This window comes from Papaver somniferum, chromosome 3 (genome assembly GCF_003573695.1).
Source record: "Papaver somniferum cultivar HN1 chromosome 3, ASM357369v1, whole genome shotgun sequence".
Classification (NCBI taxonomy): Eukaryota; Viridiplantae; Streptophyta; class Magnoliopsida; order Ranunculales; family Papaveraceae; genus Papaver; species Papaver somniferum.
The window spans coordinates 167,875,039-167,940,927 of NC_039360.1; the positions used below are offsets into that span (position 1 = coordinate 167,875,039).

General features: G+C 36.6%; 5 protein-coding genes across 5 annotated transcripts in view; all 5 read right to left on the bottom strand.

Annotated features, from left to right (window-relative positions):
- LOC113360313 overlaps positions 1–3,003 on the bottom strand; it is a 3,598-nt gene extending 595 nt beyond the window's left edge. The window contains exons 1-6 of the mRNA XM_026603834.1: positions 1,944–3,003; positions 1,791–1,847; positions 1,239–1,575; positions 535–1,130; positions 241–402; positions 1–178 (exon numbers count right to left, since the gene is read on the bottom strand). The exon at positions 1–178 is cut by the window's left edge and continues 595 nt beyond it. Of these exons, the coding sequence (XP_026459619.1) occupies positions 1–178; positions 241–402; positions 535–1,130; positions 1,239–1,575; positions 1,791–1,847; positions 1,944–3,003 (2,390 nt within the window). The remainder of the gene's footprint in view (positions 179–240; positions 403–534; positions 1,131–1,238; positions 1,576–1,790; positions 1,848–1,943) is intronic.
- Positions 3,004–11,422: 8,419 nt separating this feature from the next.
- On the bottom strand, positions 11,423–12,076 carry LOC113360314 (berberine bridge enzyme-like 24). Its single transcript, XM_026603835.1, has one exon. The coding sequence runs from the start codon at positions 12,074–12,076 to the stop codon at positions 11,423–11,425; it is 654 nt and encodes a 217-aa protein (XP_026459620.1).
- Positions 12,077–27,876: 15,800 nt separating this feature from the next.
- Positions 27,877–34,560, bottom strand: LOC113360315 (berberine bridge enzyme-like 26). Its single transcript, XM_026603836.1, has 3 exons — positions 34,503–34,560; positions 33,061–34,264; positions 27,877–28,222 (listed from the first exon to the last, which is right to left on the bottom strand). The coding sequence occupies exons 1-3, from the start codon at positions 34,558–34,560 to the stop codon at positions 27,877–27,879; spliced, it is 1,608 nt and encodes a 535-aa protein (XP_026459621.1).
- Positions 34,561–34,600: 40 nt separating this feature from the next.
- LOC113357961 lies at positions 34,601–39,397 on the bottom strand. Its single transcript, XM_026601449.1, has 3 exons — positions 38,818–39,397; positions 37,190–37,465; positions 34,601–37,107 (listed from the first exon to the last, which is right to left on the bottom strand). The coding sequence occupies exon 3, from the start codon at positions 36,811–36,813 to the stop codon at positions 34,843–34,845; it is 1,971 nt and encodes a 656-aa protein (XP_026457234.1). The 5' UTR covers positions 36,814–37,107; positions 37,190–37,465; positions 38,818–39,397; the 3' UTR covers positions 34,601–34,842.
- Positions 39,398–39,659: 262 nt separating this feature from the next.
- On the bottom strand, positions 39,660–41,313 carry LOC113360317 (pentatricopeptide repeat-containing protein At5g50990-like). The gene has a single exon (XM_026603837.1). The coding sequence runs from the start codon at positions 41,311–41,313 to the stop codon at positions 39,727–39,729; it is 1,587 nt and encodes a 528-aa protein (XP_026459622.1). The 3' UTR covers positions 39,660–39,726.
- Between the last annotated feature and the right edge of the window lie 24,576 nt (positions 41,314–65,889).

Below are 65,889 nucleotides of genomic sequence, written 5' to 3' on the forward strand. Positions count from 1 at the left end.
ATTTCAAGCTCATTTACCAACTCAGATGCCAATACAATCTTTTCCTGTATATTTCTACCTTTGATAAAAGAACCTTGTTGAGTGGAAACTAATCTCCCAATAAAAGCACCTTGTTGCACCAATTGAAAATTTCCAATCCAATTGGTTTGAATTGTGATGCTTTCTTGGCTCCTTGAATCTTAGGCAATAAGAATAGAAAATTTGAGTTAAAACCCTTTGGTATAAATCTATTGGACCAACAGTACTGAACTGCTTCCACTAACTCAGTTTCAATAACATCCCAATCAAATATATAAAAGCAACCAGGGAAGCCATCAGGCCCTGGTGCACTATTTGCATCCATTCCAAAAACAACACTCTTGATTTCTTCTTTAGAAGGAACAACATCCGTAAACAAGTTATCTTCCTCATTTAGAATTTTGGGTATAACATCAAAAATTTATTCCACAAATGTTACATTCTTCTCTTCAAACTTCATTTTGTAGTGATTTGTAAGCACACAAACAATTTGATCTTGATTTGTTATAAGATTACCTTCATCATTTTCTAATTCTGATATATGATTAAAAGTTCTTATCATCCTCATTGTAGTATGAAAGAAATTTGTATTAGCACCACCTTCTTTGACCCATTTGACTTTAGACTTAGCTCTCATCAGTTCATTGTATTGTTGTGAAGCAATTTCATATTTACCTCTTGCTGTAACTAGCTTGTCAAGTAAATCTATTTTCTCAGGGTCAGCATCAGATTCTAAAAAAGCATTAAGAACTTCCTTTTCAGTGTTCTTTACTTTAAGTTCCAAGTCCCCAAAAACCTCCCAATTCCATTGTTTAGGAATGTTTTTCAATCTTTTTAATTTGTGCATAAAACAGAAAGCAGGATTTCCTTCACAAACTTGCCACCATGAGTCTTGAATTAACTTAAGAAAACTAGGATGAGAAGTCCACACTGATTGGTACTTAAAAGGAATGTTGGTTGGTCTGGAAACATTAACAACTCCACCTAGAAGAGGACCATGATCTGATGTACCCCTAACTCCCACTTTATAGCACCAACCTTCAAATTTCTCCAGCCATGTAAGATTATAAAATGCTTTATCGAAATCACATAAAATTCTCCTCTTGCCACACCTATTGTTGCACCAAGAAACTTTGATACCTTATCTAGGAGCTTGAACCAAATTACATGATTCAATACAGTCTCTAAATTCTTCATTGCAGTCCTAAGAGGAGTTATACCTCCTTTTTTTCTCTTCACAAGTAAGAACCACATTGAAATCACCAATCACTAGCCATGACAGCTTCATTTCATTGACAGTTAAAAGTTCAGACCATAAAATTCTTTTGTCTATAGTAAGACATTCAGCATGAACTCCATTAACTAAAACCTCACCAACTTGAACAGTAATACATTGTTTAGAAGAAGAAATCAAAGAAGGAGTAGTAACTGAAGAATGCCAAAATAACCATATATTTCCTTTTAAATTCCCATTTGAATTATGAAGTATCATCTTACTCATACCAAGTAAATGTAATTTCTTAATAATACTTCTAGAAGCTTTAACTTTTGGTTCAGCTACTCACAATAATGAAGGACTAAATTGTTGTACTAAACTTCTCAATTTATCTTTGGCTTGAATTCTTCTCAAGCCTCTGATATTCCAGTAAATAACTCGCATTGAGATTGAGGGTTATGAGAAGTATTAGAACTCCCCACTCCAGAACACAATTTAACTAAATTATTGGCTTGCCTCTTAGTAGTAACTGCAGGTATTCCTTTAGTCACCTTACCTTTAGTTGGTTTTGAAACAATTTTAGAAAAAGCTTGATCATGCTTTTCAACTACATCTATTAATGCATTAAATTTACTTGGAGTAGCAATAATTTTACCTTCATTCACACTATCTTCTTATATATTTAGCTTTCTAGATTTATGAGCTTTACCGGAGACTTCCTTCCATTCACCCACTTTTCCAACCTCAGAGTTAATATTAGATAAAAGTTGAGCAGTAACCTCTTCATCCGAAGCTTCCAAATTTGAAGATGGGATTACACCTACTACATTATTCAAGGAAGGAATACTACTTCCAACATCAATTATTTTATCAATTGAAATAGCTGGAAATTCCATTGGAGATTCCAGATTACCATTAAAACCTTCATTCTTCTCATTTTGATCTTCATTTGAACCAGTAATAGATAAGACTTGAGTTACAAGTTCCACTTCCCCAATATTATTATCTATTTGCTGAGAAGTATAAAAAATATCAAAACCACCAGTGTTCAGACTGGTATTCTTCTTGGGAGTATATCTCCATTGCTGCTTAGGTTTATGCACATTATGAACATACTCTTTTCTTTTATTTCTACACTCAGCAACATAATGACCAATGAATTTAAAATGGTTACAGTATTTAGTAAGCTTTGGTATTTTGATTTCTTGTTCAAATTTACCAAACTTTGATTCAATCCAAACTTTATTAGGAATAGCTTTTGCCAGATCAATTTCAACTAGAATACTAGCATAAAAGCCAAATTCCTTCTTCAAAGTAGCATCATCAATTCGAATTGGTCTACCAATTGCAGCACCCATTGCCATAAGTATGTCTTCTTTCCAATATTCAATACATAATCCTGGAAATATAACCCATACAAATGCAGTAGAGGTTTTCTGTAATTCTGGTTTAAATTCCCTTTCCCAAAATTTGAGTCTAAGGATTTGAGTTTCAACTTCCCAGAAACCTTCATAGATTAATTTCATATCTTCACCATTGTCTAACTTAATAATGAAAAAACCTTTGCCAATCGGAATGAACTGACAGTTACCCTTAAGTTTCCATTGACCTCTTAAAGATGCTTCATCCACAAATAATTTCAACTTGACTAAATCCAATCGACCTATTAAAATAAATCTCAATTTATTCAAACTATCATCAATCAATTTATCAGAAATAAAGACAGTTTTTGAAGAATTACTTGAAACAAAAGTATTTTCAGATCCCATATTTTTATCAGAATCCGAAGATTTCGAAATTTTTCGTCAGATTTAAATGCTAAAATCCACACATGATGTGTAAGGAAACACCTGAAGTAGAAACAATCAATCTAAAATTCAATCCGTACCTGAATTAATGAAGACGACGCTCTGAAAACAAGAAATCTGAAGAAATAAATTCCCCCGATTCGGTTGCCGAGTTGCAGAGCTCAACTCAGTCCGAGTCCCATGTTAGTAAGCTTTTGATAGCAAAAGGAAACAAATTCACTACTGATAAGTGATTTATTCACATGATTTGAGTGTCAATCCCATACTTGTTTTAGTTGGATTTCTTGCATATTATCCTTGTATTAATCTTGTTTTCTATTTTATTTGTTTGTTCATGTGAATCATCCAAGATCAATGGATTCATGGGTTGAAAGAGCTAAGAAGAGAAAATGGTCCATTCCGCACGAGAAAAAAGAGTTGGAGCTTAAAAGATACTTTTGGAATGAAGATCCAGAAGTACCTACGGTTGGAAAACCTAACCGTAGATGCACCAGGTTGAAACATTTTCTATCAGAGTTACGGTTGGGAAACCCAACCATAGATAAACCAGGTTCGCAAGAAATTGTCAGAGTTACGCGAGGAAAGCAAGCCGTGTGCAAATCCACAGTCACTTATGGATTCGAAAGTCGTAGGTACAAATGAGAAGATTTGAAGGATTTGAATACACCATCTTTTAGAGGACGACGATACAAAAATAACGCAAAAAGAATGAGGTCAATCGGACATCAGATGAAGAAATTATGGCCAATATGGTGAAGGAAGACAAAGGAAGAGATTCTGAAGTACCTACGATTGGGAAACCCAACCGTCGCCAAACTTAGGGAGACATTCGGTTGGGAAACCCAACCGTAGGTAAAGTCATAGGAACATTCGGTTGGTAACTCAGAAAAACCAAACCGTGGATAGTTCGAGTTGTGCGAATTTTGGACTTCTAAAACGTGTAAAACTTGGTCCCCGAAGGATTCTAAACCCTAGATATCGTGAGCACTATATAAGAAGACCCTCAATACATTGAGAGGATATACCACACATTGGGAGACACAATTCTACCTCCCATATTGCATCTTCTACATCTAAACCTAGGGTTTACCCCTTTAGGGGGAACCCATTCTTTTGTTATCATGTGTAGCTAAACCTTCATTGATTAAGGATGAATTCAATGTTCTAGCGTGAAGCTTTATCGGTTATATAAATCTATTCGTAGTTTCATCATCTTATCATTTGTTTTCATTATTTCTAGGGTCTATGATTGATTAATTAGATTGTTTGGAGTGCATTCTAGATTAATCTATTGATCATTCTATTGCTAGTAAAGGGTTAGGATATCCGTGTAAATGTTGAATAATCCTTGCACAAGTAGAGAACGTGAGACCTCGCAGAGGGATTCTGTGGAGAATCGTGTGTGAAGACAACACTAGTAAGTGGACCTTGCGCTAAGAGTCTAACTGCTAGGATCAACCTAAGTTCACATAACTTAAAGCTTCCGACTGGGTTACACCTTGAGTGCGCTACTACTTGGTAGTTCGGTTGGATAGAACTTGATATGCGAGCGCTTCGGTATCCGGTTACACAAGGGACTTTGGGTTTATAACTGCTCTAGCTTCTTTCCTACGGTTGGTGATGCATGGTCTTAACGAAGATAGATAAGTAAATTATTGAGTCAACGTTTGGTAACGGCGAAGGACTCCTTGATCATCCCTTTCTTTTATTTGTTTTTCTTTTTATTTATCTTACAATCAATCCCCCCCTTTTGGGTTTTACTTTGTTTTGCTAATATAAATAACTATCAATTACACAGCTCTATGTGGGAACGATCTCTTACTACCGCTATATTACCAGTTAATTAGTGAGAAATATCTTAATTAATTTGTTGCACCTATGACACGCATCAACTACAAAACTAAATTACAAAGATCAGTTTTAGTTTAAAGAATATCAAAATCGCCACAAAGATCATCAAAACTAGGTTTTTTCATGTTTGAATTTGAAATCAATTTTTAATCCTGAAAAAATTGATGCAAACAAAAGTTAAAGAACGATTTACTCATGATTTATTTGAAATTAAATTTAAAACATGTTTGATTTTGATTAATGTTCATCAATTTGAAACTTGTTACCGTTTAAAATTGATTTGAAATCTGTTCTCCATTTCTGAAAACTTGATGCATTTTTAATTTAATATTGTTTACTGTTGAATCATAGTTTGATTTTGTATCAAACTTGTTCGATTCACTGATTTTCATTTTTTTTTTGATACGTTATTAATTTTTGATCAATTTCATACTAATTTAGATGTTCTTTAATGTTGCACGTGATGGATACAAAAATTGACTATGTTGTTGGTGTAAATAATGGAGAAAAAAAATCAATTTTACAGGTAAAAAATCCATTATTGATGTTAATTAACAATACCAATTCAGGTAGTAGCAAAAAATCAACGTATGTTGTTAATTGTGATGTAGTAAATTATTATTCCTTGTTGCTTGTTTAATTTTTTAGATGAAATTATGATCATTATGAGGTTTTAGGAAACAATGTTTATATAACATTCACTGATATGATTCTTATTGTCGACGCCGATTACAACGAGAGTTTGATCATATATTTTTTGTCAGTAGATCATTCGTATGTATATAACATGTGAGGCATCATCTTCTCTGGTACACTAGAAACTTGTCAGTTTTCATCTGAAAGTTGTCTATTTTGAAATAAAATGATTGTATTCGGATGTAGTTGTCTTATTAGTTTATTTAAATTTTTTTTCTCTTTATAAAGCATGAGTTTTGCATGACTATACTAATCCAAGTAGATGATTACCAGTAAATAGTGTCAACAACAGTTGTTGATCCCATAAAAATAGTGTCAACAACAGTAGTTGATCCCATTAATTGTATCAACAACATGAGTTGATTCCTTCAAAATGAAATTTAGGGACCTTTTCCCCATAAAATGCTGTCGACAGCCAAAGTTGTGGTCAACAACCTAATTTGATACAAAAAATTACTTGCTAATATGTAAATATGAACGTTAACTATTATCTTGCTGAAAATCAGGTTGAGTAAAGATAAAAATGAGGAGATCACCAAGGATAAAAAAGAAGAATCAAGAAGAAGATATATCGCAAAATATTAAGAAAGTTAAAGAACCAAAACGAAAAACGAAGAACAAAAAATAATTGAAATAATCCAATTGCAAGATTTAGTTGAACCATCAGACTAGTGTCTATCTGTAATTGGAAACTAACGTAGTTTGTTCATGGTATGAAAAAGAAACATCTTAGTATAGTTTTTAAATCTTAGTAAGTAAATATAGGTCTTTTATGGTTTGAACAATTTAATTGGCTTACTTGTTACTTATATCATGAATGAATGTATTATTGGTTTCTTATGAAGTGAATAAATGTTAGTACCGAAGGTTGCAGGTATGTATAACTCGTGGAGTTAACTTTTGTATACAGATAAAACCATGCAATTTTTTTTTAGTGTCAACAATGGAAGTTGATCCCATCAAGTGGGATCAACGATGAAAGTTGACCCAGAAAGGTGGAACCCAGGAACAATGTCTCCAGATTATAGTGTCAACAACCAAAGTTGATCCCTTTAAGTAGGGTCAACAATTGAAGTTGATCCCATTAAGTGGGATCAACAGTTGGAGTTGAAAACCATTTACATAAGTCTGTTTCCTATAAAAACTAATAAACCTGGAACCTCCAAACTGACATATCCTTAAGAAACACAAAAATAAACATTCATAAACATAAATCAGAATGTATGTCGTTATAAACATAACAAGTCCAAACCAAAAATCATAACAAAAACATCCAACTAGTAAAAAACCTAAAAAAGATGCAAAAAAAAGCTGTAGTGAATCAACTTCAACACGTCAAGCCCTTTCGTGCTATAATAGTGGATCAAAAACCTTAAATCCCAAATCGTGACTAATGATATTAGACGCTCCATCTACAGTGTAACCAAACAGTATGAGATCTTCGAGAACATAAGGCCAATTTTGTTTGACCACACTTATCATCTCGGTGGCAGTAGTTGATTCTGAAATAGGATGCGAGACACTCATATTGCAAAATCTAAACTATGCAACAACCATCTTTCCCCTGCAACAACCAAATTTTTACACAACAAAATAATATTTACGAATGAGTGAACTTGGCGTGAGTCGAACATGCATCATCTGACATGGAGTCAGTCATGCTACCATTGCACCACAAATTCAACATTTGAAGATCTTTACGGCTATAAAATCCAACAACACCACCACTACCATGAGTCGAACAACAATACAAAAACACAAACCAGCAAAATCACCAAATTCCAACATTACCACCAATCCAACACCACCACTAATCCCAGCACCACACAACCATCAACTATCACTTTCAAAAACCACAAAATACAAAATCCATAAACACACTAATCTTTATAATGTTGATGTAAGAGATGCAATACGAAATATGAAGTTAACATTTTAGGTACTCGTACTAAAAAGTAGCAAGAAATTAAGATAATCTTTCTAACAAACATGATTTAAACTACAAGCATAACTATACTAATGATGTCAACAATATGAACAGTAGTTGATCCCATAAGTGGTGTCAACAATAGTAGTTAGATCCCATAAAAATGGTGTCAACAGTAGGATTTGATCTCATAAAAAATACGCTGCCACCTTCACTACTACAATGAAAGCCACCACCATCACTTGCAGTACAACAAACATCCACCACCCCCGCTGTAACAACACCTTCCATCATCACCACCACCACAACAACACCAATACCAAATGTTGATACCACCACCACCAACCTCACTAGTACAACAAAAGCTACCAACATCCACTCTATTGCATCAAACATCCACCATCACCACCATAACAACAACAGGCACCGACACCCGTGCCACAACATCGACCTCCAACTATACCTTCGCATAGAACCGCAACATGGAATAATTTGCTTGTTTCAGAAATGAATCACAATCAAGAGCTCAATTAAAATCGAAATAAATAAAGAAATCATGCTGAATCAACACCAAAAAATCAAATACAAGATCAAATCTATGCTACTAATTAGAATTACAGTAAGAGATCAAACATATCTTTTAATTTGTTTATGATGATTGAATCTTCAGATCCACTTATTGATGAAAATTTTCATTGTTTATTCCCAATTGATACAAACCATTAACATCGATTTCAAGTTCTTCAAGCCAAAATCAACTTAAATCGAAATGAATCTGATGTTTCTAATGAACAAGATTAGGATTTGAAAATTAGGTTCTCGCTGATTCGTCACCGTATTGAATTTATGTATCTGGAAAAGTGCAAATCGATGGTGATTATTGTGACGATGGAGATGGTGATGCTAATGGTGTTGGTTACGGTGGTGGCGTAAGAGATGATGGGAGTACATGTAACAACGATGGAGAAGTGAAGAGGTTGCGGCTTTGGTAATAGCGGAGGAGGTGGTAAACGGAGTGAAAAGAATTAGATCTGAAATTTATTGTGAGGGAGGGTGAATATGGAAACACAAAAAATATTAATGGACCCTTGATGGGATTATAGATGAAAAGGGATATATTTATTGTGTGATAAGGATATTTGTGAATTCCATCAAAACAATAGATATTTATTCAATTACCATTTTTTAAAATTACTTCTAAATGACCTTTGTTTTATTTACAATACTAGTCCCCTTATGAAACACCAGGCACCTAATAAAATGATGATTTTTATGTGCTCCTAATTTACATGAATAATAATTAAGACAAACTCCATGTTTAATGTAGATTTGAAGTGAATGGATATAGTAATCAGACCAACTAGTTCTGTAAAGACCCGTCCCTACACCGATATTGTCCCCACTTAACCACTACGGTTATCCGACAGTATGGGGTTTTCAACGGGTTTCGCTGCGGTAATCCAGCAGAAACTTCCCGGATGGTCACCCATACTGTGACTACTCCCGGCCGAGCACGCTTAACTGAGAAGTTTTTCTCACAACTCAGTCAAGTGAACCCATCAGGATTAGGTGTTAGGGAAGGACAAACCATTACTTATATTCCATTCGTCCAACCACTGCCGAATATCGGGTATTACAATCGGGGTATTACAATACCACCACCTTAAATTGGAGCCGTCCTCGGCTCCGTAATATATATACAATCCCAGATCTCCGACGTTCCATGACCCTCATGAGAAGCACCTGGACCAACCCCGTCCACCGTACCTTCCCACCCTTGGCAGGTGAACCGTCGTCGTCTCTGATACCATTTGTAATGACCCATCCCTCCACAAATATTGTCCCCACTTAGCAACTGCGGTTATCTGGCAGTGTGGGGTTTTTAACGGGCTTCGCTGCGGTAATCCAGCAGAAACTTCTAGGATGGTCACCCATCCCTGGATTGCTCCCTCCCGAGCACTCTTAACTGCAGAATTTTCTGCCAACTCTGGAACTAATTGTGCTGAAAAGGCCTCGGTATAATGTAGACGTTCCTTTCCTCTTGTGAGACCAGTATCTGACATAACAGCCCAGCATAATCTCCCACCCGAGCACAAGCGACCGTCCTCTAGTTGTATCCCAACTAACACCGATATTGTTCCCACTTACCCACTGCGGTTATCCAATAGTGTGGGATTTTTAACGGCACTACTGCGGTTATCTAACAACAGCTTCCCGAGAGGTCACCCAACCTGTGACTACTCCCAGCCGAGCACGCTTAACTGAGAAGTTTTTCCCACAACTCAGTCAAATGAACCCATCATGCCTCGGTGTTAGGGAAGGACAAACCATTACTTATATTCCATTCGGCCAACCACTGCCGAATATCGGGGTATTACAATCGGGGTATTACAAGTTCGGGGAATTCGGGATAGTAACCAACATATTTTCATGTATACCAGAGATAATAGAATGATTTTTTGGGGACCAAGAAACTTTTAAAGGAGGCCATCTTTTATTTTTGGTATGTGATTATGAAGTAAAGTTCAACACCCCTTATCCACATATTTTAGTCAACGGTCAAATTACCTTTTTATTATTTTGATTTTTAATTTTTTGAAATAATAAAATAATTATTACTGATTATAAAAATTCTTTTTTTTCAATATTAATTAATATATAAATACATAATTGTTCATTTTCTTTTGGTTGGTAACCTAGCAACAAGTTGAGCTCCAACACCTTTTTGAATAGTAACACCTAGTCTATGAAAAATAAAACTACCTATACCACTACTTGCATCATTATAAATTAAAAAAGAAATTAAGATTCGTACATAGATTTGGTTGGTAACCTAGCAACAACTTGGGCCTCAACACCTTTTTGAATAGTAACACCCAATCTATGAAAAATAAAACTGCCCAGACCACTACTATCATCATTAATTACTAACTAAACAATTCTTCATATGCTTAAAAAAACACAAAGTATCCTCACTAAGTTCCCTCAAAATAGAAAAGGCTAAAACACCAAACCATAACCATGTGAAAAATTTAGTTTTTCATTTATTTTTTTTATTATCATTTTTATTGGATTTGATTTGATTAGGCCAAAAACGTTTTTTCTTAACGAGTTTGGTTAAAAAAATTTAACCAAATTTAATGGAAGTAATTTTAAAAAAGTTCAGTTAGGAGAAAATGTTGCGACGTAACCGAATATATTGACCATTATAGGCTAAGAAAGAAAAATTGCGATTAGACCTCAGCTAGGAGAAAAAATTTGCGACTTAACCAAACTCAATATATAGGTTTTTCAGAAAAAATTTTGGTTAGGAGAAAAAAATTGCGGCATAACCGAACTCAATATATATGTTTTCAGAGAAAAGTTCGGTTAGCGAACAAAAATTGCGACATAATCGAACTCAATACATAAATTTTTTAAGAAAAGTTTGGTTAGGAGAAAAACTTGCGCCATATATAACTCAACGCTTAGGTTTTCAGAGAAAAGTTCGGTTAGGAAAAAAATTCAGACTTCACCGAACTCAACCTTTTTCTTTTTTACAAACTAAAGTTCGGTTAAAGGAAAAAAAATTGACTTAACCGAACACAACAATTTGTCATATACAAAAGTTTGCATATGAAGAACAAATTCGACTAGGAAAAAAGAAAAAGGAAAAAAAGACCAAGCTGAACCATATCTAATAAAACATATTGAAAAACAAAAAAGCAAAATAAATATTTAATTAAGTAAAGGGACAATTTAGTCATTTTCTCTTAGAAAAATAAAGACACCCTTACAATGGTTGGCCTAATAACTTAATGGTCCGTCGACAAAACCATTTTTCCCACAAAAAGAAATAAAAGTCAACCTAATAATAATAGACTAGTAGTACATGTTCTTGTTTGACAATCGAGGTTCTGGATTTTGTTACAATATCAATTCTATCCTTGATATGCAATACTTGGAATATTTCTGTTCATGTCTGAAGAAATTATCTGGATCAACTTTGCTCTTCACACGCACTAATCTCTTATAATTGTTCTTGAAATATTTGTGTCCCCAAGTACTTGCTTGTGAGTAACTTGCTTTGCTATTCTTACTGTTTTGACCCAAGTCAAGATCCCGATAATTGATATATGCTTCCCTTGGTGATTTTGAAACATACGGAGTCATGTACTTATACAAATTTCTAACACCACTAATATACTTTTTGGATGCATGGTCCTGTTTCTCGTCCCAAGACACCAAATATATGATCTTAAATAAATTTCCTCTTCTATGCGGGAACGGAGATGCAGATTTTGAAATCTCACTCATTCTTCCACCATAAGGTATGAAGGTCAAAAACGTCAGCTCCTCAATTAACAGTCTCTCCCATAGCCCTTGTAATCCAATTTCAGAAATGGGTTCTTTGACATAATCAAATTTTATCTTAAAAAATGTCTTCGGTTGTGTCTGATTTAGTAACACTTTAAGTGTAACATTTAAAGGGTATCCAGACAAAAATAATACAGACTGAATCCAACTCATGTCAATGCAATCCTTAGTCTTCGATCCCAATTCAGGAAATCTTTCTTCCATCACAATCTGAAACTTCTCAACACCCCCGAGATATACGGAGTTGAATAAAGCTAGGAGTGTTTTTTATTCCCGGTAGCATTCACCACAATTAAATCCACGTCAAGGAAGACCTCTTGCGGAAGCTTACGCGCAACTTCTTGCCACTTATGAACAATTTTTTATGCACCATATTCTTGGGACTTCTTTATTGAACAAAGAGTGACAGTGGGTGGAACATCAACTAATCTGATCTTCCATGAAAGAACAATCCCGAAGCTCTCTCCACCACATCCTCGGATAGCCCAAAACAGATCTTTTCTCATGGATCTCTTATCCAAAATCTTCCCACGGGCATCAACTATTCGAGCATGGATGACATTGTCAGCCGCAAGTCTGTATTTCCTAAACATAGATCCGTAACCACCTCCACTTAACAATCTACCAACACCAACACCAACAACAGTGCAAAAGTTTAACAAAACATATTAACCATAAGATCTCATTTATCTAACAGTATTCGATGACATGGCATCTGTTTTTGCTTTAATGTGTGTTTGGCTGGTTGAGTCCTAGACTTTATGTTAGAGTACTTCTCGGTCGAACCTGCAAGCGTTGCCATCTCAAGCTTGTTGTCAAGTTTAGTTGCCAAAACTATAAGTCTTGATTTCTAGTATACTTATAGCTATGTCTCGGATTAGGATAAAATGTGTAGTTGAGCATTAGACTTCACAACGTTCATCGATTGAAGATGAAGAACTACTAAGGGGAGCTTGTGGAACTTCATCAACAAAAGGTATGGGGAGACTTGAACTCATCTATTACTCATAAGTCTATTTCTATTCTATCTCCTATTGAGACAAAAGTCGTATAGCTACATAGACTTTATAGTATACACATTAGATATTTCGAGCTGATTATAACTCGCTTACATATCTCTCGAAATATGTGTTGGTAATCTTTTGCTTTAACCAAGTTCATCTTTATTCTTGACGAAAGTCAAAAGATGATCATGTGAAAATCGCCTGGTAACATCTTACATGATTCGTGTGAGACAGTCATTCGATGTAGACTCGGAATGATTCGTATTGATCTATTGATCACTTGAAAATTGCTTTGAAGCTGATAGTTTGTGTGAGACAGCTATTCCCGTCTTCCAAGAATGTTTCAATGATTAAGATGGAGTTTATAATGATTAACCACTGATTGAATATAACATAATATGCGTACTTGTATGCTAACTGTTGTAAGTTATTCAAAGTCCGGGAACCATAGCATGCATACCCTTATGTGTATGTAGTTGCATGAAATCCCACAACACACCCCTCCTATGATTTCATTGTTGATCAACTCATTTTTAGGTTTATATTCTTAATTTTATTGATTAATTTTTGAATGTTCTTACTAGGGCTGCACAAGACCCGCCCACGATACCCATACCCATCCGTACCCGCTAAACCCGTGGGTTTTTAGTCCATACCCGTCCGTTGTGGGTGCGAGGTTGGTTATGAAAAAAAATACCCGTTGTCCATGGGTGCGAGGTTGGTTTTAGCTCATACCCGCCCATACCCGCCCGAAAAACCCGTAAAATATATACCTTTAGATAAAATTAATCCTAGCCGTCTGATCCATTATGAAACCCTAATCCTAATAAACTCTCATTCACTTTCAGACTCTGTTCAACCTGTATGGTGGGAATCCCATCCCCGAAACGGCGGCAATGTCAAGGTCTGATGCCTTAACTACAATTCCTTCATGTAGGAGACGACATGACTCATTCACGACTGGGAAAAATATCATCTCGATGATGTCCTTGTCTGATAACTTCATTAACTACATCAATGATAAGAGAATAAGTTGCAAATATGGTGTGTCCAGATCATGCTTCAAGTCTTTTAGCTTCAAATTTCAAAAAATTTACAGCAGAATTATGAAAAGATCAAACTGAGAAAGGGAGAGACCTTAGGATCAACTTTTGCATCGGACATGCTCCTTGCTTTCTCAATGTATTTTGCAATTTCAGGATCAGGCCTTGCCTTGCGCTTATTGTCATAGACATATAAACCCCTGCGAGTGGTTTCCGCGGGAACAACAGAGTCGCAGAAGATATGCAAGTAAACACGAGGAAATTAAGAACAATGCAGCAAAATGACACAAAGAAATTAAGCCGCCACATCATCTGCATTAGAAAATGTCAGATTAGAAAACTTGAATTAGTTAGAAACGAAGGAAAAATGAAAACTATAACTTCCTACAGTTCAATATACATACTAGTAATATATACAAACCTGGGCAAATCTTCCAAGACTAAAATCCTTTTGTCTGAAAACCCTAATCCATTATGATATAAAGCGGGTTAAACCCATTTAAACCCATACCCGCCCAACCCGCAGTGGGCGGGTATTAACACCCGCCCGCTGTTTGTGGGTGCGGGGTTGGTTATAAAAAAAAAAACCCGCAGCCTATGGGTGCGAGGTTGGTTTTAGCTTATACCCGCCCATACCCGCCCATGTGCAGCCCTAGTTCTTACAAAAAAGATAAAGAAGTCAAGAATGATCTCTGCTCTGAACTTTCCCTCTCCTATTTACTTTTTTTTTACCCAAAGAAGATCTCTCCCTTCTTTACAACTCGAATGACTATTTATAAGGAAATACATAGTGGATGACAGCTAATCTGTCCTTTATTTTCGGATATGGTTTGCGACATTCTCGCAACCTTATAGATGTTAATTTCGAAAACTCTCTAATCTTCGCAAGACTATCACATCTTTCTCGTGACCTTAGATGACGTCACTTATTCTATCATTTATGAAACTGTTCCGCGACGCTGGTATGATGTGTCATTGATAACTTCGCTGAAACATTGTCATTGCGAAATTCTGATCCTACATCTTTGCTCTTCTCATATCTTGTCTACAAAGCAGATAATGATGTGAGAAATGCCGCAGCTGCTTCCACATTTATCACACGTACTCTCTCTTCCATTTATTTCTTGACACGTCTTCTGTAACCGCTACTTTTCAACCGCTGACGTCTCTTCGTCGTAATGGTGTTTATTTCTTTCAGGAAAAAATCTTCTTTATATACTCTTCTTACCCCCTTTTTCCATTTTTCTTTTTACTTTCTCTTCTATTTTTATTCTCTCATCTCTGCAACTCTGTTATTCTTCTGCAAATTCTGCTGCTGTAATTTTTTCTTCCTTTAATCATTTTACTTTCCATACATTTACTCTATATTCAAACATGGCTCCAAGTGGTCATAGATATGAGAAGAATTTACAATATGTCCAAAAAGATCTTGATGATAAAGGTTTCACACTCTCCACCATTCCTGGTGAGAATGCCAAATCAATTCTTTCTGTCAAGCTTTTCTCTGATCAATATTGTGATGATCAATCAATCATAATTTCGCTAGGTCAGATTCTCGCAGGTCTCCCTATTCCTCTTTATAACCCAGATCTTCCTTTATTTTATGAAATTCTCGTTCATTCGGGATTTTCGCGAGCCATCTTCCAACTAAGTGGGGACTGCATCCGTCTGTTGCTAGAGTTCGCTAATCGTGGTGCTGGTAGAGGATATCTTTACTCCAAAGAACTTAGGGATCCAAAATTCGCAAACCTAGATATAGTTGCTGAGAAGTATACAGTGGCGAATTTCTTTGAGAACTACGAACTTATCTCCATGAAGAAAGAGAATACTCGCTGGGGTATTCGATTAAAATGGAAAGATAACATTGATGAAGCCAAAATTCTTATGCAAGATATTGAATGGCATTCTGGTAAAAACACAACTCCTCTCCAATCCAAAGATGATAAATGGTGTGTTTTTCCTTTAATGCTAAAGGGACCCTACATTGCTGGATCCAACGTTCTTCATGCGAATCTCGCTGCATATCAACCTTGGGTTTTCTCTTGGCTCGAGAAGGAAAAAGAGGTATGTTTCTCCCCTTTAACTCATTTTATATTTCTTTATTGATTTTTACTATTCTGTTTTCTAACTTGTGCGATATTCCGCAGATCCAAAAACTGAAGGATAGTTACAACAGGACTGGGAAATCTAGTACTCTGTTAGCTCTTCGCTCATACACAGATGAGGTAAGAAATTTTCTCTTATGATTTTAAATAGCACTGTTACGTCCATGCTTCCATTTCTTATTTCTATCTGTGTGTGAAGATTATTGCTGAAGTAGAAGAATCTGCTGATGTTGCGAAGATTGGTGATAAAGGTAAAGGTGCTCTTCGCAGGGAAAAATCAACTGGTCCTCCTCCAAAGAAAAGAAAGTTCGTTCTTCTTCCCTTCAAATTTCCTAACGAAAATTCTGAAAGTGATAAGGGTGATGAGGATAACGATGATCTTGCTGCAAGTGAAGATTCTCCACCTGAATCTTCTATGGCTAAGTTTCTGGCCTCTTTTCTGATTCTCTACAAGGAATGGGAGATAGCCAATTCGCAAATACCTGCAAAGCTCTCGCTACCCTTTGCGATATTCCTTTACTGGATGGTGATAGCTCTCTTCGTGGAGTTTCTAGATCAGTGACTCCCGACTTTTGCATTCTCTCAATAGTCTGGTATACTTTTATCCTTTTACTTCTTCATTGTTATAACTCAAAATTCTTTCTATATTAATATTTTTTATTTTTTCGCAGGCTGGAAAAGCTTCTTTTGCTGTTGCCTCAGATCTAGAGAGAAGACGTGAAAATCTTGAAAAGAAGAATCTTCAATTTCGCAAAAAGAATGAAGAATTGGAAGCTGAAGTTAAAGGTCTTCGCGAGAAAAATAGACAATTAGAAATTGATTCTTCCTCGTATAAGAAAAAATTTCTAGTCTTCACAAGCTAATAATCAGCTTTACGGTATGTTACTTTTCTTTTCTCTTTATTCATTCATCCTGTTGTTTTATCTTATTTAAATGATCCTTTTTGCAGACATTTATGGTCTTTCTGATGAAGCTACCCTTCTTCGTTCATTTCCTAATGCCTTGGATAATGATACCCTTCTTGAACGTCTTAACAATTCCTTAAATAGCTTCTCAAATGATAGAATTTCATCTCTTTCTCTAAATGAACTTAGATCTAAATTTCGCCTCTTAGAAATTGATCATAGATCCAGTTTAGGCTTAGCCAACGATTTAAGCGTCTCCTTATTGATTCCAAAGAGAAAACCAATGAGTTAAGAACCAAAATTAGCGGTCTCATAGATGATAAGGATCGTATCTCTGATCAAGGTGCCAAGGCTTTGGCGAAATTCCAAGAGGCTCTTGAAGTTCAACTTGAGCGAGATGAAGCTAACCGCAAGAATATTGAACTCTGCGAAAGGGAAAATCAAATTCGTTCTCGTCTTCTCATAAGTAGTGAGGATGAATTTGTCTGGGCTGCGAAAATTTTAGATGATGCTAGAAAAATTTAGGCGTAAATGTTAGTCTCCAAGTTGAACATACAGCCTTGATTAGAGATATGATTTCTGACAGAGAAGGTTGCTAATTGCTTCTTTACTAATCTTTTGCTTCTTATGAATTTTCATCAAGTTAATAATTGATTGTCTTTTGTTCGCAGATTCTGAAAATAAATATCGTGAAAAGATTGAAGAACTTGAAGCTGAAAAGGAGGAACTCGCAAAGAATCTTTCTTCTCGCAACGACAAGTATTCTAGATTAAAGAATCAAATCAAGATCACTGTTGCGAATTTTAAGATGACTATGCATTTTCGCAATCAAACATCCAAATGGTTTGTGATGATCATAATATCCCACATTCTGATTATCCTTGTCTTTTAGAAGAAATCCCACAGAATACTCCCAGTTTGATTATCTCTGATAGCGAAGCTGACGATGAAGAATCTGATAGTGATGGAAGTTCTGATGGTGATGAGATTCTGACGCATACGAAGAAGGAAAAGTCTGATGAAGATAATGAAGGATTAACCAAGAAGTCTTATTTCTTTCTTTGATTCTTTGTAATACTTGTACATTTATTTCTTCTTTCTGTATATTTGTCTTTCATTTTGACCTGCATTAATTAAAACAATTCTTCTTTGCAATACAGTTAATCAATATAATCATTAATTCTTGAATTTTGAGTAAATCTCTCATATGGAGACAAATAACATTTTCTAATTTCATACATTCCCATACTTGCCTCTGTTATTTGAATCCAAATGAGAGATTTCATAAAAAATTCTTATTGTATTTTCGCAACCTTTTGCGAAGTGAATTTTGTTTCTTTTCAAAATCTCATTCCTGTGTGGTCTTATTTTGCCTTCCTAATTAAAGGTCTTATTATGCCACCTCTTGTCATTGCGACAAAATCGCAGGACGTCCTTGCACTTTCATGCAAAAACCCATTGATCTTGCCTTAACTTTTTCTTTTGTATTATGGCCTCTTCAGGAATGTTGCGACAATATGACAGGCCTAAATATTCTTGCGAAAATAAAGCCCCATGACATTGCCGTCTTGCGACGAAATCGCAGGACGTCTTCGCACTTTCATGCGAAAACCCATTGATCTCGTCTTATCTTTTCTTTTGTATTATTGCCTCTTCAGGATTGTTGCACAAATATGACAAGCCTTAATATCCTTGCGAATAAAAAGCCTCATGACATTTGCGTCTTAAGACACTTATCAGCTCCCTAATGGAGGGTGCCGCCCTTATTCCCCCTGGTTGCCCCTTCAAGGAGGCGTACTTCTACCATACAAGGTTAGCTCCTCCCATCCAGTCTTAACAACAACCAGTTGTTTTCGCAGCCTCTTATCCCTTTTACCTATAGGGTTATGGTTACGAGACTGCACCCTAAGTGGGGTTTTCTTCAGGCCGAGTGCAGTATAAGCCAAGACTTGTCAAGAATGGCAAGGACGCTTCAAACCCCGGCACTCTTGACTCAACCGTGTACCTCGGCGCCTTGATCAGATCTGCACTCCTTGGGAGAGTCCTTATTACCTTAGTCGCCCAACCTAAGTCATATGCTTAAGCTGAGAATCCAAGGTGCCTCTCCCGGATGGGCTTCATTGACCCCTCTCCATGACTCAGGTTCCGGTGGCGGTGTAGCCTTTCCCTGAGCCATGCAATAGGTACCCCCTTATATGACGTACTTTAGGTCTACATTTGCCTCTTGCGAAATTGTATTCGCGAACTAGGGTGTACGCCATAAAGGTTCGCCTCTTTCTCTTTTGTCATTCTTCTCTGATTATTTTCTGTAAAATTCATTATCTCTGCGAGAGTCTCGCAAATCATTATATTGTATCTGAATTTCGCAATCTCAATTTTGTTGTTCAATCAAATGTATTTTTGAGAATTTTACTTATTGCGAGATTATCGCAACAACTTAATCATTCATACATTTCTTTTTTTATTACCTTTGCCATCCTCTGCTTCTTTATTATTTTCTGCTACTGCTTCCTTGGTAGTGGTATGTTCATCATTTTTATTCTGAGCTAGCATTAATTTCGCAACATCTCTTCTCCTTTCTTTTCGATTGTATCCACCATCAACCTCTCACTTCTTTGTATATCTTTGATTTTGTGTCGCCATTTTCCTTCTTGTTTGCTCTTCCTTCGCAAGATTCTATCTCAGTTTCGTAACATCTCTTTCCTTCAACCCAATCTCCCTTTATGATTCCTACACCATTGGGGTGAGGGAATTTGATGCATTGGTGGAAAGTTGAAGCTACACCTAGAATCCCATGTAGCCAAGGTCGACCAATTAACGCATTGTAGGGTGATTCTACATCAACGACACAGAATGAGATTTCAGAAGATATTCCCTTCAATGGAATTGCATAGTAACCTCCCCTTTAGGCTTGTTAGCAGTACCATTAAAACCATATATCTTATATGTTGATGGTATAAGATCATCATCTCTTCCACCCATGGTTTTATAAGTATGATAAAATAAGATGTTCACAGAGCTTCCAGTATCGACTAGAATTCTATTGATTGCCCATGAATCTTCAGCTTCATCATCCTCATCTTCTTTCGGTTTTGGATTAATTTCTAATTTTATTACCAATGGATTGTCATGCACCTCTTCTCCTTCGGGAATTTCTTCTGCGGTAAAAGAAATGATCTGTTTCTGCCATTCCTCTAGTGGCGAGATTTTCGCAATATTCATAATTTCTCTTCCATATTATCTCTTGCGAACACTCTACTCAAAACATTATCATGAAAATCTTCAATTGTCTTATATGAATGTACGATAGAGTGACAGAATAGATTTTTTGCTTTTGCACCAACTTCTATGAAGAATGTTTCTTTCTTTTTCATCGTATTCACTTTGTGATGTTCTGGTGGTGGTGGTAATGGTTGAGATTGGATGCCCTACCAGAAAGTCGTTTAGTTTTCCTTGATCTATCATTCTCAAAATAATTCTTTACATTTCTGCAATCATTTGTGGTATGTCCATGAAAATGATGATAAGAACAAAATTCATGACTTCTGTGGTTTGGAGGTGGTTCCGTTCCCATGTTCCATGGTGTTGGTATATTCTCCATCAAATTATAGCTTCCCATATCTTCTCCACACTTGCATTTAGAGGTGGCATCTTGATTTCTTCCCATATTACCTTGTGACTCCTTGTCCTCTAAAGTTTGTCTTTGACCTCCATAAGTTTCTTGCGGTTGATCGAGTCTTTGAATCTTGTTATTTCCTCCACGATTGTAGAAATTTCTTTCTCTTTCATACTCTTCTTGATCTCGGCTCCCCATAGCTACCAATTTCTGCTGATTGTTACTTGTCACCTTTCTTGTTGTACTTGCGAAGTATTCGCCACTGTGTTTATTAGCTTGGGTAATAAGCTTGCATTCGCTGTTTGTGAGCTGGTGTTCGCAACTGGATATGATTCCATTTCATTTTGCCTTTCCTCTAGAGCAATGTATTCTTCTTGAAGTTCTCGCAATTCAGTCATTGTAATCGTATTCTTGACTCTGAAAATTTGGACATACAATAGGTTTGTTGCAAACATAACATTGATAAATTATAATATGAGATGTCTCTCTTCTAAACGGCCAGCCATTTCGCTACACATAGTTCTCCATCTTTTAGTCAAGTGTTTCAAACTTTCGCCAATTCTTTGTTTTAATCCAAACACATCTTCTATACCAGGTTGTGAGGAATTATTACTTATATATGCCCCCAAGAATGTAGTCTGCAAATGATTGAAGGAGGTTATTGTATTATTTGGTAAACCTTCAAACCATTTTAACGCTTCTCCTGTTAATCTGGATGCGAAATATTTGCACAATACCGCATCATGATTTTCCCATTGTAACATGCACCTCACATGGGCTTTAATGTGCTGAATTGCACAAGTTGTTCCATCAAAAATGCTGGTTAATGCGGGCAAATTGCATTTCGGTGGTATTCCTCCTAATTGTACTTCCCTTGTAAATGGAGTTTTCGCAGCTTCTTCTATTGCTTCATACAATTGTCTTCTACCTACTTCTCCTCTGTTATTTAGCATTCCTCTCATTTCTTCTAATTCTTTCAAGATTTGTTTATTTACACCTGAATCTTTACCCATTGGTCTCTTTAATTTTGCTTCTCTTCTTCTGCGTTCATGTCTATCTTCTCTTGCGAAATTTTGTATCTCTTCTTCATTATCCTCATCTCGTCTTCTTCTGCGATTCTCTTCCGCATACCTATCTTGAATTCGCAAATGATGATGTCGTTCATTTTCCCCTCCATAATTTTGTTCATTTCTTATCAATTCAATTCGCTGTCTTTCAGCCATTCTCTTTACTCTATCATACTCCTCATTGAGATTATCGTTATTCCGGTTTTGTATACGCCTTCTTTCTCGATTGTCATGATTGTTCTGGCGAATTGTCTCCTGAAGCTCTTGTTCTTCCATTTCCGCTCTCAATCTTTCACGTTCGCAGATTAAACGTGCTTGTTCAGTATTATGTCTTTCAATTTCTTCTTCAATTTTCTGTTGATTTCTTTGAGTTTCTCTCACATGTAAAATTCTTCTTCCTTCCTCTTGATTTCCTTCGCCATCTTGGTTATTTTGTCTCTGATTTTGCATGTTCTCTTGATTTCCTCTAATTTTCCCATCATCAAAAGTTTCATTTTGTGGAATGTAACGATCATCAGTTCTTTCTCTATTTTCGCGATATTCTTCATTAGGATTTGATATTTCTTCTTGAATATTATTTCCAGCATTGATTGTGGGTGAATTTCGCCTCATTTCTCTTCTAGTCGATCTTGAATATGATTTTGTAATACTTCTAGATCTTCTATTCTGCAGTCTTATATTCTCCATCCTTAATTCATGATTTTTCCTTGTTAAATTCGCACGTTCTTCTTCCTCAGCTCTTCTTTCTTCATGTATTATTCGCCTCAATGTTTCTAACACTCCAATTTCCTCACCTCCATGAATTATTCCTTCATATGCTTCTTGATTTCTCTCTTCCTGTCTATAATTTCTATTTTGTTGCTCTTCTTCTATTTCTTCTGCTGAATTTGATTGCCAAGTGTGTACGCTCACTCTGTCATAATCTGTATTCCTCTCTTGAACTAGTGTTTGTTGAATCGGCGATTAAATTTGATTTTCTCTATTATTTCTCATTCTAGTAGATTCTCCCATTTCACTTCTTTCTCTTCCAGCAATTCTTTTGCTTCTTCTAATAGTAGTCGGTTGTTCGGATGTATTTCTTCTTCTAGCCATTTCTTCAATGTTAACAGTATTGCAAGAAATTATGAAAAATTCTTAATCAATCACTTTAAACTTTCACAAATCTCAATATCAATCTTTAGATTTTTCTAGAATAATCTTCAACTCCTCCCTGTTTCTAGCGCCATTATGTAGTTACAGGAAATCCCACAACACACCCCTCATATGATTTCATTGTTGATCAACTCATTTTTAGGTTTATATTCTTAATTTTATTGATTAATTTTTGAATGTTCTTACAAGAAAGATAAAGAAGTCAAAAATGATCTCTGCTCTGAACTTTCTCTCTCCTATTTACTTGTTTCTTACCCAAAGAAGATCTCTCCCTTCTTTACAACTCGAATGACTATTTATAAGGAAATACATAGTGGATGACATCTAATTTGTCCTTTATTTTCGGATATGGTTTGCGACATTCTCGCAACCTTACAGATGTTAATCTTCACAAGACTATCACATCTTTCTCATGACCTTAGATGACGTCATTTATTCTATCATTTCTGAAACTGTTCTGCGACGCTGTGTCATTGATAACTTCGCTGAAACATTGTCATTGCGAAATTCTGATCCTAGAGCGTACTAGTTGGTCAGTTGAAAGTCCGGGAACTTAGTATGCATACCCATATGCGTACCAGAGTAAAGTTCAAGTCCGGGAATTCAACTGAGTTTGGAGGTATGCGTAGTCGTTGGCATACTAGTGAACCCAAACTATGTCCGGTCACTTAGGTATACGTTCCTATCTGCATACTTGAGTGTGTTTGGTTCTTAAATCGGTTTGTCCATGAACTAATACATTTATATATTAAGGTATGCAATCTTTTGCAAACCGTGGCTATAATGTACATGAATTGATTTTTTTTTTTGATAGGCTAAAGCCGGCCCCAGACCCCTACCCAAATCCAACCAGTTGGACTAGCCCCACTGCTAGACCCAACCCCGCCAAACCCCTCTATACAAGTAATTTAAATACAAACCTCTACTACGATGGGGATCGAACTCCTGACTTCCTCCTTACTGGAGTTGATGGGATACCACTGAGCTATGCTCTTGGACCCGTTCATGAATTCATTCAAGTGAATCAAAATCGATTTTGCTTCAATTGTGTAATGTATACTTCTGTGAGAATATAAACAATTGAACAACTCCACAACTAGTTTCATTTGAGTTATTTGAACTAGTTGTGATTAAGATGAACAAGGTTGATATGAAAGTGTTCATATGGCTAACTTCGGTAAACTATTGTTGAGCCAACTATGTGCACACGTTTGGGTATGGTTACTCATACCTAAATGAAGTCACATTTCATTTGTGTATAACAAGCTAAGTTCGATCTAACGGTTGAAAGATATTATCTTGAGTCTAATCAGGTTTTCATCTAATGATGAATATTGAATTCTTTGTTACCAAGGTAACATTGATTGCAAACCCTGATTTGAAGACTATATAAGGGAGAACTCTAGCAACTGGGAAACCTAATCCCCACACCTATTGTGTGATACTAGTTGCGACTAGAGTTGATTCTCCTTTAACCTAGGTTTTTCCTAAAACCATTATAGGTCAACGACTTGAAGACTTCATTGGGATTCTGAAACCAGACCCAACTATTTTCTCTGTAGTTACTGTTCTGATCTTACTTTGTTTTATCGTGTTGAGTATTAGCTTCTCTAAGAATTGCTCGAGATTTAATCTCTGATAGGTAAGATAAAGTAGTCACAAACATCTTCGTCTCATCGTTTGTGATTCAACAATATCTTGTTTTGTTTCCATACAATTAAGATTATTGTGAGGTGATTGATATTACTAGGATGTTCGTCGGGAATATGAGTCCGGTATATCAATTGGTTCATGTTCACCTTGATTTATCAAAAGATGGAACAAAAAATCGTAGGTATTTCTGTGGGAGACCGATTTATTTATTCAATAGACTTTTCTGTGTGAGACATATTTGTTTATCAAGTCTTCGACTTTGGGTCGTAGCAACTCTCAGTTGTGGGTGACATCAGCTAAGGGAATCAAGTGGGCAGAATCTGGCGTGGTTCAAGAGGCGTAAGGAACGCTACTGTACCTTAATCAGTGTGAGACTGGTTAGGGCTCAGCCACATTCCAGTCCGAAGTTAATTAGTAGTAGGCTAGTGTCTGTAGCGGCTTAATACAATGTGGTGTTCAAATCTGGACTAGGTCCCGGTGTTTTTCTGCATTTGCAGTTTCCTCGTTAACAAAATTTATGGTGTCTGTGTTATTTCTTTTCCGCATCATATTTTTATATAATTGAAATATCACAGGTTGTGCGTAGTTCAATCAATTGGTGAATCCAACCTTTGGTTGTTAATTGAAATTGATTGACGCTTGGATATTGGTCTTTGGTACCATCCAAGTTATTTCTCATATTAATCCGGCTCACAGATTTCTATATGTTCGATTGCAGACTGATTTGAGAAATTGAGATATAACTCTTGGATGTATTTTCCTTGATTGAGTCTGATTGTCTAGTTGATTCTCTTGAAAATATATTGGAGTTTGTCCATACAGATTTCCTAAACGAAATATTGGGTGTGGTTGTTAGATCCCCGCTTTTTCACTTTAGATTCATTTTTTTATTTTCGCAGATACAAACACAAGATTGATTTGATTTCTGGATAGCGAGTGATCAATGGGTAACATACAAAAAAAGTTCATCATGTCAGTATTTACTTGAAACTTCTCTTCTTTTAACCGTATCGTTTAATGGTCATACGATTAAGCTTTGAGTGTATCATTGGTATTACCTTTTCATCAGATAAATCTTTTTTAGTTTAAACATTTTTAAGAATCACGTATTCTGCAAAACCACTTCTCTAAAATTGTTTTGCATATCTCCTTCACCAAAGTTGTTTTGGTTGTATTGCTTAGTTGCAGTTCGCATTTTCACTTTTCCTTTTACTTTTTAATTTTCAAATCTTTAATCCAATTTTTCTTCCAATTATCTCTGATCATGTCCATCTTGTTTCAATTGACTTTTCAAGGTATAATCAATCATAAATAAAACTAGTTGAGGTATGGGACATCTACTGATAAGGTGGATTATTCATCTAAGGCTTGATTATATGGGGAAAAAATGTTAATTGATTGGGGAGATCGCAGAGATGTAATATATAGGAGAAGGTACAGACATATATATCACCGACCAAACAAGAACCAACATAAAAATATTGCCATATCATAAAAGATGCTAGCCGTTAGATATAAAAAATCTTATGGCTGCTATCACTACAAGAAACTTAATATATTACAGCACCCAATGGTTATGGCATAAACCCCTACTAGTGTCGTGATAACCTATGTAGCAAGAAGTCTATTGTTGCACCCGATCTTTATTGCTGCAGCAAGAGATTATACTTTTTTGCCACATTCTTTTCATATTGTTGCCACAGTTGTATGGCAAAAGTTTCCTTTTGCAGCAGTAAATTATAGATTTTAGCTGCAGCTGAAAAGTACTGTGACTAGAAATTTTCTTTTGCAACAACTATATTGAAGGTGTGGCAATATATGGTGTAGCAATAGCTAGATTTTCTTGTAGTGTATATTTTGTCTAAACCCTTTGTTAGTCGATCCTAACCCTTAAATAAATTAACTCGAATTAAGAAGGGACAGTTTTGAAATTATAAAAAGTATTTGGTTAAGAACTTTTTAAAATTACTTCTAAATGATCTTTGTTTTATTTATTATACTAGTACCCTTCTGAAACATCGAGCTCCCAATTAAATGAGGATTTTTGTTTGCTTCTAATTTATATGAATAATAATTTATACAAACAACGTGTTTAATATAGATTTGAAGTGAATCGATATAGTAATTCAGGCCAACTAGATCGGGAAAGTCGGGATAGTAACCAACATATTTTCATGTATACCAGAGATAATAGTAAAATGATTTTCTGGGGACCATGAAAATTTTGAAGGAGGCCATTATTTTATTTTTGGTAGGTCATTATGAAGTAAAGTTCAACATCCCTTATCCACATATTTTAGTTAACAATGAAAATACCCTTTTATTATTTTGATTTTTAAATTTTTTAAAATATATGAATAATTATTACTGGTCATAAATTAAATAAGAAATTAGGGTTCGTACATAGCTTGGTTGGTAACCTAGGAACAAGTTGGGCCCCAACACCTTTTTGAATAACAACACCCAATTTATGAAAAAAACTGCCTAAACCACCACTAGCATCATTAATTACTAACTAATCAATTCTTCAAACGCTTAAAAAAACAGAAAGTACCCTCACTAAGCTCCCCCAAAGTAGAAAAGGCTAAAACGCCCAAACCCATGTAAGACATTTTTTTTTTTAATTAGGTTTGATTTTTCTTGGCCGAATTTGGTTTTCTTTTATTAACCGAATTTCATGGAAGTAATTTAAAAGTAATTTGGAAAAAGTTTCGTTAGTAGAAAATGTTGCGACGTAACCGAATATATTAACCACTATAGGCTAAGAAGGAAAAATTGCAACGTAGACCTCCGCTAGGAGAAAAAATTGCGACGTCGCCGAACTCAATATATAGGTTTTTCAGAAAAAAGTTCGGTTAGGAGAAAAAAAATCGCGGCATAATCGAACTCAATATATATGTTTTCAAAGAAAAGTTCGGTTAGGAAAAAAATTGCCACATAAACGAACTCAATATATAGTTTTTCAGAGAAAAGCTCAGTTATGAGAAAAAAATTGCGACATATATAACCGAACTCAATGCTTAGGTTTTCAGAGAAAAGTTCGGTTAGTAAAAAAAATTCGACTTCACCGAACTCAACCATTTTTTTTACAGACTAAAGTTCGGTTAAGAGAAAAAAATTCAACTTAACCGAACACAACAATTTGTTATATACAAAAGTTCGCATATGAAGAGCAAGTTGACGTTTTACTAGAAAAGAAAAAAAAAACCTAGCTGAACCGTACCTAATAAAACATATTAAAAAATAAAATAAAAAATAAAATAAAGATTTAATTAAGTAAATGAACAATTTAGTCATTTGCTCTTACAAGGACATCTCTTATCCCTAAACAATGATTGGCGTAATAACTTAATGGTCCCTCAAAAAAACCATTGTCTCCAGAAAGTCAACCTAACAATAATAGACTAGTACATTTTCTTTTATGATAATCGAGGTTCTATTACAATATCAATTCTATCGTTAATATGCAATACTTGGAATACTTTGTTCATGTATGAAGAAATTATCCGGATCAACTTTGCTCTTCACACGCACTAGTCTCTTATAGTTGTTCTTGAAATACCTGCGTCCCCAGGTACTTGCTTGTGAGTAACTTGCTTTGTCATTCTTACTGTTTTGACCCAGGTCAAGATCTCGATAATTGATATATGCTTCCCTTGGAGATTTTGAAACATACAGAGTCATATACTTGTACAAATTCCGAACACCACTGATATACTTTTCAGATGCATGGTTCTGTTTCTCATCCCAGGACACCAAATATATGATCTTAAATAAGTTTCCTCTTCTATGCGGGAACGGAGATGTAATGACACACATGTAGTGGTGCAGGATAAAAGCAGTAGCAGTGCAGGTTAAGTTGGTCTGGTGTAGGTTACTGAAATATTGTGGTGCAGGATAAGGACTTTTGAACTGTAATTCCTTCTCATGTGTGCCAACTGTCTCCTATGTATTTGTCGGTCAGGTGTACGTTAGCCTGTCTTTAAATACACACATTTAATGTGTTGTGTATGTAAGAAAACTTTATCTTCTCCATTGAAACAATGTGTGAGTTTCCTGTGATTGATACAATGTCTTTATGGTATCAGAAAGGGTAGGTTAGAGTTTTTCTCCTCACCATTTTCGATAATGTTACTTCAACTTCTTGCTTTGCTAATCAATTTAGCTTCAGATTTCTTTACTGTATCATTTTGAGAAGATTTACGAAGTTTCAATCTTGTTTTCCATTCAAGATTTCAAGATCTACTGATCTTTTCTTTACTTTCTTGATTTTCTTTTATCATAATCTCCCTACTTTCTTATTTGATTCTGTATTATGTCTTCATCATTAGCTGTAATGGAGAATCCAACTTCAAATTCGTTTTCTGCAATTCCTCTAAATCAATTAACAAACTTCGTTCATCTCAAATTGAAGGATGATAACTTCATCACCTGGCGCAACCTAATGAATCCTGTCATTATCAAATACAAACTCATGAAATTTCTTGATCGGTCTCATGAATGTCCACCTCAATTTACAAATCTTAGAAATCAGCAGAATGGAATTGAGAATCCGCTTTACACCGACTGGATGGATGAAGATTCAACAAAAATAATGTGGATTAATTCAACAATCTCAGACTTTTTAATTGCCTACTTCTCAAGATCTACTTCTTCTCATCAACTATGGACTAGTATTGGGTATCGATTTGCAAGAGCTTCATCAACTCATTCTATCCAGCTTCGAACCAAATTACTTTCCATAACTCAAGGTGATCGATCTATTCCATCTCTTATAAATGAAATCAAATCATTATCAGATCAATTAGCAGCAGCTGGTGAAATCATATCAGATAAGGAACTTGTTGTTATTACACTAAAAGCACTTAATTCAGATTACATTCCATTTGCAACATCTATGAGACACAGAAATCCTCCTATCTCAAGCATTGAATTACATAATAATATGTTAAGTGAAGAAGCAGTGGTTAGTGACAGACTCAAATCTCAAAAGGAAAATACTGAAGCCAAGGCATTTGTTGCTAATAGAGGATCCTTTAGAGGGGGTTATTATCACAACAATAGAGGCAATTACAGGAGAAGAGGCTATTCTAACTCAAATGGTGGTAGATATCCCAATCCAGCAATATTTAATAGAAATCCTTCAGGCAGAGGGTATCACACTGCTGATAAGCCACCACCATGTCAAATCTGTCTTTCCCCTGATCATCCGGCTCCTAACTGCAACCAAAGATTAAATTTCTCCTATCAAGGCAGAAGTCCACCAACAAATCTCAGTGCAATACTAGTAGCTGCTGATATATTTGATTCTCCAGAAGAGTGGATTGCAGATAGTGGTGCAAACAATCATGTTGCTTCCAACAAGGATGGATTTCAAGAAGTTACACCATATGATGGCTCAGAACTCATTCAAAATGATAGTGGTGAAGGTATGTGTATCACTCACAAAGCTAACTCTAGTAGAATTGTTAATGATCATTCATTCACACTCAATGATGTTCTTATTTTCCCTCAATCCTCATATAATCTTTTATCCATACATAAATTTACAACAGATAATAATTTCTCATTAACTTTTGATTCAAATGGATTTTGTGTGAAGGATCTCAACTCTGGGAAGCTTCTTTTCCAAGGTCCACATAAAAATGGACTTTATCCCATTTCATTCAGCTCCAAACATCATGCTCTCACCTCCACACTTCATGATCCAGCTTTACTTCACAGAATATTTGGACACCCTTCATTTCAGACTCTACAAAAATTGCGTATTAAACTGAAATTGTCCAATGTTTCTAATAAACCCTTCTTTTGTAATGAATCCAAATTATGCAGATGTCAGAAACTACCATTTCAAATGTCTAGTTCTGAAGCTACTAAACCTTTAGAACTTCTGCATATAGACCTATGGGGTCCTTGTCATGTAGCTTCTACATCAGGTGTCTTGTATTATGCAAATATAGTGGATGAATTTACCGAATATTGTTGGATTTTACCTATTATTACCAAAGCAGACTTTAAACATGCTTTCATCTCATTTGTCACTCGAATTGAAAAGTTATTATCTCACTCTGTTGTTACCATCAGAACTGATAATGGTGGTGAGTTTCTCAATAATTTTCTTCTTCATTTCTGTGAATCAAAAGGTATCAGTCATGAACTTTCTTGTCCACACACACCAGAACAGAATGGTGTTGCTGAAGTAAAGCATAAACATCTTCTAGGAATTACTAGAACTCTTCTTTATCAAGCTGGTCTATCAAATTCTTTTTTGGTAGAAACACTTCAGACTGCTAATTACCTTATCAATAGGCTTCCAACTAGAGCAATTTCTTTTCAATCACCCTTTGAAGTTCGATTTCATAAGAAACCTGACTATAACTTTCTTAAATCTTTTGGTTGTGCTTGTTTTCCATGGCTCAAGCACTATACCACAAATAAACTTGAACCTAGAAGTAAACATTGTATTTTTCTTGGTTATAGTTTAAATCACAAAGGCTACAGATGTCTTGACCCTATCTATGGTAACATTTATATTTCTAGACATATTTCCTTCAATGAATCTTCATTTCCTTACAAATCTTTAATTTCTAAAAGTACTACACTGCCTCCTACTACCATTCCAACTGTTTTGCCTATTGAATTCTTTACTGAATCTCTTGCTCCAATTTCCACTGATCAGCCTATTGTTTCTTCTCCTAGAATTTCTCCAGCTCCTACTTATACTATGAATGATCACAACATGACTACTAGGGGTAAAAGAGGAATATACAAGCCAAAATCTTACTTTGCTACAAAACATCCATTGCCAATTGCATTCTTATCTTCCATTCCTACTTGTATTACTGCTGCTAAAAAAATTGTTGTTTGGAGAGTTGTTTCTGTGAGTATATTGCTCTCCAAAATGCTGGCACTTGGTCTTTAGTACCACCTGAAGATGATCAAAATGTAATTGGATGCAAGTGGGTGTTTAGAATAAAGTACAATCCTGATGGCAGCATTGACAAGCATAAGGAAAGACTTGTTGCAAAAGGCTATAATCAACAACCAGGACTTGATTTTGAAGATACGTTTAGTCCAGTAGCTAAGCCAACCACTATCAGAATTATTTTGTCCATGGCAGTCCAATTCAAATGGCCAATTCATCAGCTTGATGTAAGTAATGCCTTTATCCATGGTGATCTGAAGGAAACTGTCTATATGGCTCAACCCCCTGACTTTGTAGATCCTGATAAACCTAATCATGTGTGTCTACTACATAAATCCATCTATGGGATCAGACAGGCCCGTAGGGCATGGTTTGAGAAGCTTAGTGCTGCTCTGATCTCCTTGAAGTTTGTTTATTCAGTTGCAGATTCTTCATTATTTGTTCACAAGGATGGCAATCAAATTACAGTTGCACTTGTTTATGTGGATGATATCCTGCTTACTGGTTCTTCATCATCCTTTCTTCTTCATGTCATTGCTCAGTTGCAGTTGTAGTTTCCAATTAAGGATTTGGGTCCTCTGCATTATTTTTTGGGTCTTGAAGTTCATAGGAATGATGATTCTTTATTTTTATGTCAGACTAAGTATGCAGTGGATCTTCTCAATAAATTTCATATGGAGGGTTCTAAGTCATGTAAGACTCCAATTACTGCTTCAGAGAAATTATCAAAGGATGATGGTCTTCTTCTAGACAATCCAATTGAATACAAGTCTTTAGTAGGGGCTCTTCATTATCTTACTTGGAAAAGGCCTGAAATTGCCTTTGCAGTAAACTTAGTCTGCCAACATATGCAGCATCCTAGAACTGTGCATCTGGTGGCTGCTAAAAGGATTTTACGCTATGTCAAAGGCACTCTTGGCTATGGCATACATTTTACAAAAGGTAGTTCATTTATGTTGGGTTTTTCTGATGATGACTGGGCTGGTTGTGTTGATGATAGAAGATCAACTGGCGGCTATTGTGTTTTTTCTTGGTCCCAACATCATTTCCTGGTCCTCTAAGAAGCAGAAAACTGTGGCACGCTCAAGTACTGAAGTTGAGTATCGCACTCTAGCTCATAGTGCTGCTGAAATTGTTTGGATCTGTTTTATACTCAGAGATCTTCATCTACTACTACCAGGTGTGCCTAAACTTGCATGTGATAATCTTAGCTCTCTTTCCAATTAGCTTCTAATCCAGTGCTTCATTCAAGAATGAAACATGTTCTGTTGGATTACCATTTCATTAGGGAGCTAGTACAATCCAAAGATCTAGATGTATTTCATGTCAGCACCATAGATCAGATTGCGGATATTTTTACAAAGGGTATTCATGCTCCACGTTTCGTTCTGTTGCGTTCCAAGCTTAATGTCAGCTCACTTCCCTTGAGCTTGAGGGGGGATAATGACACACATGTAGTGGTGCAGGATAAAAGCAGTAGCAGTGCAGGTTAAGTTGGTGTGGTGTAGGTTACTGAAATATTGTGGTGCAGGATAAGGACTTTTGAACTGTAATTCCTTCTCACGTGTGCCAGCTGTCTCCTATGTATTTGTTGGTCAGGTGTACGTTAGCCTGTCTTTAAATACACACATTTAATGTGTTGTGTCTGTAAGAAAACTTTATCTTCTCCATTGAAACAATGTGTGAGTTTCCTGTGATTGGTACAATGTCTTTAAGATGCGGATTCTGAAATCTCACTCATTCTTCCCCCATAAGGTATGAAGGTCAAAAACGTCAGCTCCTCAATTAGCAGTCTCTCCCATAGCCCTTGTAATCCAATTTCAGAAATGTGTTCTTTGACATAATCAGATTTTATCTTAAAAAATGTCTTTGGTTGTGTCTGATTTAGTAACACTTTAAGTGCAACATTTACAGGGTATCCAGACAAAAAGAGTACAGACTGAATCCAACTCATCTCAATGCAATCCTTGGTCTCCAATCCCAATTCAGAAAATCTTTCTTCCATCACAATCTGAAACTTCTCAACACCCCCGAGATATACGGAGTTGAATGAAGCTAGGAGTGTTTTTTTATTCCCAGTAGCATTCACCACAATTAAATCCACGTCAAGGAAGACCTCTTGCGGCAGCTTATGCGCAACTTCTTGCCACTTGTGAACAATTTTTCTTGCACCATCTTCTTGGGATTTCTTTACTGAACAAAGAGTGACAGTAGGTGGAACATCAACTAATCTGACCTTCCATGAAAGAACGATCCCGAAGCTCCCTCCACCACATCCTCGGATAGCCCAAAACAGATCTTTTCCCATGGATCTCTTATCCAAAATCTTCCGACGGGCATCAACTATTCGAGCATTGATGACATTGTCAGCCGCAAGTCCGTATTTCCTAAACATAGACCCGTACCCACCTCCACTTAAGAATCCACCAACACCAACTGTAGTGCAAAACGCGGCAGGAAATCCAAGACTTGGACTTTTCTCCGCAATTCTGTAATATAGTTCGCCGACGGTCGCTCCTGATTGAGCCCATGCTACTCTATTCTTTACATTGACATTGATCGCTCTAAGTTTGAACAAATCAACAATAATGAATGGAGCATTAGATGTATACGAGAGTCCTTCAAAGTCATGGCCTCCGCTTCGAACTTTTATCTGAATTCCTCTCTTTCTAGAACAGATCACAGCTGCTTGAACATGGGATTTACATAAAGGGGTGATTATAAGGTTGGGTTTTCGGGTCGTGGATGAGTTGAATCTCAGGTTACTAATAGTAGATTCTAATATGGATGAGTAGTTAGAATTGCTGGATGTGTAGATTGGGATGGAAGTCTTAGAATGGTGGGAAAGGCAATGTAGAAAATCTCCGTGTACTGAACTTGAAGTTCCAAATGAAAATGAGATGAATAGGAAAGAAAATATAACTGAAACTAGTAGCTTGGAAAATCTTGATGTCACCATTTGGTTTAGATTTATGAGATTGTATAAACTGGTATGCTATATAGTGTCGCTATGTAAGCTATGACGATATCTCTAAAGTCTAACCCCTAATTGTGGACTTAATTAAGTCAAACTGACACACAAAAATGAAAAATGCTAAAAATAAAGGTTTATACTGATTACTTGTATTTGTTTGCCAGCTTAAAATATGGTATCACATGCCGATTTCGGAAACTAGATATTCAATAGTTATAATATCAAGTTTAGCGAGCCAAGTCATCATTCTGTAATATGTAAGCACAGACGTAAGCACACATCAGTAACATAAAAGAGGCTTTAGGGGGGATATCCGTAGCCCAGCAAGCACACATCAATGCTAATCTGTTCAGTCGAGTACAAGAACTGTGATAACTTGGACGAATATTTTTTGTACATGATTTATTTTATTTTTCCTGAGCATAAAGTTATCCATCCGTAAGAAAAACTAAATAAATAGCGCTCAGAGCACAGTTTGCATCCTTGACATGCTTGTCAGGTTCTTGAACTGAGGATAAAGAATCAATCAGTCAACTACAACAAGTTTGTTGTATTCCTCACCAGCGATTGCTTTCTCCATCACTCTAATGGGTGTAATTTCACTTAAATCCGAACCTTCAAGGAAAAGTTTCAACAAATTCTTCGAGAACCCGCTAACCAAAGCCACGCCCTTTTGCTGACCCAATACCGGAGTTGAGCTAGAGTCTCGAAGGTTCCAAAACACAATCTCAGGCACGTTCATGTATCCACTCATCCTGTACTTATCCTGTATCACCTGGTAGTCCGTCTCCCATGTTGCAGCTTGACTCAACCTCGACTGACCATAGTAACCGTAGTAACTCTTCCCTGAAGCTTGGTTGAACTCCATGTCACTAAACACAAAAAGCCGCTTTATCATCTGATCTTCCTTCAATTTCCCTTGCACTGCAACTTTCAGTATTTCGTCGAACACCTTCTGAAAATCAGTTGACATCCCCCATTCCATCTGTCGAATGAAGCTCGTCTTTGATATCAAATTGTCGCCTTGAATTATTTGAAGTTGGGGGTTGTTACTGAAAGTGATAAGTTTTCCTTCCCACGGTTCTTGACTCATTTCTGATACTAGCAAACCAAGAGCAACAGAGACTTCCATTGGAATTCCTGCCATACTACCAGATACATCACAGATTGCAAGACAGTCATTTAACTTTCCAACTTTCGACAAATCATCCACCATTCTACGCCATTGCAGCTCAGCAACGCTGCAGTCACCATCTCTATTGTGATTCAAAGAAGCAATGATCTCGTGAGGTAATAATGCACCAGCAGCGATCTTTTTCTCTCCTTTTTTAACACTCTCTAGATACATATTAAACCTTTCCTTATCATGTGCTTCAAAGAAACTCTTGTACTTCTTCATAGCAACAGAAGAAACACGATTATACGGCAACGATTCCCACATCTTAGAACTCATGTAAACTTCAGGCAATTCCAACACTTTATGTAGAGGAACCAAGTATTCTTTCCTCAAGCGATCACGAATCCGATAAGCATAATGAGACTCTTCAAGATTTTCATAGTCAGGATTCGAATTACGCGGAAAAATTCTTCTAGCAATACCTTCGCACAAAAGAGTAGCCTTATCGAAGCAAGAATCTAAAGAAGGACACCATTTCGAAGCTAAACTAATCTTACCAATCTCACCAGAATTCAGATACTTCAAATCAGAGATTAAAAATTCGGCAAAAAGATCAGATATTTTATCATGCAAGTTTCTATACTCGGCATCTTTTTCATACCTCTCGAGTGCTCTTTTTGACAACTCAGTAACCTTTTCCTTCCTACTCTTCAACAACTCAGTAGCCTTTTCCTTCCTACTCTTTTTGTTCTCCTGTACACCGTTCACAGGATTTGGATTCTTGTAAGCACGTTTCCGAGTCTTGGGATCAACTGGATAACTATGCTTCTCAATCGTCCATTTGTTTTTTTGTTCCTTTCGGATCTCAATCCCTTCCAGTAATCTATATAGAATCTCAGGTAAATCTTTGAAATACCCAAAATCAGCCATAGCTTTAAGATTAATAGCTAGGGTTTTAGGATGATTCTTATGAAGCCACAACGCTGCAGCATAAAACCCTTCTTTATCTGATTTACCAGTTCCTCTCACACCTCTCAAGTTACAGAGCAACTTCAAAGTTGTTAAGGAATCGTGTTTCCAAGCCTTTTCTAATCTCTGGGTTACGCTTTGGTGTGGCGTATCAGGGACAACATGGAAGAAGAAATCAACTAATGGATTATCACTGGAAACATATGTTGCTGATCCGTTCTCTGTAAAACCTCTAAGATGATAGGGAATAGGAGCAGGAGGAGCAGCCGCTTTCGAGAAATTGTTGAAGTTATTAACCATTAGGTCTATGAAAGCGTTTCCACTTGGAGGAGGTGAAACAGTTCGCTTCTGTATTGATGGAGGACCAATGAGTTTAAACTCATTAGCAGTAACAGCAGCAGAGGAAGACATCGTGAAGATGATTAGGGTTTTGAGATCCAAGAAGATTAGGGTTGGGTTTCGAGGATTTGATTGTTTACTGTGAGAGAAGTTTATATAGAAGAATATTACTTGGGATACAAGATACTGCAGGAGTTTGTGGCGGTTATGAGTTTGTGGCGGTTATGGTTTCCGGCAAAATTGCTAACCCTAAAGAATCACGGTTGACAATATAGGGTCGGATACCAGTTAAGCTGTGGCGTATGGGCATCCAATTCGATAGACCAGTAAGAACAAGTGGTGCTCCATCTGCTCCAGGATGACAGTCTAGTGAATACAAGACATGTTAATATGGCGTATGAAATTAAAATCAAGAATCTGAATGTACTCGAATTATTGACAAGAATACCTGAAGTGTATCAATATTACGATATCTTTTAACTCTGAAATGGATCCTCTTGTTGGCATTTTCCAATCTGGCAGTTCCAACAAATGATATTATAAAAAAGACTTCAAACAAACACTGGATCCGCCTATCCAGCTAAAGAATCAGGAGCTTCCTAATTTCCATGGCATAAAAAGCCAAATTGCTTTGCCCTCATCTTGCTAGCCATTTGATGGATACGGGGTGAATAGCCCTCTGCTTGGAATTAAGGGAGAATCTTTTTTTAAAAAAATTTAAGGCCTGTTACATGGAAGAATGATTCATACCCATGTTATATGGATCAGAAACTGACAATATATATCTCACAAAATTCTTGTCATCAAACCAGTACTGACTACTAAATGTGACACTGGCTTTGAAACCATGACTAAGGGGAAGTTGCACATAAACATTTTGCTCAGTGGTTATTCGTCTATTGGTTGTGAGGAAGTTTGAAATTCTTATGGTCGATAAATCAGTGTAACTACAGTCATAAGAATCTCCACACATGTCAGGTCACAACAATAGAGAATGATACAACCCTCATGAGTTTTGTACACAGAACTGTACTGTTGTTCATAAAGCCACATGGTTTAATATCTAGGCAAAACTAAACCCTTTCTTCCAGCTAAATGACTAGTAATCATCCTCCGCCTCATATCACGAATACATAAAAGGTGGTTGACAGTACCTGTAACTGCATAAAAACCTGACTATTTTACGTTATATGCAGTTATAATCATAATGGGATTGAACAGTTAGAAGGCCTGAACGACAAGGAGTTCTACATATAGAGTGAAGTACCTGTCAAGTGTTTCAGTAAGGAGTTCCACTATGAGCAAGAAAGTAAACAAACAGAAGAAGAAAACAGTACTAGTAGTAGGGAAAATGCTAAAACGACATTAACATAATGAAATCATTTGGCTTGTCCTTTTCTTTCACCTAATTGACTAATTCTATTTCCTTCCTTCCCTCCTTTGAGAAGCTAAGTAGTACTCGTATCAGTTACTGGAAAAACTGGAGAACTACACAAAACTCATTTCTTTCTTCTAAGGAATTGGATTTATAGAGGGCCAGCAACCAGATTTCAGTCATAAACTCCAGATTTTGTGGACATATGATTATTTATGCAGCCAAACACCATATTTAGACATTTCAAACCAGAATAAAATTCATATTACCCAACTTTAACAACACTAAAATCATTTTATGGTGAAATTTGGTGTCTAAAAGTGTTAACTCTATCGCTGTAATATGAAAAGAAAAATCGACCGAACTTCATATTTGGATCCCCAAAATCTACTACCTAGTGTCTCTCAAAACCAACTCTATTGTTAAGCTTCTTCTTTGAACAAAACTAGCTTACTAAAATATGTATCATACTGAAATTTAATCTAGGACACCGATAAAGAAAGCACGAAAAGAAAAACAAGGTAGCTCAGTAGTCAGTACCAATTTGGAAATTTACAAAGAAAGCTGATATTGATAATGTGGTAACACACACTAACACTGATTTGGATACTAGGGACAGCTCATTAAGTACAACCTTTATATTAGAATAGGTAACATTACATATATATATAAATGATCTGAAAATCACAATGAAAACATACCAGGATTATATAGGTACGTGCAGATCTCTTTCTTCCTACTGCTGTTGCCTCGGCTGATCACTGTATTATGTATCTTCTCCTAATGCTTTCAGTGAAATCAAGGTGTTCACATGAGATTTTGCTTGACGGATATTTTTACCAAAATCCACAAGCAGCATTTTGGAAGAAGGAGGTTTTGGATCATAATGTGTGACCTTGGTATCCGAATAACATAGAACTTCGCCACTACTTGTAAGGGAAATTAGATTACTGCCTGGATCCAAATCACTTAAACTGAACTCCTCACTCCAACTCCATGCCTCATCTTCCTTCTTTTTCCATAGCCATATCCTAGCAGTTTCAGTCTTGTCTTTGTCGGTAGCAATCATATAATCCCCCAATAATCCAAGTCTAGGATCCTAACCAGGCATCCCAGGAAGCGAACAAGCAAACAATTCAGCAAAAATTTCATCAGCTAAGTTAAATTCCGTGATTATCCCTGTCTAGAGCATCCAATAAATGCATCCATTGGCAAAAACACCATATGGAACTGCATAAAAGTATTATAAACGTTTTCCATGTCTCCCCATGTGTCTCCATCCCTTGCCACTTCCAAGAGTGTAAACCTCAACTTGTACAACTGCAAGTTCTTCTAATGCCAACTTGTACATTCTAAGAACCTTGTATTCATTAGTAGAAGAAACATAACCGAATCCACTTAACAGAAAACCATCAAGGTAATCCCTTGATATTGATCTATAAAATTTTGGGAGAAAAACAGATTCTCTAGTTATGGGGTTACGAATATATCAAGACACGCACTTACCACTTACCAGTAATCCCCACAGGAACATGAACCACTCTCGAATCGATGGAAACGAATACGATCCCTCATGACAATCACCCGGTTTAATACTCTTGAAACCATTTTCAACCAACAATGACAGTCACGGCAAGTCCTAAGGTTTTTTGAGATCCTAATTTCAGTTCCCGACTTGTTTTTAAAATCCCATAAGCAGTTGCAAGTTTTTCACTGTGACAATTCAAATTTCCCTCCTTTTCCTCCTCTGAAACATCCATTAATACTAACTCAATTGCAGGAACATAACCATCAACTTTGATCCTTGCATTCACTCTTTCCAAAACCTTATATATCATATCGGAATCAGGAACCGACCGATCACCTGCTTTGAATTGATGAATAACACCTTTAACTTCAATCCAACTCAATCCTTGATTCTTTCGAATTCCATTTTTTCTCATCCCTTCTTTCGAATTCCAATCCCATCTTTTTGCCAAAGAGTAAATGTTTGATAACAACACATAATCTCCGCTTCCCAGATCAGACGACATTTTTCCGGCTGCTAGTTCACCAATCTCGGGATTTCCATGAATTCGAGAAGCACTCAACAGTGCTCTCCACACAACTGCATCTGGCTTCATTGGCAATGTCTGTATCATCTCACGAGCTTCTTCCAAGAAACCTGCTCTGCCCAAAAGATCAACCATTGCTCCATAATGTTCAATCTCAGGCTCAATTGAGTAATTGCTTCTCATTGAATTGAAAAACCGACGACCTTGTTCGACCAGTCCGCAATGGCTACAAGCAGATAGGATTCCAACAAAGGTGATTGAATCTGCTTTAATATCTTCTCTCTCTAAACGAGTAAAGATTTCGATTACTTCCCAAGCAAGTCCATTCATTGCTAATCCTGTAATCATCGAATTCCAAACAGATATATGATCTCGTTTCACGCTTTCAAATACTTCCTTGGCAGTTTCAATTCTTCCACATCTTGAATACATATCAATTAATGCTGCATTCAGTATATAATTTAGCTCAATCTGTTTTTCTGTCATCAAAGAATGAACCCATTTTCCATTACTAATAGCTCCAATTCGACCGCAAGCTGTAAGAACTGATGCAAAAGTAAACCCATCTGGTTCAATACCAGAACTGAGCATTCGACGAAACAAAGTTACTGCCTCTTTTAGGCTGCCATGTCTTACGCAGCCGGTTATCATAGTGTTCCATGAAACAACATCCCTATAAGGTGATTCGAGAAACAGTCGGTTTGCACTAGCGAACTTCCCCGCCCTTGAGTAGCCTGCAATGACCAAATTCACAGAATAAAGATTGAAACCCCACTTGGGAATTTCATCAAGCAGACGACAAGCATAATCAACGAGTTGTTTATGAGAAACGTATATGGATATCAAAGAAGTTAAAAGAGATGGGTGTGAATCGAACCCAGATTTTAACATTCTGGTATGGAACTGTACTACAGTTCTGTCATCTGATAAAATTTTGCAAGCTTCAAGTGCATAAGAAATGGTTTGAAAATCAGGCAACACAGAAATCGAGCTGAAAATGGTCTGGTAATCCAATAGAGCTTTTCGAGGAGACCCCTTTTCAAGAGATGCTCGAATAATGTTATTGAAGGGAGTTAAAGAACTAGTACTAGTAACAGATGCAGTGGAAGATGAGCAGGAACAAAGTTGTCTGAGACATCTCATTTCGAAGGAGTGGAAGAAGCAGCTAGTAGCCTAGTACTAGTTATAAATGAAATAGTAGCCAACGTATGGATGGTTGAGCATTAGGGGTCACCCCCAAACAAATCGTCAAAGTTGTGGATTTGGAAAATAAAACTGTGTCCGGCCCAATCACCCGCGGATTTCACATTCGCAGATCAATAAAGAACTTTTCTGAGTTTTGATAATTGATTGACTTACCAGAGAATGTACTAAATTGCTTAATGATATGCAACAAAAATGGGGAGGATGTGTAAGCTCTATTTACGTGGTTTGTGTGCATCTTTTTTTGATAAAGGGCAAAAGTTTTATTAGAGATGATACTTCATCAAAGTGATGAAACAAACACAAAAGAGATAGCTAAGCTACCAGTGAATTACATCTTGTCAATTACAAATAAGGGTACTCAAAGAGTAGCCATGAAACAAATTTGATTTTAAAGACCAATTATACAAAGAGCATTTTGAAGATATGATCATCTGATCCATATTTCTCCCCCGATTTCTGAAAACTCGTCCATTGCGCTCATTCCACACTGTCCACCAAATAGCAACTGGCAATAAGCTCCAAATCTGTTTCCTAAAATCTGTTGTCTTATATCTTTTCCATTCCCAAACATTTCTTTTGACAGTATCTGCGAAAACCCAGCTGACCTGAAAACTATCTAAATAATAGTGTCATAATTTCCTAGTTTCCACACAGTGAAGGAAAAGATGCTCTTGTGTTTCAGGCTCAGCACCACATAATACACACAAATCAGACTGCACCCTTCCATCCCTATGAAGCATATTAAGAGTAGGAGCACCACCATGACAAAGAGTCCACACAAGAAATGAGACTTTCAGAGGTACCTTAGAATTCCAGACTTGTTTATGAGGAAAAACAAGTAAACCATCAACATCCAGTGCTTCATAACAGTTTGCAACAGAGAAATCACCTCCAAAACCCCATTTTATGTTGTCCTCATCATCAATAAGATGTGCAAAATCACCTAGTATTTGTAACATATCAGCAATTTGACCTATTTCTTAATCCTTCAGGCTTCTTTTGAAGTTAAAATTCCAGGCTCCATTAGCAGAAATCTATCTTTTACCATTGACGTTTTTGCTGCTGAGATTTTGTATAATTCCTCAAACCTATCTTTCAAAACAACCTGAGTTAAATTCCAGGTTTGTGTGCATCTTACTTTTAGAATCTGCAAGCTAAGATGGAATGCGATTATGCTGAGGCTGAAAGAAATTACTACAACCTGCAGTACACACATCTCTACACTGGTAGATGTTGGGATATGGTTTGTTGGTCACCTCATCGACCAACATACCCACACCTGGAATCATGACCTCATCTTCAATACCTTCCCCCCACCTTTAGCTCTACACATCATCAGTATCTATTTCCCAAACCCAATCCAAAGACAAAGTTATCTGGCCTTTTTCGAAGCACGGAAACTACACGGAAAAAACAGAATACATTCAATTCAATCCCCCCATCACAACAACCACAAACAACCAAAACCAACACCAAAACCCTGTGGACTTCAAATCAATATGGAAAATACAATGTCCACCAAAAGTTATGTTTTTCTTGTGGAAAGCCACCAACAACGGTCTTCCGACCTTCAAAAAACTTCATCGCTTTCAAATCACAAACATCAACTCTTGCCCTATTTGTAACACACATGAAGAATCAGAGGAACACTTAATTTCCGACTGCACCAACTCAAGAGCAGTATTGCAACTCATCATCACTCACCTGGCAAGAAGTCTGAATCGAAGGAAACAACAACAACAACAACAATAACAACAAGGAGGAAAACAGAGCAAATCAAAACCGGCAAGGGCATCAACAACAATCAACAAGCACAATTCAACGACCAACTAACTTTCAGGAGCTCTTATCAACTACGAACAAACCCGATACTCAGGCGTGGTTTGGATTCACAATATGGCACATATGGATGGCTAGGAATGCAAAGGTGTACAAGAGACAGCAACAAACACCTATGCAAACTTATCAGGTCACACAACGACACTCGGCACCAATAATGGAAAATGGACCAACAACACCTCGTCAGCAAAGACCAAGTTCAACAACAACAACAATTTACGTGGGATGAAAAGCACCGACTATACAGTAGATTAAAATAAACACCGATGGTGCTTCGAAGGGAAATCCCGGACCCGCAGGAGAGGGAATAATCAGCAGAGATAGCGACGAAAATGTACTAAGAGATATGGCGGCACCTTTAGGAATCACCACATCAATGTTAGTGGAAACATGGCTTTACTAATAGCGGTACGAATGGCGCATAAACACCAATGGCCTAAAATCTGGTTTGAGATAGACTCACAAGCGTTGGAGTCTCTACTTAAATCGCAACAACCACAACCATGGTATCTCACACATATGATCTAAGAGATACAACGAATCCTAATCGACTATCCAAAACTATAAGGTCACACGTACTTGGAGATACGCAAATCAGGCGGCGGATGCACTGGACAACAAAGCAATTGAAGACCAACGCACAACACCACCAACAACAACGATTTGGGATCACAATTGCCAACCTTTCTACAACAAAGTGTGTTCTTTCACGTTCCCTAGATCTGTAACCAATGTTCAATCCTTATAATTAAATAAATGAAACCCTGGTTACCTTAAAAAAAAAGACTCTACACTGTTAGAAAAAGAGCTATGGTATAATTAGTTTTAACTCGGCCATTATTCATTACTTTATTTCTGTTGCTGTTAGTAAAGAAAAAAGAAAAGAAAAAAGGATTTGCTTACTCTCACTATAACAAAAGTCGCTTTTAGTGGCAAAATATTGTGTCACGAAAACCAATTTCTTCGCTGTAAAAAGAATTCAATGGCGCAAAAAAATTCATCACCTACAGCGAGTCGTTGAAAGTGTTCTGTGACGTCCTTAAGAAATCATCATCGATTTTTTTTAATTAGCGACATAAATCTTTTTGCCACCAAAACTATCTTTTCGTGAGCAAATAAAATTGACATTGTTAATTAATTTTGTGATGAAGAATTTTGTCACTCTAGGTATTCTTGGTGAGGAAAATATTTTATCACTTAAAATAGCTTTGGCCGCGAAATTTGTTCGTCTCGAAATATACTTATAGTGAAGAAACAAATTCGTCACATAAAATATGTTTAGCCGCGAAATTTATTCGTCTCAAAATGTAGTTATAGTGAAGAAACAAGTTCATCATGTAAACAGTTTTAGACGCGAAATTTGTTCGTCTCAAAATATACTTATAGTGAAAAAACAAATTCGCCACCTAAATAGTTTTAGCCGCGAAATATGTTCGCCACTAACTATATTGTAGTGAAGAAACGAATTGGTCACATAAAATAGTTTCAACCACGAGATTTGTTCGTCTAAAAATATATGGTGAAGAAACAATTTCATCACATAAATAGTTTTAGCCGCGAAATTCATCTCACAAAGAATAATAGTTTAGCAGCGAACTCAAATAACAAAATAAGGTTGTCTCTAACAAAACGTATAATGACCGATTACAATTGTCTCTGTTTGATCATTTCAATAACAAATATCATCATCTCCAAAATAAATAAATAATATTAGTTGAATAAAAAATAATTAGCCATTAAAAAAAATTGTTAAACCAATATACAAACTAAAAAAAAACCCGCAAGTAAAAAGACAATACCAAGAATAGTCTAAAACATTAATGTGACAAGTAACAACCGGTCCAACATTCAAGATTAAGTTGATCCATCAGCCGTACTGTTACTTGGCCCTGGTGTACCCATCAGATTCTCTGCATGTTTTGTGTGAACTTTTCATTATCTTCTTTCAGCTTTTCGAAAATCTCATATATTTTTTGCACATATTTGGTCATCCTGCGCTTGTATCATTGCTTGAAGTCCTTCACTGTTAGAATCAACAGTGGTTGTAGCACATCATCGTCTTCGCTTTCTCTTCAAAACTTGAGCACATACTTCTGCCTCAGTGGGTGGTGGAGCTCCCTCCTTGCTGAAATAGCTCATTCATAGTTTCCTATATAAAGATACATGGTAGAGTAAAAAATTAGCAAGTGCACCAGAATGTCAAATAGGTAGGTAATTCTAATGATACAAAACATAATAACTAAGAAAATATAACAAATATTGATTGGATGGGTTTCTGAATCCTCGTATCTTCACTCCAGATAACATTCATTGTTTTCGGCAGCTAGTGTTGTAATGGCCGAACCTCTTCTTAAAGAAGTTTATATATAAAACTAAAATTTCGAATATTATTCTTAGTAATTTTATTAAATTCCTTTATTATCCTCCGATGCAGGTGAATCCGCGGATTTACAAGACCAACCGCAACCAAACCGCAAAACCTTACGGATTTGAGAACTTACCCGTGTCCGGTCCATAGATGATTGCGGATTGGTTTTCACACACTTTTGCGGATGGTTGCGGATGAAATCCGCGGTTCCGGATTTTATGCACACCCCTATAGTAGCCCTTCCCTTGGTGGCTCATTCCAAGCCCATCACTTTAAAAATTGAGCAATTTGAGTTCCCTTCGGAACATAGCCACCCTATATTATATTGGGACTCCTGACGGAATTTTTGGTGGCTCACAAGACGAACAAAATAAAGTCGTGAAGTAGTAATTTTAATAACCTCTTATCATATTATTTTTAAATCTATAGGTAACATTTGAAAAAAAAATTATAATTTCATAATCATCTAGATTTGGATTTGAGAGTAACCTAGCTGTAAAATGCTACCTACCGCGGAGTCTTTATCATTTCAAAAGTTCCAGTCGTTACGGCTGGCAATTCATTTTTTCACTCGTACGTGAAAACAAGATTATTATGATTGGGAGTTCATTTTTTCTAGCAATAATGAAAACTAAATCTAACCGAAGGATTCCAAGTCATAACTATATAATTATCTAGCCTATGGCTGGGATTTCATCAATTCCCAGCGTAGGTAATTCCTGATGGAACTTAAAATTGAATTTTGAACAATCTAACTTATTTAAGTTGTCAAAAATAAGAAAAAAATGGTGGATATCTCAATTTTCACCTAACATAAGTTATTGTGATTTATCGTTATTTGCAGGGAAAAAAAGGAAATGAAAAAATAGAAATAGAAATAGACGAAGAAGCAAAGGAGAAGAATAAAATTTAGTTTTGTTTATCTAATACAGTTATATATTTAGACTGATTTAGAAAAAGGGTGTTTTTTGACTTTTACTATATATTAGAACTCCATATTCAAATTTAGGACATTTGAGTGATACACATCCCTCAAAACTTCCGACTGCAACCAAAAAGAAAAAAAAAAAAAAAGTCCAAACAATTTTTCTTAGAAAATGTTGTGTATCAAGAGTTTAATCAGTAGCACTATCAACAATTCAACACATATTTCAAAACAATTCAACAACTCAACTTACTCCTTAACTAAGAAGGGTTGTTCACGCTCAAGGTTTGTTGCGCCACCTCAAAACGCTTAGAGTAAAAAACTCTAGTGTGGGTTTCAAGTGAGGCAGTAAAATTTGATAACAACGCCTCCACTGTTGGGGTGCTCGCAGAACACTCAGGAATTTGAGGAGAGAATCACCGGTAATCATAAGGATAAGTTTGGCATAATCATTAGCATAAGTTCCATGGACTCTTTTGACTGGCAGGGCAAAAAATGTTAACCATATTTCATGCACTAAATATGCTTTCATTGCGCCTTGTCATTCTCAGGAAATTGTGTGGGATCAAGGAGCTTCTCAGACCCTGGAGATGGTGGAAATCGGGCTAGAAAGGGAACTGATCTAGTTATCAGCTGGGCTAAAGAGTTGCAACGTGCAAACAAACACTTTCATGCGGAGGATAATGCAACTCTGGATGATATAAAGAAGGCTTACCAAAGAGAAGTTCAAGACAAATTTAACCTCATATTCCAATCAAATGAATAGTGGTAATTTCGGAGAAGTTTCTTTTATGCTAGGAAATCTGGGGAAAGTTCAAAGAATTCAAAATAAGTAAGCAACTAATCTAGCAAACTTAGCGGCCAATAGTTGAGCTCTCGAAAATTTTAACTAGAAAGGACCAAATTTGGTGTATTTCTTTCAACGTTTAAACTTTAGAGGTACCAATAAAATCTCAACTATAATATATGAAAACCACATGGTACTGAAGGAGGCCAGACCTAGCTTTGCAGTTACAACTTTTGTTATTGGGTAGCTGTCTCAACAACTTACTCTGCAGGCCCATCTCTGAAGCCCGTTAACTTGTGTTGTAGCACAGGGTGGATAAAATTAAGTTATTATGGGATTGTATTATGATAGCCCAATATCTTTTGGTAGTTCAAAATTCATACAGCGCAAAAAAAAGAACTATAATTTTGGGCATACCAAAATCTTCCAAGGCATACTGAATGAAGACAAAAAAAGGTTGTGAAATAGCAAAATCAGATAACCCCTTAACCCAAATTTTTTTTAATGGCAAATCTGCCCTTTATGTATTAGTGTTAATAATCTTGATTAGTGATTAAATATTTTGTTTAGTGATTAAAATAATTTTCAGAATTATAAGAGTTGTTTAGATGAAAAATTTGAGGAAAAAAAAATCAAAGTTTTGGTTTGGTTAAGACGGAGAGAAAGAGAAGGAGAAAGTGAGAAAATTCTAATTCTTGATTCAATGGAGGATGAGGAGGGTCATCATTGATCTAAAAAACCTAGAAAAATACATATCAACTACAATAATGATCTAGAAATGGCTGATTTCTTAGATTATGAGAATGATTTTACACCCACTCAAACTCAAGCTCAAACTCAAACACAAACTCAAGATGATGATTTTTATGAGCCAAATCCTGATGATGAAGACATTGATGAGGAACCCAATGCTTCTAATACACAGGTACACTTATATCCTATACTTAATCTCACTTCTATAGCTCTCAATTATCAAAAGTTAGGTTTTTTGAATTATGGTTCGGCGAAACAGGTTGAGGTTCGGCTCACATCTATGAGCCGAATCTACCAATTGATGAACGGTTCGGCTTACTGAATCTGTTTACTGCATGCGCCGAACCTATAATTTCCAATTCCAACCTTTTTGCTAGACACTAGTTCGGCTTATATGAAAGTTTCATAGTAAGCCGAACAACATCCTGAATAGCCCGGAATAGAATCATTACTAATTCGGCTTACATATCCAAATCGTATGTGCCGAACATAATTTTTTAATTTCTGGGTTGAAATATTGTTACTGGTTCGGCACATATGGAGAATATCGTATCAGCCTAAACCTCTTATGTTCAAGGTTCGGCACATAATATGATTATCGTCTGAGCCGAACATGAATTTGTTAATTTTTGGGTTAAAATATTGTTCATGGTTCGGCACATATTGAGGATATCGTATAAGACGAAACCTGTAAATGTTTATAGTTCGGAAAATAATGTGATTATCGAATGCGCCGAACCTTGTTATTATATTCCCTTTCTAGTGTTTAACCTTGTGATATTCTTTGTAGATCTTGCTTGGACCCATGGAAAATCAATCTGATCCAGTAGACATAATTCACGAGGATACCAAGGATCACTTCCAAAATGATTTGGTATGTAAGAACCTTTTGTTTACCTTAATGTTGTCGGAATATTCCAAAGTTTTTCTTACAAATTACTTGTTTTGGAATGAACGTAGATATGGAAAACTAAACCAGAAGTTCTGGATTGGCTTGAGGAACACGCGATGAAGATAAATTGTGTACTAGTTAAAGGAAAACAAAGCCGATGGGATCGGTTTGAAATGGTTTGCGAGCGTAGTGGAACCGGCGCTAGCAAGGTTAAAAAGGGTAATGTATACGTTGGGAAGACCGGGAGAAAGAATAGGACGAAGACGAAGAAAAGAAATTGCCCTTTCAATATCGTTTTCAACCTCAAGAATAAGTCTATGACAAAGAAGATCTAATTTTGAAATTTTTTACAGATTCGGCTCACCATATTGGTGAGATTTAAGCCGAACTATATACTGGATTACACCAATAATGATTTTTAAGGCTCGGCTTATAACTCAAATTATAGAAAAAGCTGAACCTGAAGGATAAATGATTAAAAGGAAGTTGGAAACATAAAAGGGCATTTAACCACGACCCCTCTTCTTAGTGGTAGGCCTTTGTTCGGGTTCCTCGGGTCCTTGTCCTTTGTTGACGATTGCATCCCACTTGTTGATGAGGTATTTTTGTTCTTCCACGGTCATTGGTGTTTTGCAACCAAGTTTGGCCTTCATTTTTTTCAACATCTCCCTACCCGCGGGATTGGTACTGACACAAGTATGAAAGTTATAAGACTAATTCGGCGCAAGTACGAATCATGTCTTGAAATTTTTATTAGCTTACACAGAGAGTGGATCGGCTCATATTACAAAACAATTATAAGCCGATTCTATATATTCGGCTCACAACCGATACCGTCGAATAAGCTGAATCTATGATTATGAACTCAAACATGTATTCGGCGCAACATGATATCATATAAATAAGCCGATCCTATACACTTGTAAAATTTATGAAATTTTAACAATGATATTCGACGCAACCCTAATACTATCGAATAAGCCGAATCTAGACTTATGAATTGAAACATTTATTCGGCGAAAAACTAATACAACCATACAAGCCGATCCTAAGCACATGCAAAAATTATGAAATTCAAACAACATTTATTTACAACCATACAAGTCGATCCTAAGCACATGCAAAAATTTTGAAATTCAAACAACATTTATTCGGCACAAAACTAATACTACCATACAAGCCGATCCTACGCACATGCAAAATTTCTGAAATTCACAAAACATATTCGGCACAAAACTAACACCATCGAATAAGCCGATCCTAAATATAAGTCTCTGTGTCACTAAGTTCGGCTCAAAACGGATTTTAGATATACGCCGAGCCGTTCATATGCACTTTCAGGGTTCAGTTTCAAGAACAGCTCGGCGCACATCTAAGATTTGTTTTGCGCCGAACCATACCCTGTAACCGCCGCAGAAACATGATTTTGACGAATTAAATCGACCAAACCAATCAAAAACATCAAATACGAGATGGGTTTGTAGAACTAACCTTCTTATTCTCATTTCCGGAGTTGGTTCTTCTTCAATCTCTTCTTCCGGTTGATTTTGTGGTTGATTTTGAGTTTGTTCTTCACTCTCTAAATCTTCTTCTTCTTCAATGGGTTGTTGAGTCGATCGATTTGAACGAGATACTGGCTTATGACGACCCATTATATAGATGAGTTTAATCGTCGACTAAATTTTCACGAATCGACGATTAAATTTCCGCGATGAAAAAAAAGAAAGGGAAGGGTGAATGAGTTCGGATGTGGAGAGGAAGAAGAAGAAGGTGAATGAAACTGATTTTAGGTGTACTTGATTATAGGTTTTGTATTAGGGTTAGGGATAGATTAGTAGTAATTTAAAGGATTTAAGGGCATATAGATAATTGAATCACCCCATAAGGTACCCCTTATAAGGTCATCCAAGTTAGGACTAGTGCTTTGTATGCGTAAGAAGATTTTGGTATGCCCAAAATCAGGGTTCAAGAAAAAGTGAACTGTCACAGCTAGATAAAAACTGGATACGTATAAGTTTCATTATACAACCCTAGAGGCTAGAAGACTTCAAACTGCAATCGAAGCAAACAACGAGAGAGAGAAAATCAGCCTAGTCCAAGCACAACGGTTATGTTCGCATTTTTATTCCGCTTCCGCATTTCCATTCAATGCATTTATACGTTGTTAAGTTTGATTTAGTTCTACGTTCGACAACGTTGAGTTTGATCTACATTTTCACCAGCATCAATTCTGAACATGTTGTTACCCAAATTAACTTCTTCAACCTGAATGTCTTTCCCAAAATCTCTACTAAACTCATTAAAATTCTCCACTCCAGATTTCGCATTCATCAATTCTGAATTACACCCAATTCCAAAAACCCCATTATCATTGCTAAATTTTGGACATTTCTGGGTGTACAGATCCATGTTCCTTATTCTCTTCTTCTCAAGGTCCATCATCTGATGGATAAAATTCTTTAAAAGAAGGAAAATTCTTTAAAACACATTCAAAACAATTAATACGATTATTAAGTTATTAGATTGGTTGTTCATCATAGACATTTGATCATAACTCACTTCGCCAAAACTAGATGACGCTTCGATTTTTCTTAGACCCAGACCCATTAATTCAATTAAGATGTTAAACAAAAGGTTGAACCTAGAGGGAAGTATTAACGAGGACTATTACTAAGAACAGCAAGGACAACAGTTCTGTTCAAAGATGGTAAATTCACTTGTTAATCTTCGGTTCTTCTTTTCATGAACAGTAGAGGAAGTTATAGTCTGGTAATAAAGAAAGTGATGGAGTAGCAATTGCTCATGATTTAATCTACATTTTTACCAGGATCCACACCTTCTCCCACATTATCTATTTTGATCTTCTTTAACCTAAAAAAAAACAGGAACTAGTTGAGAGATCATGAGAATCTTCATCAAGATCAAGTGTTAGTCCCAATAAAAAAAAGTAGGAATTACCAATATGTACTATTATGGTAGTCTTAGTTAATGGAAGGTCCACCCACTAAAGCCAGTAACTAGAGGTCCATAATTTTAGAGAAGAAATTGGACCCAAAATTTTATTCCCAGGTCCTAGACACGTGCGAGACTATTGGTGTACATATTTATAATACCCAAATTAACCTTTAGTGCAATAAATATATAAACAAGGGATTGATTATTTTTTCCAGATTTGTTTTTTCTTTTCTCTTTCCTCTCACTGCTGCTACTGGATTTTGATGAAATCCAATTCATTTTCTTCATCCTCTCTCGTTTGTGTATCATGAAAAGTTCTTGTGATGAATATTTTTATAAGGTCTTGATCGATTCACGAATCCAAGATCGATTCTGTTTATATGGAGCTTCTGGTAAGTTGATTTAATCATTAATTAGTTGATGTTTGATTATGTTTTCCGGTCTTCGTGCTTAATTCGATCTGATATTTTATTTTCATTTTGTTAGTCTTTGATTTGTTTTTAGTTTGATTTTGTATATTAATCATCAGTACGTATATGATGTACTGGTGGTTTTTGATGAAAATAGTTCAGATCTAGTTATAAAATCATGTTTTATGTTCATTTCGTTACTAAATCTGATATTTTTAGTTTTGTTTTTGTTGGCTTTTGGTTTAGTTTCAGTTTGCTTTTGTGTATTAACCATCAGTACGTGTATGACGTACTATTTTTCCGTGTTTACTATGCATCTATAGGTTTGGTTTCAGTTTTGGTTGTTTATTAACCATTAGTTCGTATATGACGTACTGTTTTTATGCATCTTGATCGTAATTATTCGATCTTTTTGGGTTAGATTATGATTTTTTTTAGCTTATTTGAACTTTCAATTTGATTATCTTGTTATTTTTGTTTCTTTATTTTCTCAAAATCATGTTTGTTTGTTGTTTCACGGGTATTATCCGGCAGTACATATGTTGCATACTAATTTGAACTTCTTTTGATTTTGTTTTATTCTTAGTTTTATCACTTGTTGTGTTTTGATCCATAAGTACATATCTTTCATACTAAAATAAGACTCTCGATTATGTTTTTTTGATAGATTCATTACATGCGGTTTGTTTTTTAGTTCATGAATCAGCAGTACATATGTGTCATACTGATACGAACTGCTTTTGATTATGTTTTATTCTTAGTTATATCATTTGTTGTTGTTTCATCCATAGTGTTTTTATTCTTAGTTATATCATTATATGGAATACTGATACAAACTGTTTTTTTTTTGGGTTGATCCATTAGTACGTATGTGTAGTACTGAATATGTGCTTTAATTCGTCTATATTCATGGATTCGTCACTTTTTCTTTACATGCAGTTGATTTTTTAGTTCATTTGATTTTGTTTTATTCAAAGTTTTGCCACTGTTTGTCTGTTGGTAGTTTAGTTCGGGTTAGGCGTAGGAATGGATCGTGGTGGCCGTGGCGTATAATGGGATTTCCTTAATTTCTTGATGGTTGTGTCCTTTCTCTGAAGGATCAAACTCCGGTGAAGTTCTTGGGACGATATAATGCAAACATGTAAGTGTTTCGATATTCTTGTTTATGTAATCTTGTTTAGTATGAAGTGTGTTTTAATGGGTGTGCATAATGTATGTACTGCATTCTCATGCATTTTTAGTGTGTTTTGATGAGAGTGTGTAATGCATGTATTGCATTCTCATGCATTTTTAGTGAGTTTGATGGAGTCCATAATGAATGTATTGTATTATTCCCAGATAAGTATTGTAGAAGGTTTTTGCAGCTTCATTTGGTATAATTTGGCAGTGCGTATATGCTGCACTGCTGAAAATTCAGTTTATATACGCTACACTGACAAGAAATCAGTGTATAAATGTTGCACTCTGTAAAAATCACAGTCTACACTTCATAGAACATTACAGTAGCTGCTGGTTTTTTGCTCCATAATTATTATTCTGCACTAAGCATAACCAAGTAATCCGCTTGGAGTTTTTATACATTTTTTGATCATCTCAGTTGGTCACTTAGCAGGGGGCTCAACAAGACGTGCTAGTTGATATGGTTGCATAAAGTCATTTTTACAAGCAGAGATTGGTACACCTTATCAACACAACTACGTAAGACTCTTGCTTAAGTTTCTTTTTTCGCATAGAGGAATACCAAAAAAAATAATAATAAACAGTTTATCTCCTTGCTATACCTTTTTCTCTTAGTATACCAGCACCGTCATCTATTCGCTGGACAACCCATAACGATTTTAGTTTCAATTTTTAAGTATATTCACTCTATAATTACCCAAGTTGGACTAAGTGAAGTATTGTTCATTATGGGGACATTTATAGGATCCTGTACATATTTTTCTTAACATTAAATCCGTGTTATTATGTTTAAAATCCACTGAAAATATGAGTGCATCCAATATGTACTGATAGTTGTGAAACGAAAACTTTCCTTTCTTAGCATTACACATAGGTTTAGATAGAATTAGTTGTGTTTTGTAACGCAATCACTGTCATGGTGTGAAAGGAAGAAATTTGTTTCTTAGCATTATCCATTGGTTATATGATCTTTTTGGGTTGGTAATGGAATTGGCTTATTAAGCAGTTTATGTGTCGGTTCGAGAACGATTTTTTTTTTGGATTATACAGTATGAATTGAGTTTATTCAAGGATGATTTTTGTAGATGTAAAACATGAACTGAGTGTAGGTATACTGTCAATAAATTGGGTGTATAAGTATTGTCAAGAAATAGTTATTTGTTGCCTTCGAAAAAGAAAGGACCGAATAAATTGAGTGCAGATGTACTGTCAAGAAATTGAGTACATCATTTATAGACTGGAAAACGTTTTGCAGGATTATTACTCTTCGTTAGTTAGTATGGTTTGTTAAACGCCTACACGTCTTAAGAGTTTTCATTGATAATTGGTGATAAGTGTCTTAAATACATCTTTTGAATTTCAAATTTTTATGCTTTTCTTAGTTATTTCTCTTGTATTTTTGTATATTACGTTTGTTTTATTTTGCAGGCATTTTGGAGTCATGTTACATGAAAGAAGAGGAGAAGAGGCATAATTCATCATTTTGGCTACGTTAGGTGCTAATGGATTTGAAGCCAAGGCAGTCACACTTATTAATTGGGGTAGCCACCTGCTGTGATAAGGGCCAGTCTTATACGCAGCAACAACAAAGCTAGGTCCTAATACACTCGACCAGTTCCGCTCATTTCATCTCAGTCTACAACCAAAATACGAAGAGCTGCTGCCAAGAGTTCACCGTTGTCCAACAAAGTCGACCAGCAGCTAGTCACGGTTCTTGTGGTCGTGTTTGAGGAGGAAAGGCGTGATCCAGAAGCTCAGAACAACAAGACAGAGTGAGAGATTAATACCGAGAAACCAGTTGGGAAAGAGTTGTTGTCTGTAATTGATTGGAATGAAGATCAAGGGAGATCAGGACTGGGATCTCGAAGATGAGAAGGAAATAAAGATTGGGTATTCAATTTTGGAGAGTTTGGTTTGATTTTGAAGTCGTTTTGCTGCCAAGAGAAGGCAGTGAAGAGAAGACAAGTTAATATAAAGGATTTTTAAATGCTACATACGGGCAACTCCAGATAAAGCTTGATTTAGAACTTGAGATAAACATGGAAACATTGGTCGAATATTCAAAGATTGGGTTTGTAAAACTTGGACGAAAAACCAGTTAAGAGAGTGAAGCTTCTTGCCGTTGATTTTGATAGTTAACAGTGCAGAAGATATGTACTTGAATTTATAAGTATATAAGCTATGTGTACTCAAATTTGTAAGCAGTGCAGCGGATATGTACTCAATATAATAAGGGTGTAGACACGCACACGTTTGGTAGTAGAGGGTATTATGGTCATTTCAATGTTTTCAATTAATTTTGGACCTCCAGATAAAAAAAAAATCCAGTTGGACCCTACTATAAATAACCTTATGGGCTTAGGACCAAACAAGAAATTTTTCATAAAAAAACAGTGGAAATCTCTGATTATAACCTCAAACCAACAATCAATAAGAAACCCTAATGTTTGCCTTTGTTTTCTCAAATCCTAATCTTTAACGGAAGACAATCATCTCAACAATAAATGAAACTCTTGCGAATAAATGAAACTCTTCTCTTATTTAATGATGATCTGAAAAGGAATAACAAATCTCTTAAAACACCGAGTTTGTGTCTTGTGAATATAGGTGGACAAGATATCAGAAAAAATAAAATAAAAAGGATTTGCTACACACTAAAGCATCAAATTCAAAAATTTGGATCTAGAAAAACATCCGGTCCAATTCCCTCCACCTAAATTTCAATTTTCGTCTTTGGTCCTGTCTGCTTCTGCTTTTTTTACCTATCAACAAAAAAAGAAAGAAAAACAAAAAAAAAAAAGTCAGAGAGATACGGATTACAGAGAGAGAGATAAAGAAAGATAAACATATGAGTATTTATACAGATAGATAGATAGATAGAGAAACTCAATTACATGTGGTTTGATTTTCTTCGCGACATAAACTTTCTTCTCATCCTCATCACTGTTATAGAATACTTCCGACAATAATTCTTTCTGTACCACCAAAAAACCCTAGTTAGTCAGAGAAAATAGAGATATTAGGAAATAATATAGGAGTCTATATTTAGGAGATATACACTTTAAGGAGTTTGAGTTATATTAGGAAAGTGTCTATGTATAGAGTTTGATCTTAGGTAGGAAAGTGCCTTGAGTGGTCGTCAAGTTTGTGAACAATAGAAATAGGTTGTTAAGCCATAAGAAATAGATACACCAAGAATTATTATCAATGTAGCCTTTTACGCTTCCGCGTTTATGCTCTCCTCTCTCTTGCTCGATCCTTAACATGGTATCAGAGCGAGGTGAGGGGAAGAGAGAGGAGATGAAGAAAGGTTTAAAGAAGTTAGAAGAGTTTTTCCATTTAGGGTTTAGGTTAAAAAAAAAGGCTGTGTTTATTTGCTGAGAAGAAACGTATAGGTAAGTTGCTGCTGCTGTCATATACAAAAGGTTTATGGCTTGGTTTGGAAGTTCAAACCGTGAAGAAGAACTGATGTTGTTTGGTTTACTGTGGTGAAACGGAGTAATGGTTACTAGTTGCTGCCCTAGATGATTTCCGGAGATGATGATGATTGTTGCTTCCATGTCTCTTATCCAGTATTGAAGAAAACAGGCGGCATAAGAAGGGTATGAGCTCAAGAAGAAGGAGCCGAGATGAACTGATGGCTGTGGATGTGAGAACCAGAAGACATGAAGGGAGTCAACTGATTTCGAAGGCGAATGGTTAAGAGAGTTCTGTGCTGGAATTGAAACTAGGTCAAAGTTGTTAGAAGCAAGCACCAGAAAGAAATCTGGAGTGCTATCGTTGCTTGAGGTGGTCGACGGCTGAAAGATGTTATCGATTAGGAAACATGGGTTCTAATGGCTATATTCTATATATTGACAGAAAGGAGGAAGTTGCGAACCGAGTCAGATACCGAAAAAGAAGGAACAGAGCTTAGTCGAGTCTTTTGATGCCGACGGTGGTTGTTGCTGCTGATATAAACAAAGGATCCAAGAACTTGGTGCTGCCATTGCTACAAGTGATGAACGAAGGAGTTTAGATAGCTTGGAGGTTTAAGATTGACAGATGCCGTGAGATAGATTGAGGTTGAAAGATGAAGTTGGATTCCATGGTAATGGCTGTTAATGAGTTGTTGGTTGTTGTTTTGATTTGAGATTGGTGACGGAGAAGTCATGGAAACTAAAGTATTGGTTTGCGTTGACGTTGCTGCCATTGATGTTGCAAAGAAGGTTCGATGATGAAGACTGGAAGAATGTTGTTGCTTTGATCATCGTGATTACGTTGACGGAAGTGACAGGGAATGAAGTTGGAGCTTGACAGTGAATGGATGATGAAGATTCATCCATGGAGTTGGTACTCATGAGATGAGATGTAGAAGTCCGAGTAGCAAAACAGGGAAGCTCGAGTTCAAAGTTTGGACAAAAAAGCAGTTAGGGTTTCACGTCCGGCGGAAAAGAAAAAGAAAAAAAAAAAAAAAAAAAAAGTGTTATTGAAAATTTGTAACAGTTTGGGTGTTACAAAGAAGAATCGTTACAGAAGCGTAACAGAAGCAAGTGTGACAGTTCTGTCAGAGGTATTGCAGAAAGCTGTTAAACATGTTGGAAGAAATGAAGTGTGGTTGAAGAGTTTGTGGCAGAAACTTGGATATCCTACAAAGTGTGGCATACTTTGTAAAGACGACAGGATTGTGAGAGAATCTTGAAGAACAAAGAAGTGTGAAAGTTTCGCAAGAAGTGCGTGACTGGAACAAGAGAGAAGAAGAAACAACATTCATGTTGTGAAGAAAAAAAAACAATCACCAAGAGGTGATGAGAAAAAGAACAACAATAGTAGGTTAAAATCCTATGAGTTGTCGAGAGAGTACAAAAATTATTCTATCGAACAAACCAAGAGTACAAGAAGTATTCTACGAAGATGGAACTGAAATGTTCTAAAACTACGAAGGGGACCGAAACGTCCTTAAACTACGAAGAAGGGGACCGAAACGTCCTTAAACTACGAAGAAGGGACTGGAATGTCCTTAAACTTCCATAGGGGACCGTAATGTCCTTAAACTTCCGAAGGGGACCGTAATGTCCTAAAACTACAAAGATGGGACCGTAACGTCCTTAAACTTCCGAAGGGGACCGAGATGTCCTAAAACTACGAAAATGGGACCGTAATGTCCTTAAACTTCCGAAAATGGGACCGTAATGTCCTTAAACTATGAAGGGGACCGAAACATCCTTAAACTACGGTCTCAAGATTTTTTTTTCGCAAAAGCGTTGAAAAAAAGAAGAAGAAAGAAGAAAATCGAAGTTAAATTTCTTTTGTCCAAGATGGGCATTCGTGATCTACATGCTCCATGTTGAGGGAGGGTATTAGGAAATAATATAGGAGTCTATATTTAGGAGATATACACTTTAAGGAGTTTGAGTTATATTAGGAAAGTGTCTATGTTTAGAGTTTGATCTTAGGTAGGAAGGTGCCTTGAGTGGTCGTCAAGTTTGTGAACAATAGAAATAGGCTGTTAAGCCATAAGAATTAGATACACCAAGAATTATTATCAATGTAGCCTTTTACGCTTCCGCGTTTATGCTCTCTTCTCTCTTGCTCGATCCTAGACAACCACATTTTTGTTTTTCCCAAAAAGAATCAAATCAAATATGCTCTTTTTCTGAATATTCTAACTTCTCCCATCTTTGTTTTAAGCTTCTCTATCTCCTCATATTTCCAGGTGTTGTTGTGCCCACCAACCTGAAGCAGTTGGGAAAAAAAAGTGGTTCATAAAAATAAAACAGTGAATATTGTCTTCACAAAAAAAGTTAAGTAAACTACGGTTGTCAACATTTTAAACCAGTGATACATTGGAGAAAGTAAGTATTGTTTTTCTTATTGTTTTTCTTGATGTTTTTCATGCTGTTAAAACGTAAACATTTTGACATTTTAACATTGTTTCTCTTGCTGTCAACATTTTAACATCTTAACATATTTTAACTTATTTCTTGTCGTCAACATTTTAACATTGTTTTCTTATTGTTTTCCTTGCTGTCAACATTTTAAACCGGTGATACAGAGGAAAAAATAGTACCATTTTCTTATTGTTTTTCTTGCGTTTTTATTCTTCTGTAGCATTTTAAACCAGTTTTTTTATTTTCTCCTTGTTTGCTTGGACTCAAACTGAAGATCAGAGGATCAAATCCTCCATTAGAGCGATATAAAGGAAAATAAAAACTGGCAATACAAACTTCTAAGTAAAAAAGCACAACTGCACTATGTTTTTCAATTTCTTTCATATTTACCCCTAAAAATTTCGTTTGTCAGTTTGATCTGTCTACATTGGTGGTAGCTTTTGGCATATTACCCTAGGTCGACTGCAGTTAGGTTTTTTAACCAATCTGTACAAAGTTGTGGCAGTGGTGCAAGTAATACCCAGAACCAAATATTATACAGGTTGGGGTATACACTCTTGAAGGTGGAAGTGGATGGAGAAACCTTGGGAGCCCAATCCTGAATTTGACACAAATTATGGTAAATATGTTGTCTTTGCGATGGAGCTCTTCAAAACTTATACGGTTTTATTTAAGGAATGCACAACACAACTCGATTAATATTTCTGGCAAAAGTAAAATCTTAATAATTTGTAGCTACTGGAGTTTGAGTCCAGCTGTCCACTGTCCTAGTATTGAATTGTTACTATGAAGCTACAACTGGTAGTTCTTAGCAGGATATTATTTATATATACGCCTACACCCTTTTTTTCACTCCCTCTCGGCAATGCACTACTGGGAAATGTTGGAGAAATTACTAATAATGTAACTGAGAAGAAGATACTTAGCTCAAAATAATGTTGCTGATGTTGCTGCACAGAAAATGTAGAGGCACGTAAACTACGCTGTCCTAAAGGCAATATCGCCTGCCACTCCTCTGAGATGCTACAGCAGTTGGCGAGTCACCTCCAGGATACAACTACAGTTAGTACCCCTCAATGTAGCATACAATGAGGGTACCCTTAGAGCTTGGCAGAACTTAAAAACAGTAGAAGAGATGTTTACAGAAAAACAGAGGAAGAGTAGAAGAGATGTTTCTCTGTGGTGTGTGTTTTCTGAGCTTACAACTACTCTCTTATATAGTGTTTGTGTAGTTACAAACAAGAAAGAAAACCCATGCGTATGACAGTCAAAGAAAACCCATGCGTATGACAGAAATACTGGTAATGTTGGGTTAAAGATAGTGCATGGAGCAGTGTGTTGCTGCCAAGCCAAATACGTACAGACAAGGGAGCCAGGACAAAACACGTACAGACAAAGAAGCCAAGACAAGCACGTTCAGACAAAGAAGTCAGGACAAAACACGTGCAGACAAAGAAGAGATTCTTCTACTTGTGTGGAAAACACGTACCAAAAATTTCAGCAAAAAGATAGGATCTAATGAACCCACACCCACACCCACAACCATACCCACACCCACACCCGGACCCGGACCCGAACCCGAGCCCGAGCCCGGCCCGGCCCGACCCGACCGACCGACCGGACGGCGACGGCGTGCGTGCTTCTGTGAGAAGCACCGCGCGTACGGGAAAGGCAACCTTGCCCTAGTCTAGGCCTTCCCTCAAAGAAAAAAAGTCTAATGACCCAAGGGCCATGCCCTTATAGCCAATTTTATGGTATTTAAGTCTAAAACTCTTTAGATTTTAGTCAATGTGGGACTACTGTTTTATCTATTCAAATGAAAAAACAATTAATGGGCAATAGGTCTAGGGATCAAAACATAGTCCATGTAAAAAATTGGTATTTTTTAAAGCGTTTTTTTCTAACAATCCCCCACATGAAAGATAAAACATATCGACGAAATACGAGAAAACATAATACATCAATATTAGGCTAAGGTGTCCCAGAGATTGAACCTTAACTTAGTGAGAGGTTACCGGAACTGCTTGTTGTTACGGTGAACACAATGTCTTGAACCGTCAACAGTGAGTGCAATTCAGAAATAACAACCACACTTTGATGTCTCAAAGAAAAAGAAAGCTGCCAAGCTCTTGCCGTTGTGCCCGTTTTGGCCGTGGGCTAAATCCCGGACTTAATGAATGTCTCTAGAGAAAAAGCTCAAATTCTCATAGGAAGCGGCCCCACTTCCAACATCCACATAGGTGAGTCCATTAAGAGTGTCCTGCCACACTCCGCTTTAAGCAAAGCCATGGAACTCATTAAGATCTTGACAGATCATCCTAAAACATGCAGGCAACACTATCATACGATTACACCATAGGGAGGGACAAAGATAGTGTTTTCTCTCGACATCACCAAAAATTAGTTATCTCATTGAACCTTGATCTTGGAGCTCTATTCACAAGGTTGAGTGTCCTTCATGGCGATTTATTCTATGAGCTTGAGTCCCATCCCCTTCGATGTGGATCTAACTACCTCTCTAGATAACCCTTTCGTCAAACGATCTGCAATATTCTCTTTAGACCTTACAAAGTCTATAGAGATGATGCCAGTAGAGAGCAGTTGTTTCACTGTCTTGTGTCTTCTTCGAAGATGTATCGACTTTCCGTTGTATACACTATTCTTTGCGCATCCAATAGCAGCTTGACTGTCACAGTGGATTGCGATCGAAGACACAGGCTTGGGCCAGAGTGGAATTCCACCCAGGAAACCTCGTATCCATTCAGCTTCCTCTCCAGCTTTCTCCAAGGCTATAAACTCAGACTCCATGGTGGATCGGGCTATACATGTCTGTTTGGTAGACTTCCATGACACAGACGCACCACCAAGTGTGAAGATGTACCCACTAGTGGATTTGCACTCATCTGAGTCTGATATCCAGTTAGCATCACAATACCCTTCTAGCACAGCAGGATACTTCCCAAAACTTAAGCAATAGTTTGAAGTTCCTCTCAGGTACCGTAGAACTCTGTAGAGAGCATTCCAGTGATCCTGCCCAGGGTTGCAAGTGTACCTGCTTAATCTACTCACAGTATAGGCAATATCAGGTCTTGTACAGTTCATTAAATACATAAGACTGCCAATAACACGAGAATACTCAAGTTGATAAATACCCTCACCCTTGTTCTTTTTCAATTTGCAATTGGGATCATAAGGAGTAGTTGCAGGTTTAGCATTTTCATGATTAAATCTCTTAAGCACAGTTTCAACATAATGAGATTGACTAAGACTATATCCATCAGACATCTTTCTGATTTTCATCCCTAAGATTACATCAGCAGGGCCTAAGTCTTTCATGTCAAAGTTTTCGTTAAGCATGCTTTTAGTGGTATTAATATCAAGGTTACTACCTAATATGAGCATATCATCAACATATAGGCACACAATAACATGAGAATCATCCACAGATTTAATGTAAACACATTTATCAGATTCATTAACCTTGAAGCCATTAGATATCATTACATGATTAAATTTTTCATGCCACTGTTTAGGTGCTTGTTTTAAACCATACAAAGATTTTTTCAGTTTGCATACTTTATCTTCAAAACCTTTCACAACAAAACCTTCAGGTTGGTCCATATAAATTTCTTCATTCAATTCACCATATAAAAAAGCAGTTTTAACATCCATCTGATGTATATGCAAATCATAAATAGAAGCAATAGCAATCAGCATCCGGATAGAAGTGATTCTAGTGACCGGTGAATAGGTATCAAAGAAATCTAATCCTTCCTGTTGTCTGTACCCCTTAGCTACCAACCTAGCTTTGTGTTTTTCTATAGTTCCATCTGTTCTAAGTTTCCTTTTGAAGACCCACTTGCAACCTATGGTTTTACTACCAGGAGGTAAGTCTACAAGCTCCCAAGTTTCATTTTGTTGAATGGAATCCCACTCATTATTTGAAGCTTCTTCCCAGAAGGGAGCTTCCGGAGAAGTCATAGCTTCCTTATAGGTTTGGGGTTCAGACTCTACCGTAAGAGTCACAAAATCTGGACCAAACCTTTCTCGGTTCTGACCCTCTTACTTCTTCTAGGTTCGGTTTCAGCATCTAGAGACGGGGGTTGACTAGTCGAAGGAACATCTGAGAGATCATCGCGGACCCTTTTATGAGGTCCAGACCTAAAGGGAAAATGTGTTCGAAAAACACTGCATCTCTGGATTCCATTATGGTGTTCTCACCAATTACCATGAACCTATAAGCACTAGTGTGCTCAGGATATCCTAGGAAAACACAATCTACAGTTTTAGGTCCTAGTTTGGTTTTCTTGGAACGAGGAGTGGCCACCTTGGCCAAACACCCCCACACTTTAAAGTATGCATAGGACGGTTGTCTTCCTTTCCATAACTCATATGGAGTTTTGTCGGATTTCTTAAATGGAACTCGGTTCAAGATATAGCAAGCAGAGAGAATTGCTTCCCCCCACAGGTTCGAAGGTAGCCCTGAACTAGCTAACATAGCGTTCACCATATCTATGAGTGTTCGGTTTTTCCTTTCAGCTACTCCATTCGACTCAGGAGAAGGTGCAATAGTTTCATGAATGATGCCATTAAGTTTGCAGAATTCTCCTATAGGTATCACATACTCACCGCCTCGGTCCGACCTAAGAGTTTTAATAGTAACACCTCTTTGGTTTTCTACTTCAAGTTTATATAATTTGAAAGCGTCTAAGGCTTCATCTTTACTTCTAAGAAGATAAACCTGACAGTATCTTGAGTGATCATCTATAAAAGTGATGTACCATTTTTTACCTCCTCTAGTTGGTGTTGATTTCAAATCTCCCAAATCTGAGTGGATTAGTTCTAGGGGAGTTGTACTACGTTCAACCTTTTTGTTAAAGGGTTTTCTAGCATATTTAGATTCAACACAAATTTCACATTTATGACCTCTGTCAAAGTTTATTTTAGGAATGCAGCCTAATTTAGCAAGTCTTTCAATAGATTTGAAATTAACATGTCCTAGTCTATCATGCCAAACATGTGAGGAGTCACAAACATAAGCAGAAGAAGATGCATTATCATTCAAGTTCAAAGAAAGTACACTAAGCTTAATCATGTTATCAGTGACATATCCTTTTCCTACGAAGTCACCACCTTTAGAGATTACAACTTTGTTAGACTCAGCTACAAATTTAAAACCTTTCCAAGTAAGATGGTTTCTGAGATAAGATTCTTGCATATGTCCGGGACGTGATACACGTCATTCAATGCGAGAGTTTTTCCTGAAGTGAGCTTCAATTCAACCTTGCCTTTTCCTACCACTTTAGAGGTAGAAGAGTTTCCCATAAACAATTTCTCATCGTCTCCTACTTTGTTATAGGAGGAGAAAGCATTTCTGAACTTACAGACATGCCTAGTGGCTCCAGAATCAAGCCACCAGTCTCTCACATTGGTCACATTAGAGACAAGGTTGACTTCAGACACCATGCCAGTAAAATATCCAGAATCATCTACTACGTTTGCCTTTTTTTCTGTTTAGGATCATTTTTGGTCTTTTTAGGTGCCCTACAGTCCTTGGCCATATGACCAGTTTTCCCACAGTTATAGCAGTCGCCTTTGATGGTGTTTTTGGAGACACCACCCTTTGGCTTAAGATGGTTACCTTTGGAGTTACGTTGTTTGTTACGTTTACCATTTTTGCTGGATTCTCCGTGCTTTTTCTTTGACGCAGTTATCGTCCAGGACATGAGCTTTGTTTGACATGTCTTTGCTCAGCATCAGGCTCTTGTCCTTGCAGCACAGAAGTTCCTCCACCTGGATCTTTTTCCCCAGCTCCACCATGGTGATTTCACGATTCTTGTGTCGCAGCCTCCTCTTGTACTCGTTCCATGAGGGTGGTAGCTTTTCAATCACTGCAGATACTTGTAGAGATTCATCAATATGCATGCCTTCAGCAAGAATTTCGTTGATGAGTAGCTGGAGTTCGACGAATTGTTCTACAACAGGCTTTTCATCAGTCATCTTATATTCCAGGAACCTAGCCACCAAGAACTTCTTGCTTCCAGCTGCCTCAGCAAGATATTTTTCTTCTAGGGCTTCCCATAAATCAAAAGCAGTAAAATTCTCTTTTGCATTATAAAAGTCGTACAAGGAGTCATCCAGACAGTTAAGAATATGGTTTTTGCACATGTAATTTTCCTAGTCCACCTATCCAGTCTATCTTCATAACCACGGTCATGAAGCCTTCTTGAGGGTCTTTCTAAGGCAACTTCATCTAGCCTTTGGTCTTTTAAGAAGAATACATTTTGGACTGCCATCGTTTAAAGTCTTTGCCACTAAACTTTGGGGGTTTGTCTACAGTACTCTTTCCCATGTTGTTACAAAATATAGTAAAGAGGATATTGCCTTTAGATTGTTGGAGAATTACTAATAATGTAACTGAGAAGAAGATACTTAGCTCAAAATAATGTTGCTGATGTTGCTGCAGACAGAAAATGTAGAGGCACGTAAACTACGCTGTCCTAAAGGCAATATCGCCTGCCACTCCTCTGAGATG

What these genes read in the sequence shown, in the direction of transcription:
- LOC113360315 (XM_026603836.1), bottom strand. Translation starts at nt 34,560, where the DNA reads ATGACTTGGCTCGCTAAACTTGATATTATAACTATTGAATATCTAGTT. An exon ending in ATATCTAGTTTCCGAAATCG is followed by an intron (nt 34,265 to 34,502) that starts GCATGTGATACC and finishes TACTAGTTTCAG; the next exon opens with TTATATTTTCTTTCCTATTC. An exon ending in AGTGAGATTTCAGAATCCGC is followed by an intron (nt 28,223 to 33,060) that starts ATCTTAAAGACA and finishes GTGTGTCATTAC; the next exon opens with ATCTCCGTTCCCGCATAGAA.
- LOC113360317 (XM_026603837.1), bottom strand. Translation starts at nt 41,313, where the DNA reads ATGAGATGTCTCAGACAACTTTGTTCCTGCTCATCTTCCACTGCATCT.
- LOC113360314 (XM_026603835.1), bottom strand. Translation starts at nt 12,076, where the DNA reads ATGGAAGAAAGATTTCCTGAATTGGGATCGAAGACTAAGGATTGCATT.
- LOC113357961 (XM_026601449.1), bottom strand. Translation starts at nt 36,813, where the DNA reads ATGTCTTCCTCTGCTGCTGTTACTGCTAATGAGTTTAAACTCATTGGT.